The sequence below is a fragment of the Bidens hawaiensis genome, unplaced genomic scaffold (assembly GCF_021521415.1).
Source record: "Bidens hawaiensis isolate Kalapana, Puna unplaced genomic scaffold, B.hawaiensis_p1.1 tig00050703_1, whole genome shotgun sequence".
Classification (NCBI taxonomy): domain Eukaryota; kingdom Viridiplantae; phylum Streptophyta; class Magnoliopsida; order Asterales; family Asteraceae; genus Bidens; species Bidens hawaiensis.
Window position 1 is genome coordinate 35,047 of NW_027499091.1, and position 72,089 is coordinate 107,135.

General features: G+C 35.6%; 4 protein-coding genes across 4 annotated transcripts in view; 2 read left to right on the plus strand and 2 right to left on the minus strand.

Annotated features, from left to right (window-relative positions):
• Positions 1 to 29,705: 29,705 nt before the first annotated feature.
• Positions 29,706 to 30,257, minus strand: LOC143598681 (uncharacterized). The gene has a single exon (XM_077076835.1). It carries the CDS (start codon positions 30,255 to 30,257, stop codon positions 29,706 to 29,708), a length of 552 nt encoding a protein of 183 aa, XP_076932950.1.
• A 2,238-nt stretch (positions 30,258 to 32,495) lies between these two features.
• Positions 32,496 to 37,225, plus strand: LOC143598679 (receptor-like cytosolic serine/threonine-protein kinase RBK2). The gene is made up of 9 exons (XM_077076833.1): positions 32,496 to 32,518; positions 33,656 to 33,762; positions 33,857 to 34,219; positions 35,000 to 35,251; positions 35,330 to 35,490; positions 36,435 to 36,514; positions 36,632 to 36,767; positions 36,823 to 36,981; positions 37,070 to 37,225. The coding sequence occupies exons 2-9, from the start codon at positions 33,669 to 33,671 to the stop codon at positions 37,154 to 37,156; spliced, it is 1,332 nt and encodes a 443-aa protein (XP_076932948.1). The 5' UTR covers positions 32,496 to 32,518; positions 33,656 to 33,668; the 3' UTR covers positions 37,157 to 37,225.
• Positions 37,226 to 37,640: 415 nt separating this feature from the next.
• Positions 37,641 to 42,092, minus strand: LOC143598680 (translation initiation factor IF3-1, mitochondrial-like). The gene is made up of 8 exons (XM_077076834.1): positions 41,889 to 42,092; positions 41,500 to 41,590; positions 40,946 to 41,013; positions 40,757 to 40,855; positions 40,556 to 40,612; positions 38,597 to 38,665; positions 38,428 to 38,505; positions 37,641 to 38,343 (listed from the first exon to the last, which is right to left on the minus strand). The coding sequence occupies exons 1-8, from the start codon at positions 42,090 to 42,092 to the stop codon at positions 37,786 to 37,788; spliced, it is 1,224 nt and encodes a 407-aa protein (XP_076932949.1). The 3' UTR covers positions 37,641 to 37,785.
• A 27,766-nt stretch (positions 42,093 to 69,858) lies between these two features.
• The window catches only part of LOC143598682 (squamosa promoter-binding-like protein 7), a gene marked incomplete at its 5' end in the record, with an annotated part of 9,904 nt that continues 7,673 nt past the window's right edge, over positions 69,859 to 72,089 (plus strand). The window contains 2 exons of the mRNA XM_077076836.1: positions 69,859 to 70,364; positions 71,175 to 71,332. Of these exons, the coding sequence (XP_076932951.1) occupies positions 69,859 to 70,364; positions 71,175 to 71,332 (664 nt within the window). The remainder of the gene's footprint in view (positions 70,365 to 71,174; positions 71,333 to 72,089) is intronic.

The following is a 72,089-nucleotide window of genomic DNA, read 5'->3' on the forward strand; positions in this document are numbered from 1 at the left end:
GTATGAATACCAACTGTGGGGCTCCCGGGGTTCGGGGCCTTACATTTTATGTGATCGACACACCGCTTGGTGTAATACAATGGAAATACATACTTTTCCCTTGTAAATGGAATCGCACTTCCTAAATCAAAACTCCTTGCATGCACTTTCTCAGTGTTTGTATCACTCAAGATTCTTCATTTCTGCATAAACACTTCCGACGTCTTCGACATAGCCTTTCGATGTAGCCTACCTATCAATCATTCAGCTTACCCATTTTGTTGACTTTAATAAATCATAACTTCTTCCTAATGACTGTTGTTTACATCTTGTTACTTAAGCTTGTCGTCATCAATCCAACATTCCCTCATCTTCGGTTAAAAAGTGTTAACCCTCCCTAACAACACTTTTACTGCCAACCGTCAATAGATTATTTCATATAACATGATGATAGAACTCTACTTCTATCATCTTAATGCTTGTGGTGATGTCTTTCCTTAAATAAAATTTAAAATTTTATTTCATCATTCGATGCCTATCAAGCCCTTAAATAAAAAGCTCATTCAATTTACTCCTGCAACCATTCTACATTCTTCGGTATGACTCCTTCATCGAATCTAGCCTCAGTCTTAAACACTTTAATCCTTATGCAATTGCCAAGTCAAAATTTTCTTAACTATCGATTATCTTTACATAAGTCTTAAAACTAAAAATCTTTAAAATAATGTCACATATATAAATATATTCAGTTTCATACTAAATACTTACATTCTTGCACTCACATTCACATTTACATAAACTTCTAAGTTCGAAATCTTCTTAAAGATCCACATACTACCCACTTCCCACAAATTAAGAATCTAAAACTGGTTTGCCTAAAATTGTCACCTTTACATAAACATGTTGTCTTTTAAAAACACAAATTTCAAATTGTTACACCGGTTAGTCAAGAAACTTTTTATAGCATTTATAAGATTTTCTATTATTTAATAACTATGGTTTCTAAATTATGTCAATGCTTACTAATGTTTCTTATAAATTACGTCGGTGGTATTCGAATATTTCAAGAGATATATGAATTTTCATAATAATTAAAAGCAGTACTCCACGTTGTTTCTATTGAATCTACACTTCTTGATCCAACCACTACGACCACTTGAGTCGCGCTCCTTATTTTCCATGCGTTCTTAAAATATTATAATTTGATAAATACATGTTTCCAAAAAAATATGCACAGATTAACTAATATATATATATATATATATATATATATATATATATATATATGTCAAAACATATCTATTCTTTTGACTGTGGTATATACCTTTAGTTGAATTGTCTCAAGTTTGGAGATTCATATATTAGCAGCAATTATTGATTTTAATATACTCTCCTTCACATTCAATGGATGGCCCATATATTTAATTCCATTCGTCTGTTCAATGTTAGATCGAGACCATTCATTATCCGTTATCTTATTATTTATCATTCCTAATAAAACAAATAACTCTAAGTTGTGTCATAATTCCTCTCAAAGCCAGACTCAGTTGTCCACTGTTTTCGTCTAGTCTATCAAAGACTTGGTAGTTTCGACTACTAATTCTCTAATCTGGATAACAACTCAAATCCATTTTTCCTTCTATGCAGTTAGCATATTGGCATATGTGCCGTTATAAAAGTAAACAAGAAAAGTTTATGCCTCTTTCATTTGGAGTACTTTCAAAATTTATGATCGACCCATAACCTAGTAAACACATTTCCTTGAAATGTATTCTTCAACATTCAAAAAAAAAAAGAACTGTCATGTTTGTCGTTAAAGACAAACAAAGGACTATTATGATTCATTCTTCATTTTGTTTTATGACAGTCCTAAATTCACCCTAATGACTTAGTTCAGACCTAGACATTAACTGAATTTCAGAACGAAATTCTCTTAACAAGGGGAGAATGTGACAACCCATAATATCCGTGCAATTATTAAACAATAATTAAATATAATTACATTACATAAATGCCCTAGAATAGATGCATATTCATTACATCATCAAAAGTCTAAGAAATTACATTGGCGTATATAATTATATCATACATGTTAGGTGGTTTATAGGGATTATCGCGTCACGCGCACACACCCACATGACGATTGGTGATACAAAATTTTACATATTAAAATAATACTTTCATATTTTATAGAAAGAGCAATACAAAATTTTTATTATATGCTTGTACACAAATAACGATCCTGAACCGTATACGAAGCATAACGGTATTTTACAAGTTGGTAAAGAAACTCGTGTACACCTAAACCAAAAACATAATTGTCTCTTAGTAATTTTACTACACCTATATACATATAGTAAACACAAGGTTTAATGAAAATTATGCAAGGTTATAACTAATAGAGGGTATCATCTAAATGAATTATAATATAGTTACGTAATAATAATTTAAAATAACTCTAACTCACATCCATAGAAAATAATCGATTAGCATGCATGCTAGCCTAATGCATGCATGCATCACACTCAAGATAATCACAAGTTGGTAAAAGAAACATAAAGACGCTAGCCCATTTTACCCAAAAAGCTTTACCATAATACATATCATTAAAAGATATGTAGGGCAAAACAAGAGTTGTTAAGTAATTTCAACCCATCCACACTACCACCATTACCCAACCCATACATATGACATACCCCCTGCCCTTTTTGATTGATTCTAAGCATCAAACACAAAAAATTCACCAAACAAGCAAAACACACTTTTGGTAAACTAGAAAGATCATTCAAATCTTACCTGCTTTGACTTCTTTATTCTTTGGGATACTTAATCTGAAAGCTAAAACACTAAAAGCCTTCATCTCAGGTCTGTGGAAGTATAAAGAAACACAAACACCCTATCCAAAACAAAGCAACAATTTCTAGCCATTGATCTCATCAAAACCGATCATAACCATTGGATTACAAGGCCTTACATGGATTCAGCTCATGGATAAATATCCATCCGTTGACTCACTTTTTCTTTAACCACCACACTTGTTCTTCTCTCTTGTAAACCATAAACTCTGCCACAATATTCCAATCTTAGTGTTTGAAGAACTAGCAAGCAAAGGGAAGCTAGGAAGCGAATAACTCGGTTTCACTATTTCAGTTCTGTCCAAACGCATAGCCCATGGGACGATGATATCTCAGTCCCTACAACTTCAAATCACGGTTTTCCAATTGTAGATGAAGCTCCTACTTCATCCTTAAAATCTCCTAACTCATTTCACTTCATTTGGTCAAGTATTCGACCTCCAAACGCGCTTCATTTAGACTGCGCAGATTTCCGAGCTGCTGTTCTAACATCTTAATATGAGGTATCAAACGAAATCTAAATCCATTAATTATTTTTCCTATTCTCTTGGACTTCAATAAAGTAAAACATATCCAAATTTCAGAAGCATTGGAACCCATTTGCACCCCGAACTCTACCCCTTTCCTGTCTGGGTTTCATCGACGCCACATTATGCTCAAATATTTACAATGATCCAAGAGCAAGTGTTAACGAGGACTTCAAGTTGGTGTTATAGCTTAAGATCTTCTTTTCTTTGTTTTCATCCTAGGTATTAGCTACTCATAGTGAGCGTATATCAAAGTTAATCTTCTAATTTATATACTTTTATTTAAGAGTTTATGTTACAAGTGCTCACCCAATAATAGAGTGATAAAGAAAAAAACTAACTAATAAATAGTAGATCTACTAAAAGGTAACTTAAAACATATTATAAAATTATGGATCTAGCCTTATGTCTATTAAAACATGGTATGAAACATAGATCTATAGATGTGTGTTATTCTTGAACAAACCAGCTTTATTGGTCATAACAATCATTGCTAATATTAAACTTATCTTTAAATTTATAAAAGAGTTACATTGTTTCTATGGCGTAAAAAGAGTTCTTATAAAAAATAGTTTTCAAAAGCTCTATCTAAAACGTTTTGTTAATATGCTACTTTTTCTTTACTATGTATGAGTTTCATTACATAAATCATTTATGTTTCGTATTTTGGTGTACATGTAAATTACTTACATGGCTAATAAAATATATATCATTATATATAGTTATTTATTATTACATAAATCATAAATATATAGTTGAAATATATATAAAACAAGTCGCGTTAATCCTAAGCATATCACATGCGAATCGTATCATCACACAAGTCTAGGTGTTGGGTGAACACATAGCATAAACCGAAAAATTATTTTAGTATGTTAAGCCGGCCTTAAGTTAGCCCCTACTTGTCTTAGGACGCACATAGGACGAATACGAACAAGAATTCTTATGCATCACTCGCTGACGCCAAGGTGAGTTTCACGCCCCTTTTCTCTTTTACTATTTTACAAATTCGGTGGAGAAACATACTTATTTGAGAACTTTGCATAAACTTAGTTAGTGACGTTGCGTAAACTTATTTAGTTACTTTTCGTAAACTTATTTAGTAACTTTGCATAAATTTAATTTCACAGCATTGCATAAACTTATTTGATAACTTTACATAAACTTGTTTAATAACATTGCATAAACTTATTTGATACTTTTACATAAACTTATTTATTACGATAATTAGTAAGCAAGACATAGAATCTTTATGTGAGCATGAGTTACATGAGGCCCTTAAGATCTTCGGATCAATACATTCTATAATCATTAACTATGGGTTTAGCCGAGGAATATGTATGTAGTACTATCGGGATTGATCCCCCGCTCATGGTTAGTCGCTCTAACCGACATGTTAAGGGAACATATATTCTATAATTCACACCGTGATGGCACGGTTATTGGGCATACATATGGATTTGGGTTTGATTATAGGCTCATTGTCATATATTAATTTGTATTCTTAGCTAGTCTACAAGGGAATATCGATCTTGTTTAGGTTATCGTATATATCATATTGCATGGCATACACTCACTTACACATAAAAGGGCTTTTAAGTTAGTAAACGTAAAATTTTTGGACAACGTTTTAATCGGGAAAACGCACTCATAACAAACAAAGTTTTCAACTTCATAAATAAGTTTTAATGTACGTTTTAATCACAAAGACGTAAATAACTTTTAAAATGCGTTTTAGTTACGTGAACATAAACAAGTTTTTAAGCACCATTTTTGTCATGAAAACATAAGCTTCTGATAAATGTTTTAATCATGAAAACATATATCTGGGAAATTATTTCTTGTTTTATACATTTTAAACGTTTGAAACTCAATATTTACCAAACAATGGGTTTAAATCATGCATTTAAAACCAGTGAACTCACCAACATTATGTTGACTTTTAAGTATGTTTTTCAAGTTATTAAGTCAGGTAGAAATTTGTGGGCATATACAAGCATCGCATCACATATAGGATAACCATGTTAATCAATAGCTGTGATTATCCATGAACGTCGCGCTCTCGCGTTTCCGCCTTGGCAGGGTGTGATAGTATGAAAGAAAGTGTGTAAGTACGTACGTACGTACGTGCGTATGTATGTATGTATGTATGTATGTATGTATGTATGTATGTATGCATGCATGCATGTATGTAGAGTGTGCATGAATGAGAAATAGTAAGTAACGTACGAAATACGTATCTTCGGACGCGCATAATTATGAACGTAAATGTAATGTATGTTAATTGATTAACTAGAACTCACTCAGCGTAGCTGACTTTTAGTATGCACGTAGGTGAATAGAATAAGGCAGGTTGCTTGATGGAGACACGTGGCAATAAGATGAAGACTGGCATCGTCATGAGGAAGAACCACGTGTTATTTATGTTAAACGTTTAAAACTTATGTTAGTTCGTTTAAAAAATAGTACTTATGTTATGTAAGAGTGATTGACTATTTATTCCGCAATTTGTTTTAATTGATTTCCGACTTATGTGAATGAGTAATTCCAACCCTAGCAAAAGTAGGGCACTCGGGATCGGGGGCCTTACAACTTAGCATCTCACCAACTATACCTTTCGATGCAGTAGGATCATCGTCAATATCAGCAAGTCTAACACTTCTCAACATGTCTTCTCTGCAACTACTCTCCCCTTGAGATGCTAAGTACTTCTTCAGAGCATCAATAATTTTATCGTGTTCAAATAGAAGAGCAAACTGGAGCTAATTCTCTGCAATAAGACGATGAATAGCCTAACTCTGAAGCAGATTGACCTGTGATTGCTCAGTGACCACATGCTATAACTCAGTAATTCTCTCAAGATCAAAGAGATTTGCAATGAGAGCAACATGAACCTTGAAGTAGGCTGAACACACAGCGAAGGAAAATCAACACATGTAGACGGAATTGACAACAAAGTAGAAACTTGAGGCAAAGACACATTCACCCATATGTAGATATAATCATCGAAGCAACAAACAAAGACACCACCTCAGTAGGTGTCAACAAAACCTATGGTAAAGAAACAATAGCCAGTGCATCCAAAGCCACCGTAGAAACATCACTCATAACCAATCCATCGAGCACATCAGCAACAAAAACACTAGCTACTGACTGAGGCAAAGAAGCAACTGAAACAGAACTAGAACCCTCACAACACGGGCTCTCTTGGTACACTTTATCAACTGATATTGTTCTGCCTCTGACTCTTCATCACTTTCAATATCAAAATCCGAATCATCATCACTAAAGCTTGCTTCTTCCTCTTACCGGATTGAATTATCTATTGCAGAGCCAAATAGCGACGATTCTTATCCAATTCTTCAAAGGAACTATCAGATTCAGTAGCCTCAGAAGAACGAGGATTAGAAGGATCAGCAATAGCCTCTGAAGCAACAACAGTTTCTGAAACAACAGGCATATCCAACCCAAAAGTAACATCCAGATCAACTGCAGCAACCTTCTGAGGATCAACATCACCATGTTGCATATTTGGCTCTAGTGAAGGATGAACAAACAGCTCTTGAGGTTGTGGTGTTGTGGAGCAACCTCAGGTTGTAGATCAATAGCTTGAGTAGGTGCATCTAGGAAACCATCATTCGGTGGAGGCATATAGAATGGATTCACAATAGCCACAAACAAATTTGTAGGTTGTGGTCTCAACTCAGGTCTACTTCTTGAACTGGATGAACAACGTTGAGCATAAATTCTCTTCGAAATGCTATCAACATAATTAATTGGTTGTCTTTGAGTATTTGGAGCAACATGATTCAAAATCATCAGTAGAAATCTCAGATACAATAAAAACCACTCTCTTCCTATAGTTCTCCTCTAATTATCCATTTCATAAATATCATCGGGCTGAAGCTATACAACTTGTTATACACCAACAAAGCAATAGCTAATTGCATAGCCACCCCCATACCGTCTGATCCTGCTTTCCTACCTGACATGCACACAATCAACGAATGCATCATAAACCTCCATTGTCCCAAAAAAAACCATTTCGTTTTTGTAAATCACCAATCGGACCCGAATACCACATACGCTAAAAAGCCCCATTTCTGAACAACTAGGAGTACTCAATAAGACCAATATCCTCAATCATAGTGCCAAACTGTAATGTAGCACGTATATCATCAGCAGAAAAGGCTATTTTTCGATTATTAACTGTAGCACGAAACGTTGATGGTTCAACATGACAATCATATCCCAACATGTTACAAAAATCTTCAATATTCAGTTTCGAGATCAGTAGGGTAGTAGAGATAGCATAAAAGATTCTTGAGCGAAGCAAGAAGTTAATCATCTCATGAAAATCATCTAAATCCCGTAGATCCGGTACCAAAGTCACGAACATGTTGTGCGCCGTAACGAACTTTCTGTGATCATCATCACCACCTCCATCTCATCTCGTAGCTCCAACACCAGCAACAACATCCATATCTATACAAAACTAAGCAAGTTAGTAAATTTAAAAGCATCAGCTGTTAACTTCATTAGATACCAGATGTAGCGAAGATATGAAGTAGTTAACTTGGCATGATGAACAACTTCGCCAATTACTGCGGTTGTTCACCGGAAAACTTGAACCCTGATTTAAGCATAACTAAAGAAAATTGATGATCATCTCACACTCTATAAAGGCTGATTAACACATATATTGCCACACCCAAACCTAAGGCGAACATGCCGGGGTGTGAGCCGATTGTTCACAACTAGAAGATACTATCATAAATAAAAGTGTGACAATATCTATTAAATTAATTATTTCATAAAAAGGTGCACAAATTATCCAAACATTCAAAATAATCCAAAGTAACCATATAATCTAAACAATTTAAATAAAAATAGTCTTCTTTGTTTCCCTAAGGTCTTTTCTAGATTTCTTTCACGTCAAACTTCAATTCAACTGAAAACCTGCAAATGCGTAGAAAATAGATAGAGTTTGTAACTAGGTTGAGCGAGACCATCACCACTTTTGTATGATAATATAAATAAATACGCATAACAAAATAAGTGCATAAACAATCAAACCATAAACATGATAGTGTTCCATTTAACCGTTGCCTTGCGAAATGGGCATTGGCTACAATGACTGACTGAGATTGCCGGTTTACCATCGCCATGCGAACGGGCTTTGGTTACTACGACGGCGTATGTTTATACTGACTTGCTAGACTTCTGATGGACCTCTCCGAATTTGATAAATAAATACGTAAGCACATAAACAAGTAACAAATAACATTTGATTGAAATACACATAATCATTCGTTTGCTAGTTTTCTGTAGATATGTAGTATGAAAATATGAGCTAGATATTAATACTAGTACGCATATATCCCAAAACATATGAAAATCAGTAAAATAAAGGGGAATGATAAAACTCACCTTATTGCGTAAGCAAGTAACTAAGAATAAGAATAAACGGTTAATAAATAAACGAATCGTCCTCTAACGCGTCGAACGAAGTGAGTCAAATAAACCTGAAACTTTGAGATAACTAAATATGAGAAAAACCAAAATCATTGCCACTAGAATCACTCCAAACACGTGTCTAGAACTCCGGTTATGAGAAATTAAACGTTTAAGCGAGCTGGTACTAACCAGAATCCAAACAGCGAGTTGGAAGTCTTGTAATGGTTAGTAGCCTTAAAATCTCGTTATGAAAATAAAAATCTTCTGAACCGAATGTCGGTTCTGAGCAGAAGTATAAGAAATCGATTAGTCAAAGTTGTTGACCGCTTTGCCTTAAACGGGTTTGAATCAAACTGACCAGTCAATACCCCTCAATCTAAGAAATTGATTGAGGTTTATTGACAAGTGAGTAATAATGAGCCACTTTATAGAAGACAACTTACCCTGATAGTGCTTAAATTGATTAGAAACAGAAGTCAAAGGTTGAGAATGCATGAAACTCAACACGACCACTAACAATCTTGAGTAAAATAACAAAAACGAAGGTGGAATCATATGTTTTATGAGAATGACGGCTAAGAGTGTTTTTATTAGGGTTTACAGAAGTATTTGGCATATGATTTATGTCTTTTTTATATAGGATAGGTTAGCACAAGTTAATTTTAGTTAAAAAGCTCGTTTAGGAAACCGAATAATCAATTAATGACAAAATCGAACCAATTAACAATAAAAATTATTTTTAATATTTAAGGTAAATAAATGAACATTTTATAATATTATATTACTTATCTTGGGGCATAAGTTTCGAGATTTGGGTCAAAAATAGCCCATGTACTTTTATAAATGCGATTTTTATCCGTTTTAAGATATTTTAAGAGTTTATAAGGGCTATTTGGCATAACTAAAAGTTATACAATTATAAAATAAGTTAAACCAAGTTAAATAAAATTTTTAAATAGTTCAAAAGATCCGAAATTACATTCCCGGATCAGTCTAAAGCTAAGCGAATACAAATACGAAAAATCCGAGATGTTACAATCCCCCCTACTTTTGGGAATTTAGTCCCGAAATTAAGGAAAACTAAAACATAATCATTTTATAAATAATTTAAACTTTAAGGAAAATATTTTTAAATAAAATTTAAAATTTACCATAACATAGAACTTCTAATAAACGAAGCAACACTCCAAATGAGAATCCGATAAAGGCACTTATATATAAGATGTACCAGTGGCATATCCACCATGCCCTTATCATCTTAACATTTGTATCGTTACTCAAACTACTTTAGGTTCTAGATTATGACACACAATTGTACGTATTATGATTTCCATGCGAGGACTTGGATAATTATGTTCGCGACCATAATTACTCTTCTCGTCGGATGGTCCGTATAATCCGTCCCATCATGTGGTTTATAAAACATTGAAAACTAAAAAATTTTGAGAGGAACTAAAGTTCTGATAAATTTAAATAAAAATCCAAAAGATAATTAATGTATGAAACACTTCTAAAAATGAATGTTAGAGTTGATTGATAAAGCATTGTACTTTCTAAAACATCTATTATTGCAAAAATATAAATTTTGAAGATCGAAATGGATTTCTTGAAGAAGAAATTTGAAATGAATCATGATGAACAAGAATAAGTTAAGAGTAAGATATTATAAGAAGTTAACCTTGATAGATAAAAGAAACTTGATTCATGAGATGAAATGCGCAAAAGTTTAATTAACAACAATTCTTAAAATGAGTAATGACGTGTGAAATCTTTAAAATATCGTAATCATTAGGAATGAAATTTTTAAGGTCGACAGTATACCTTTAAAAAAGTTAACGAAGATTTTGATGAATCGAGTGTGGTTAGTTGAGAAACTTATGAGATTTAAAGAAGAATTGATATAAAGTTATAGCTTTTTAAGTTGTGAATTTGAGATGAGATTAATTCAATTTACAAAATTAAAATATTGTAATAAATGGTAAATAGTAATCGAAATATTAATGAAAATGCGAAAACGTACGTATTCGAATAAATCATTAATAAATTAAATTGGAAAGCGAATATTCCCGAATCACCGAGATAGTCATATTCCAAATAAATCTTCAAAATCAGATATAATATAAGGTGGGTAATTGAAGAATCCACAAATTACGAGAAATTTTACGATTTCCACAAAATCGTTATAAATATTATGAAATAATTAAATTGAATTATCCATAATTTATCATGGAAATCTGAGTAAATAGCGAATATTAAATTAATAGTGAAATTGAAAATGAGATGTGAAATAATACAATAAAATAAGATAAACGCGAGTCTAGAAATGCATGAATCACCATAACTATTCTAACAATTAACGAAGTTATCATTAAAACGTTCAAAATTCTCAAGATGTATCAAAAATCAAAGTAGGGAGTTGAAATATTTACAAGCCTGTAAGGCCCCGAACCCCGGGATCCCCACAGTTGGTATTCATTCAAAACACTTGTAAAATAATTAAACTTAAAGACAATTATTTTCATTAAAATAAGCATCACAGAGTATAATTCGGCGGAAAACGTAAATAATTAAATGAGTTCCCAAAACCCGGGAATTTAGCCCAAAATCAACATAATTATCTTTAAATAAAAACTTTTAAAAATAAATGTTTAATAATAAAATCTTCAATTCCCGTATGCCCTTCACCGTCCAAGTAGCTTCATGCACGTCCAAGCGATAAGGCATCCTCTTCCTAACCTGAAACTCACACTAACATGCACACAAAGTCAGCTTGAGCTGAGTGAGTTCAAGTTTTAAGTAAATAATATCAGTAGTAATAATTATGATAGTCATACCAAAAGTTTAAGAAGTAAAAGGGTGCATCCATCAAATCATCATTACCGAAAACTAAACATCCTCATACATACATATACAAAATGTATATGTAAACATCATTTCAATTACATCCCTATATATATAACAGTATATATATATAACATCCACGTATAACATCAGAGTCGAGCAAACGTACAACCCAAACACGTAACATTAGTGCATGCAAACACAAAGTAGGCATACACAACATCAGTAATCGAAACGACTACAACATCGCCAAATATAGGCCAAGCAATAATGTGTGTGTATATATATATATATAACATCCCAAGGCCTACCATATACTAGCAAGCCTATATAAAATCGTTTAAAACATTTCATCATGTAAGAAAACACTTAGGTGTGCATGCTAGCCCAAATTTAAAAAGAGTTAAAAAGGGGGCATCATGAACTCACCTGAAATCGATCGAACACCTGCAACGAGCTAGGAAATCCCTAAGGGCACAATCACAAGCAAGGGCCTGTAAATTATACATAACGCGTTACTAAACTAGACCGTAAGAACACTCTTGCCTAATGGGCCGTTCAAGCCCAAAACATTGGCCCAAGGCCCAACAACTTGGCCCAAGGCCCCACACTTGGCCCAAGGCCCAACAACTTGGCCCAAGGCCCAACAACTTATCAAATCGAGTCGAATACGCTCGTAATAAACCTTAAAACCATTTGTTTAACGAATCAGCCCCAAATGGACCAAATTCCTATTTTAAACCTTTCATTCATCATGATTATGTCACCCGAGTTGATAGGGTTGACGGTTCCTTTTTACAACTCCCACTTTAACATTTAAACGAAAATTCGCGCACCGCCGACTCGATTAACGAAGCACTAACCAAAACAGCCCCGAGCATCAAAAAAATAATTTGTCCACAACCCTTAAACCTGCCTAGGGCTGTACAAACTGATTCGGTCGGTCACCCGATCAATTAACGCACCAAACTCAACAATTTGCAATTCTACACCCGACAAACCCTAGTTTTCGAACTAAAATCGATTGACCGACCTAAACACCTCCAATGACCAAGAAATTTTAATATGATGTAAATGTCATACCTGGGGATCTTTCTACGCCAGAAACTCTAATCTTTATCCACGGGAAGTGGGTCAATTACACCTTGGCCGAAAATCTGTCCAACGAAAAGTTCCGGCAAAATTGAGCATCAAAACGATTAGAGGTGAACAAAAAGAGTGTTGGGGCTTGTAGTACATACCTTGAACTACTTCTAGGAGCTTGGAATTGATCAAAAAGTTTAAGAAAAGAAGGGAGGGGGCTGTGCTCTGGTCCGATCGCTGCTGCTGCTGCATCTAGGGTTTAGGTTTTTTGTTTAGTGTAATATTATAAAACTTTTTCATTCTAGCCCCCGGAAAATAATAATAATGCAACTTGGAAGAAATGTTAAGCGATGAGACGTATCGGGATGACGTAAAGGTGAGGAACGTCGGATAAATCCCGAGAATTATACATACTCTACAATCCTTAATTCTTGAAACCGGAATTAACGGGCATTACAGAGCCACCGTTTAATTTCAATTAAATAATGAAACTTAATAAAAATGAAATTTCAAAAATAATCATGAAAATGTCAATAAATAAAATGAGTGATTGAGTTATCCATGGATTTCCATGGAGATTCAAAAAGTCAATTAAATAATAAAAATTAAACTAATTAATGGGAGACTTAATTTAATAATGGCAATTAAATTTGAATGATGAAAAATTCAATTTAATAATAAAATTCCAATAATTGAATTTTAATAATAAGGACTTATAAGATGGAAGATAAGTTGTCAAAAGTAACATGAGATTGAGGAAAAACAAGAAGTAGTAAAATGTTTATAGTTAAAGTTGAGGGTGAAGATTGAAATGCGCTCGATAGTTTATAGTTTGAGAATATGATCAAATGAAATAACTGAGAGAAGATAATTTAAATAAAATTACAAAATGATAATTACAAGTGGAGCATAACGGGTATAAATCAGTATAAGATTCCTTGTTCGGGGCATTTTGGTTTTGTTGAGGTTTCGATTTTTATCAGGGGTAGATTTAGAGTTCTTTTGAGAAAGAGTTCCATCCCCAACATGGTCATCTGAGAGAGCAGCAACAAACTCCTTGGCGATTCTAGTAGTCAGACAGCGATCGTGAGAAGCAAATGAACGACGTTGATCACGATGATGGATTCTTAGGGAAAACATTCTATGAGGATCAAAGATGAAATTTCATGAGATGATGGGTAAGTTGTGTGAATGAGTCAATGCGAAATAATAGGGGAATGTAATAAAATTGTGTTAGTGATTCGTCATGACTTGAGGATGAGTCGTGATTTAAAATAATTTGAATGATTTTGAGATATTTAAATAAATATCATTGTTTAGTAAAATCCAAAAATAAAATGCTATTGGATTTAGGCTTTCCATGTGCTTTACATGGTAGCTTGAGAACCCAAATTAAATAACGAAACATATCCAATGAGTTGACCTCCGATGAGCTTTTCCATGACAATTTGAATGGCCCAACTAAATAACACAATATAAATTTTGTAAATTGGGCCGCCCATGAGTGTTCCATAGCAGTTTAATGGCCCAATTAAAATAATGAGTAACAAACAATTAAGTTTGTTGGCCCATGAGCGTTACATGGCATTTTAACTGACCCAGCTAATTAACGAATTATCAAATCAATGGAGTTGGTCGGCCCATAAGCGTTACATGGCATTTTAACTGGCCCAACTAAATATCGAATTACCGAATCCAAATATGAGTAGTTAGAGTATCTCGTGAACCACCACGGGTGATACGTTCCAACCAAAAATCAAATTGAAAATGAGTTGAGAAATGGATAGTTGTAGTGTCCATGGGTTTACATGGATTTTTCACCCAACTAAGCATTTTAAAATAAATAATAATAAAACATAATATTGGAAGTTTTCCCGAATTTAGCCACGAACCACTGTGAATTCGGTTTTATAAAAGGAATGTAACTGTTTAACCGGTCACGTTTACCACTTAAAGTTACAGTTGTATGACATTTGTCCTGCTTTGGCCTAGAGGCTCGAGTATTGTGGTCAGGTTATCCTCCAGGTAAGGAATAGCGTTTTACCTTGGATTCTCGAAACTGTTTTGCCAATGCCCGACTCACAGTTTTGTCACCCTCTATGGTTAGTACCGAACATGTCATACTCCCATGCTTTAAGGTGAGGGAGCAAAAACAAAACTTAGGAATTATTAAGGAATTTCCCAAAATAAAAGGCAATATACTAAAAATAAATGGATTTAAAAATATTTTGAAGGTGAGGCATAACCTCGGAATGTGTGTGTGTGCACAATAAATAAAATAAAATAATTAACCTATATAAGATGTAAACAATTTAAGCACATAAGGCAGTCAGATAAGCACGTATGGGGTCCTAAGCATATGTCTAAGATAATTTCTAACGACCTATCTTAAAACCTTCGGCTCTAATACCAATCTGTAACACCCCAACCTAAGGCGAAAATGCAGGGGCGTGAGCCGATTGTTCAAAACTCGAAGATACTATCATAAATAAAAGTGTGACAATATCTATTAAATTAATTATTTCATATAAAGGTGCACAAATTATCCAAACATACAAAATAATCCAAAGTAACCATATAATCTGAACAACTTAAATAAACATAGTCTTCTTTGTTTCCCTAAGGTCTTTTCTAGATATCTTTCACGTCAAACTTCAATTCAACTGAAAACTTGCATATGCGTAGAAAAGAGATAGAGTTTGTCAACACTAGGTTGAGTGAGACTATCACCAGTCTTTTGATTGATAATATAAATAAATAAGCATAACGAAATAAGTGCAGTAATAAACCATAAACATGATAATGTGCCTTTTAACCGTTGCCTTGCGAAATGGGCATTGGTTACAATGACTGACTGAGATTGCCGGTTTACCATCGCCATGCAAACAGGCTTTGGTTACAATGACTGACTGAGATTGACGGCGTATGATCATAATGACTTGCTAGACTTCTGATGGACTCTCCGAATGTGGTAAATAAACACGTAAGCACATAAACAAGTAATGAATAACATTTGATCGAAATACACACAATCATTCGTTTGCTAGTTTTGTGTAGGTATGTAGTATGAAAATATGAGCTAGATATTATTACTTGTACGCATATGTACCCAAACGTATGAAAATCAGTAAAATAAAGGGGAATGATAAAACTCACCTTATTGTGTAAGCGAGTAACTAAGAATAAGATTAAACAATTAATAAATAAATGAATCGTACTCTAACGCGTCAAACAAAGTGAGTCAAATAAACCTGAAACTTTGAAATAAATAAACATGAGAAAAACCGAATTTATTGCCGCTGAAAATCACTCCAAACGGATGTCTAGAACTTCGGTTATGAGAAATTAAACGTTTAAGCGAGCTAGTACTGACCATAATCCGAACAGTGGGTCGGAAGTCGGGTTTTGGTCAGTAGCCTTAAATCTCGTTAAAAAAATAAAAGTCTTCTGAACCGAATGTCGGTTCCAAGCAGAAGTATGAGAAATCGATTAGTCAAAGTTGTTGACCACTTTGCCCTTAAACGGGTTTGAATCAAACTGACCCGTCAATACCCCTCAATCTTAGAAATTGATTGAAAGTTATTGACAAGTGAGTAATAATGAGCCACTTTACATGAGAAGACTTACCCGGATAATGCTTAAATTGATAAGAAACGGATGTCAAATGTTGAGAATACTTGAAAGTCAACACGAACACTAACAACTTGAGTAAAATAACAAAAACGAAGGTGGAACCATATGTTTTAGGAGGATGACGGCTAAGAGGATTTTTATCAGGGTTTACGGAAGTATCTGGCATATGATTTATGTCTTTTTTTATATAGGATAGGTTAGCACGAGTTAATTTTAGTTAAAAAGCCCGTTTAGGAAACCGAATAATCAATTAATGACAAAATCGAACCAATTAACAATAAAAATTCGTTTTTAATATTTAAGGTAAGAAAATGAACATTTTATAATATAATATAACTTATCTTGGGGCATAAGTTTCTAGATTTGGGTCAAAAATAGTCCATCTACTTTTATGAATGCGATTTTTAGCCGTTTTAAGAGATTTTAAGAGTTTATAAGGGCTATTTGGCATAACTGAAAGTTATGAAATTATAAAATAAGTTAAATAAAAGTTTTAAATAGTTTGAAAGATCCGAAATTATATTCCCGAATCAGTCTAAACTTAAACGAATACAAATATGAAAAATCCAAGATTTTACATGTAACACCCCAACCCGGAACAGGCTGACGTGTCACTATTACAGATATCAAATCAAAGCCACAATCCAAATTACAATAAATTAAAGCAACCTAAGTCACATTATTAAACCAAAAAGAATTAACTTTTTAAAATCTTGAACTTTCTTTAGTCTCTCTCATCACTAACTCCCCCGAGTCCCGGATTACCTATAAACAAATAGGAAAAACACAGACAAAGAAAACACGGTTGAGCCAAAAATTGCCCGGTAACGGAAAGAACAATAGTAATGACGATAAGACGAATAAACAGAAGCAAAATACTAACAAAATATACGTTAACCAAAATAAGTATGATACTGCAATTTGATACCATGAGAACATATGACCATATACCCGGACAAAAACCGATACTAAACGTATTACTAAACATATGACGGTGACTGACTTACACGACAAGTGATGTTATGAAAATAAGTCATGTAATTAAAGGAGTACCCAGAGCCAAAACATATAACATATAACTTGTAGCATATAACGTGTGACATACAACGTGTCACATATAACTGAACTAGGATCAATCCATACGCCCCTAAACGGCCAAAGTACTACCAAAGTACTAGTTAGAGACGCCGTGAACTTTTAAAACACACTGTCACGAAAAGTGTTGTGCTCGGGTAACAGAGTACTTAACCAGAAAGGTAGTATAACTACTTATAACATATAACATATTAATAGAATTCCATATTATTATCCATAAGAACATGCAACAATGAGTACGAGTTTATAAAATTTAATGCATGTTACAAATCTTTCTAACCAAAATTAGTAACCAAAACGGATAGCTGAACAAAACGAGATAAAAAGTTGACGACGTATAAAATGTCCAATGTAACGCCCGTTAATTCCGGTTTCAAGAATTAAAGCTTGTAGAGTATGTGTAATTCTCGGGATTTATCCAACGTTTCTCGGAAGCCTTTGCGTCATCTCGGTACGTTAAACCATTTAACTTTCCTTCCATTTTGCCTTACACTTCAATTTGGAGAGACTTGGATGTAACTTTCGTTTTTATATCATAAAACAAAACAAACCCTAACCCTAACTCCTACCAGCAGCCGATCGCAGCAGCAACAGCCCTCCCACCTCGTTTTCCGTGCAGCTCCAGCCGAGTTCCAGCCCTCCGGAGTCTAATTCAAGGTCGTTATTAAGTGTCTACAACTCTTTTACACCTTAATTGATCATATTAACGCGTTTATTGGTCGTTAAGATTGAGTTTCGATGATAACAGCTTGCTGACAGATTCGTATACGTTTATTGTAGGGTCTGTAACGCGATGTTAATCCACTGTTTTTGATCGATTCTTAATTCCATGATGTTCTACTTTGAGTCTAGTTTCCAGAAATGTATAATACGTAATTTTTGGACGATATTTGAATGGTTTTATGATTTTATAAAATCGAGTGTCAAAGCTGATGCGGGATGTCGGATTCTGGTCTGTCTTCCCGACATCATAACTCTTTTTCAGCAAGTCCAAATTATTTGGTTCCACTTCTGGAACTTAATATTTTGAGTTAAAAATCAAACCCAATTGGAATCGTTTAATTTGGTTCGGTAATGAATTTTATAAAAATAAAACCATTTTGTTGCGCGCTGAAATAGCTGCACATACCTTTATGTGTTGGAAGAATTTTTATGATTTTGTGTCCACTAGAAAAATATAATAAAAATATTTTTATAAACTTAAGATATTTATGCAACACTGGTAAAATTTTATTAATTTAATTCCACGGTTTTCCTATGTAATAAAATACATCTTTGCATGCTAAAATCTGCATGTTATATTCGTTATTGATCGATAAGTTCGTTTTAGGCTTAATCGGTGGCTGCCCTTTCTCGCATCTTTCGGGGCTGTTATAATTAAAGTTCGTGCTCCGTCATCTTCTTAGGTATGTCACTTACATCATATTATAATTGCATGGCCAATGGAGGTGTTTAGGCCGGTCAATCGATTTTAGTTCGAAAACTAGGGTTTATCGGGTGTAGGATTGGCAATTGTTGAGTTCGATGCGTTAATCGATCAGATGACCAACCGAATCGGTTTGTACAGCCGGGGGGGGGGGGTTTAAGGGCTGTGGAAAAATTATTTTTTTGATGCTCGGGGCTGTTGTGGTTAGTGCTTCGTCAATCGAGTCGGCGGTGCGCGAATTTTCGTTTAAACGTTAAAGTAAGAGTTGTAAAAAGGAACCGTCAACCCTATCAACTCGGGTGACATAATCTTGATGAATGAAAAGATTTAAAATGGAATTTGGTCCATTCGGGGCTAAGTCGTTTAACAAATGGTTTTAAGGTTTATTACGCGCGCATTCGACCCGATTTGATTATCCTTGGGCCTTGGGCTAAGTTGTTGGGCCATGGGCCAAGTATTGAGCCTTGGGCCAAGTTTTTGGGCCTTGGGCCAAAGTATTGGGCCTTGGGCCAAGTTGTTGGGCCTTGGGCCAAAGTATTGGGCCTTGGGCCAAAGTGTTGGGCCTCGGGCCAAGTGTTAGGCCTCTGGCCAAGTTGTTGGGCCTTGGGCTAAGTTGTTGGGCCATGGGCCAAGTGTTGAGCCTTGGGCCAAGTTGTTGGGCCTTGGGCCAAAGTGTTAGGCTTGAACGGCCAATTAGGCAAGAGTGTTCTTACGGTCTAGTTTAGTAACGTGTTGTGTTTAATTTACAGGCCCTTGCTTGTGATTGTGCACTTAGGGATTTCCTAGCTCGTTGCAGGTGTTCGATTGATTCTAGGTGAGTTCATGATGCCTTTTTACTCTTTTTACTTTTGGGCTAGCATGCACACCTAAGTGTTTTCTTACATGATGAAATGTTTTAAATGAATTTATATAGGCTTGCTAGCATATGGTAGGCTTTGGGATGTTAAATATATATATATATATATATATATGTATATACATTATTTCTTGGCCTATATCTGGCGATGTGGTAGTCGTTTCGACTACTGATGTTGTGTATGCCTACTTTGTGTTTGCATGCACTGATGTTACGTGTTTGGGTTGTACGTTTGCTCGACCCTGATGTTATATGTGGATGTTATATATATATATATATGGTCTTATATTCCTTAAGGTTATACATATTACTTGTGGTCTAGGCTCGAGGTTGCTATTAGGCCTAGTATTAATTCCTACGATATTTCCTGAAGAAACGTTTAAACTATTTTATATAGGCTTGCTAGTATATAGTTGGCCTTGGAATGTTATAGTATGTATATATATATATATCTAAATTATTGTTTAGCCTATATTTGGCAATGTCGTAGTCGTTTCGACTACTGATGTTGTGTATGCCTACTTTGTGTTTGCATACGGATGGATGGTGATCTTGGCTGGGCCAAACTATACGACTCAGGTTCTTAAATCATGTGGCGGGCCCTGAAAAGCCCGTGAGGGGGGAGGCTCGTGTGGCATGATCATCATCGGATGTTACGTGTTTGGGTTGTACGTGTGCTCGACCCTGATGGTATTACTTGGATGAGAAGTTACGTGTTTAGGTTGTACGTGTGCTCGACCCTGATGTTATTATTTAATTGGATGGTATTTATAGGGATATAAATATATGGATGTATATAGATGTCTAAGTATGAATACTTAGTGTTGATGATGGCCTAACTGTTCGTATCCCGTATTATATTTAAACTCTTGGAATGTTTTATAGTCCCGTTTTGATATTTAAACTCTGGGAATGTTTTATAATCCCGTTTTTATATTTAAACTCTTGGAATGTTTTATAGTCCTGTTTTTATATTTAAACTCTGGGAATGTTTTATAATCCCATTTTTATATTTAAACTCTTAGAATGTTTTATAATCCCGTTTTTATATTTAAACTCTGGGAATGTTTTATAATCCCGTTTTTATATTTAAACTCTTGGAATGTTTTATAGTCCCATTTTTATATTTAAACTCTGGGAATGTTTTATAATCCCATTTTTATATTTAAACTCTTAGAATGTTTTGTAATCCCGTTTTTATATTTAAACTCTTGGAATGTTTTATAGTCCCGTTTTTATAATTAACCCCTTGGAATGATTTGTTTAAATGTCTATTATTAAAACTTGAACTCACTCAGGTCAAGCTGACTTTGTGTGTATGTTAGTGTGAGTTTCAGGTTTAGAAGTGGATGCTACCGCTTGGACATGCTGGATGCTACTCGGGAGGTTGAAGGCATATCTAGTCGAAGAATTAATAATGCAAACTGTTTCTTTTAATTTATTACTATAAGCATTTAAATTTTGGTTTTGGGTACTTTTCCTGGTTTTTGGGAATTTTGATGTTATTTATTTCGCTGTTGATTACTCTGAACTGATTTTAATAAGATGAACATGTTTGGTTTTAAATTTTTGAGAATTTTTGAATATGATTACCAACTGTAGGATTCCCGGGATTCGGGGTGTTACATCCAAACACCAAAATGGGTCGTATCGATAGAGACAACTTGGTGATACTAAAATATAAAATACCGAAAGTCCGTACTACAAAGTAACGGATTAGAATTTGCACTATGAGTATACGAAAACGGAAACCGTACTACGAAGTAACGGAATACAATTAATACTATGAGTGAAAGAAACCAGAAACCATACCACAAGGTAATGGAATATAAATAATACTAAGAGGAAACAAAACAGAAACCGTACCACAAAGTAGAAACAAAAACAGAAACCGTACTACTATGAGTAAAAGAAAACAGAATCCGTACCTTAATTAAAAGAGAAAGCAAAAATAACGTCAGTCGTCAGCAAATTGTACGAGAACCTATGGTTCAATTACATTAGGATTAATTGTATAAAAAAAATGAATGATGTTGGGTGATTCGTTAACTTTAGTGACTTTTCCGACGACTACATGCTTAAAATTCGTAAATAATTATTTAGTAAATTTTATGTAGTTATATTATTTGAAGATTATCTAAGAGTAAGCTTTAGTGTTACTACCTAGTTACTACATGCATATATATATGTATGTATGTATTTCCAAGAAAAAGTATGCCCTGAAAGTTAGTGTGTTTTACACATAAAATCAAAATAGATTTAGCCTCCTAAGAAATGACCATTGAGTTTGTTTTTAGTAAAATCATAATATTTCCTTTTATATAAACAATACGAATGTGTACCAGATTCATCATTGTAGTGACCCTATGAAGAATTTGAATTAAGTAAAACATTGAATACCAACCATTAATAATAAAAAGTCATTTATTTATAAATTAATAATAAAAAGTCATTTATTTAGAAAATTGAAAAAGTTTCTTCGGTTATCCATTATAAATCTTATGTGCTGTGCATCCATGCACACTGTGACGAAAAGACAACGGAACTAACATATTAAATTGGTTTATAAAGGCTTCAGTTTTTTCTCCAAAATAACTGTTCTAATTCATCGCCGGAAAAATCAACTGTTGCGTATTCAAAACAAGTTATCAAGAACAACCGGTAGCCCGGAATCCGTCGAATACCTCATTAGTGGAGCAAAAACGGATGTCTGAAAGAGCGAGACCGAGAGCGGTAGGAGTATACGGATGCGTGATGAATGCTGTCCTGTAACGATTCGGAACGGGTCGAAACGTCAGCTTCAAATGATTCGTATAACAAAACAATATGTGGTGTTGAGATGGTGCAGCGACTAATTAGTTACGTACGTGTGATGGCGGTTCACTGGTGAAATCGGAATGGGACGTCGAATGGAAACCAAAGGGATTATATAGATACTCTATGTGGGCTTCGTGACATCTTATAGGTGGTTGCAGGCATCATACTCGATCGAGATTGTCGTAGCCGATAAGGGATTGAAATCCCATTTTTTTCTGGAAATTTGTTAGTAGCATGTGAAAGTTTTGAAATTTTATTTATTTATTTAAACTATAGAGATCACTAATGTTATCATCAAAATAAATAATTAATTTATATTATCAAGTGTTATATTGTTATATAAACATGTAGACATAGTATATCATAATTTATGTAGTATATCATAATTTGCAAAAACTTTTATTTGCGGGTATTACATTCCATATATTAACTTATATTACGCAAAAACATGTTGTAGTAAGTGTTTTGAAGTCGGTAAGGGTTTAAAACATTTTTCGATCATAACCAGCAAACGAGCCAATGTTAGAATATAAGTGTTATATATTTGTGATCGTTAAACGATTTTACACCCGATTATATGAATGAAAAATTCCTTCTAACACTTTGAAAGATTTCGAATATCATCCAATAACTTCGTCGTTTGAGTATAGGAGTATGCTGACCCAATTTGACCTAAAAACCCTTTTATATGTTTTGTAACAGCTCAGGCGAAGTTGTGATGATAACTTCTCCTGCTAAGCGAAGTTAAGAGAAGTTTGCCAGAGGAAGTTGAAAAGTCTCTATTATTTTCCTTGGGATCAACAGCGATCCTCGAACAATGTGTAAAATGCCAAGTGTTCTCAAAACTCATAGATCCGACAAAACAAACCTAATATAAGTTCACCCAGTGAACCAAAAGTCTCAAGATTCAAAGAGAAATGTGTTACATGGATACGGGAGTAATACAAAACACGCCTCAACCCAACTGAAACAATCTCAAACGCACTTACCAGAGTGTAAGCAACACACGACACAAACCCGATCATAACATACTAGCCCGAACTTACCTGAAAAATGTAAAAAGTGATACAGGCTCATGTTAGGGTTTGGTTGGAATGAAGCCTAGTCCGGTGCCGTCAAGTGCATGCAAACATGCATACGAACCAACGTGAGCCAGATGACAATCCTATCAAGCCGCACATGAAAATTTTGGAAGATAAAATGGAAAAATATGCCTTGAACTCATAATTATAACCAAACAGATGCGTAGGCCAAGTTAAGAACAACTTCGTCCACTTGTTTATGGCGAAGTTACCTTCAGCCAAAAAACAAAGTTTGAAAATTTTCAACCTTTTATAGAAAAACGTGTTATGAAATGTTAAATCCCGATAGAAATAAATAAAATAAAATCGGAAATACCTAAAGTATATATTCAATATCTCTTATTGAGATTAAACATTCTAGGTTCGATCAAGGAACACTTTTCGGATCACACATACTTTGTAAGGTCTGGTCTATTGTCGATATTGTTGTCCACTTAAGCCATGCCCATAATATTTACCTAGAGGGATAAGACCGGACACAATTTAAGTTTGTATGATCTAGTGGAACCCACATTAAAAATCCAAGAAACCACTTCGCCAAGTTTCATCAACGGTTTTACCGAACCAAGTCACCCTAACTTGACTTAAACCTTTTGCCACATGATCAAAATTTAGTTATGACTCAATACACAGCTTACAAACTCTAATTTGATTCTTGAGTCCCAGTAATGATTCCTCTCTTTCAAGTTCACGGCGTTGCTTGGATATCAAGATTGACCGACAGTAGTCTTGGAACTTTTGCTAGTGCTTTTTGCTTTTTGGTCGTTTGGCTTGTATATCATTGAGCATTTTGCATTAAACTTTTTAGGCTGGTACCTTTTTTTGTTTTGATACTTTGACACTTTAAAATCCACCATGTTGGATAAAATACATACTACTACTAGGCTCAGGTCTGCGCCACGGGGCAACATCGGGCCGAGCAAAACTGTATTCCGCTAGTATCAACATTCAGGTCTGCACCATCGCGCAACAAAGTACAGAGCTTCGCAGGAATAAATACGTATACATAAGATATATATAATAAGTACGTATACAAAAAATAGGTTTTTAAGTTGTGATCATATGACACGAGGCTTGAGTGTGACCCGGGCTTTCATCCTGGTCCTTACGCAAGACCTAGTTAAATCTACAAGACCCTAAGATGTGTCCCACATAGAACAAGTTCATTAATTTCACAAAAAGTCAACAGCCAGACCGTCCATTCATTCTCAAGGGATGAGCCTGTAGACACATAGATTACAGAGTCCATATGTTTCAGCTACAGTACCTTACGCGTGTTGATCTTACTGTTCACACGAAGAATTATATCATTTCTCACCATGAGATTTAAGACTTAAAATTTAAGAAAAAAAAAATTTTAAACAATTACAAAGGATTTATCATACCATTAATCTACATTTATTTTAGAAAACGAGTTCTGTCAAAGGATTTAGTATAAAGATCTGCCAAATTATCCAACGTGTCAACTTTCTCCAACACAATTAATTTCTTTTCAGCATGGTCCCGTATAAAATGATGTCTGATTTCAATATGCTTAATTTTACTGTGCCGAACGGGATTATTAGTGACTGATATTGCAGCAGTATTATCAATTAATATAGGAGTATGAGTAAAATTCATACCATAGTACCGCATTTGTTGTATTCACAAAACTTGTTAGCAACAACTAGAGGCTGCTATGTACTCTACCTCGCATGTGAAAATTGCCACAGAGGTCTACTTCTTGCACTGCCATGACATCAATCTTCCTCCTAGAAATTGACATCATTCTGTTGTTGACTTCCTGTTCTAATTACTACCTCCATAGACAGAATCAGTTTATGGCACCAGATCCAAATCACCTCCCTTAGGATACCAGAGACCGAGCTTAGGTTTCCCTTTTACATACCGAAAAATCCTCTTCACTGCTTTCAAGTGTCACTCCTTTGGATTAGCCTGAAAACGAGCACATAAACAAACTTCACACATAATGTCAGGTCTAGAAGTAGTTAAATACATTAAAGAATCTATCATTGAGCGGTACAAGGTTGGATCGACGTCTTCAGTACTGTCTACATCAAGTCCTAGCTTGTGATTTACACAAACATGAGTGTCGTATCGTGCACTGTCTTCCATGTTAACTTCTCAAGCATGTCATGGACATAGTTAGTTTGATGAATAAACATTCCATTCTCCTTTTGATCAACTTGTAACCCCAAGAAAAATGTCAGCTCCCCCATTGCTCTCATCTCAAATTTCTTCTTCATGACCTTCTCAAAATCTTTACACATCTCCACCTTATATGCCCCGAAGATAATGTCATCCATATACACCTGAACTAACAGAAAATCTATTTTGTACCATTTGACGAACAGAGTGCTATCAATCTTCCCTCTCACAAAACCCATTCTCTTGAAGATATTCTGACAGAATTTCATACCATGCCCGAGGTAGCTGAAGTAAACCATATAAAGCTTTACTTATATGATAAATATGATCTGGATAATTCAGATCAATGAACCCCCAATAGTTGCTCAGCATATACCAACTCATCAACCTCTTCATTCAGAAAAAGCACTCTTGACATCCGGCTAAAACACCTTGAAACCCTTACAAGCTTCAAAGGCTAGGAACAACGTTATTGCTTCCAATCTTGCCACTAGTGCAAATACCTTATTGTAGTCTATACCTTCTTACTGATTGAAACCTTTGACTACTAGTCGTGCCTTATTTCTAATAACTACTCCTTTGTCATCTTTCTTGCACTTGAAAACCCACTTGGTTCCTATGGCATGTACATCACTAGGTTTTTCTACAAACATTCACGCATCCATCTTCTTGAACTGTGCCAGCTCCTCTTGCATTACTTCAACTAAGGAACTATCCTTTAGTGCCATCTGATAATTTTTGGGTTCAATTTAATTGATGAAGCATGAGTAGAGACACTCATCGATGATACCAATCTCCTTCATTTCTACATATACACACATGTATCCTGCAATACTTCTCCTTGTATGTACCCCAGCATTAGAGTTACCAATGATGTTCTCATGTGGATGATCTTTGTGTGTTTTCAAATTTGAGAATATGTCCATTACGAGATTGTTGCGCAAGTTAGTATCAATCTCCCCCGAACTCTCTTAAGTGTGAAATGGATTATAGAAGTCGTCATTATTCCTCGTTTCCTCATTCGATGTACTAGGCTTACCAACATTGATATTTGTGGTACTTGATGATATTAGGATTGCAGCCTCGTCTTCATCATACATCATCAGAGTTGTATCTTTTCTTATGAATAATTAAAACTCTATTACGGATATAACAAGCTATGGCAACAGCCTCTGCCGGTAGTTTAAAATCTACCAACATAGTTCTTGCAGCTTCAATTAGAGTCCTATTCTTTCTTTCTGCAACTCCATTTTACTATGGTGTATACAGTGAACTGAATTTATGCTCCATTCCTTTCTGCAAAGAGAAGATTTCCATTTTAAAGTTCTTGAATTCAGTCCCTTTGTCACTTCTAATGTACTTGACTTTGCCACCGACAATATATCAACTTTAGTGATCAAGTCGATCACCATTTTTACTGTCTCATCTTTGGTTACAAGAAAATACACCCATGAGTAGCGTGAATAATCGTCAGTGATCACCAGATAGTAATATCTTCTCCTAAGACTTTTGACATCTATAGGACCAAACAAATCCATGTGGAGTAGATCCAATGGAGTGACTTCTGAGTTAACCAACTTTTTCAGATGAGATTTCTTGTGATTCTTCCATTTCTTGCAAGGAATACATTTATCTTCAAACCCAAAACTATTCATTGGTACTCCCAAAACCAGCTCATTCTTACAATATAGTTCATCTTTATTATATGAATATGTCCCATGCGTCTATGCCATAATTCAAATTCCGGCTCTGATGCTATTGAGAAAAAGCAAGATTCTTCGGTTGCTGTCGAAGCTGCTCTCATATCCATCACATAGGTATTCTTTACTCTTGGAACCCTCCTCGGTATCCACTTCTCAAGTATTTTAAATCTAGGATGCAAGACTAAGGCTTCTTCATTTGTGAAGTGCATGGAATAGACTTTGTCACAAACTTGAGAAACACTCATGAGATTATGCTTTAACTCCTCAACATAGTTTACTTTCTCCAACTTGATTTTCCCATTTGTCACAAAACCAATCCCGGTGATTTTTCCACCATTCTCACCAGCCAAATTAACATGTCCCCATTGTATAGTTTCCATTCTTGAAACAAATCTCTGTTACCCGTCATGTGCCTAGAACAATCACTATCTACAAGCCACTTGTTGTTCACAGCTCTTGCTGACTGTTCCTACACAATAAAGAAAACTTAATTAATACAGGGGAACCAAGCCATAGAGGTCTTGGGTTGTCCAGATCTTTCAAACCATGTCAACTTTTGATTATAAATGTTAGACATTCCCTATGGCTTGATATGTTTATGGAAAGGACTACTGATAATAAGAAAGCGTCGTTGAGGACGATTATTGTTGAATTCATTTCTAAACCAACTAACCCTTGAGTTTTGAAAATTTGTGATAAATCTTGGTTGGTTTGTGTGGAATTGGGGACCAAATCCTAATTTTTGGTTAATATAGCTGGTGTAGTTTTTGTTAGAATTCACATTTTTCTTTGAAGTGTGTGGCCTCGTTAAAACTTCCACCTTCCCTTCCATCAGTTTTCCTTTCTTTAAGGGACAGACGCTCGCAACATGACCCTTAAGATGACACCTAAAATTAACTTCGCCTTATCAGAGACGGCGAACTTGGGTAAGTTCGTTGTTCCTGATTCATTTCTTGATGTTTGAACAGTTGCTGGATCAAGATAGAGACAAAGCTGATCAATGTTAAGCGCCTCCAAAGGTTTGTTAATGTAATTATTATTGTAAGGAGGAGGAAATTCCGAGTAACTAAGTCCCTCATCTGATGAAGACCTCAAGGAGCTCAAAGCATGATCCAAGACAATAGAGGAATTTCTAAATTGCTCAAGTTTTCTATTTAACTCCACTATTTTTACTTGGAAATGAGCTATTTCCTTATCTTTCGAAGAAATAGTATTAGTCTTTTCTTCAACCACTTCATAAAAGAGATCTGTGACTTGGACATTTTCACCTAGTGTAGTTTTTAGCCCTCTTATATCTTTCTCATAGCTTTTAATTTTTCTAACATATTTATTCTCTTTCTCTTTTATGTGGTGATTATTTTCTTTTAGTTGATTAATCTGTTTTCTTAACTCGGTGTTCTGTGAAGTTAGTTGAGTTACTTGTTTAGTTAGATTTTAACACTTTAAGCAAGACTCATCACTACTTACCTCAGATAAAAGATCACTCAGTTCTGGCATCACTTCTATTAAATGAGCATCCATCTTCCTTGTCAAAGTCTAACTTCACCACATGAGCTTGCTCATTCACTTCTTGAACTTTCAAATTCCAATTATACTCTCCATTTTGCTAAGATACCTTAGTGTTTACTTTAGTTCTCCCACCATACTGATTACTTGATTGATTTGAAATTCTCTCCACTCTTTCATTTGTGCATTCATGAGAAAAGTTCCCATTTCTCTAATAGTTGTAGCAGCGCACCTTAGATTATTCAAAACCTGGGCTTTGACCCACAAACTTTCTCCCAGTCTTGTTCATAAACCTCTTCACTCTTCTTACTATCATAGCCACTATAGATCCATTTCTTTCGAATCATCTGCATCAATCTAGCCATAGTCTTCATCTAATGTTGTTGGATCAACTATATTTCCCTTAATGTAGTTCTCATATGACGTAATGAACAAAACATATAGAGCAATTGTTGTTCAGCCGACTTAACACTCATGGGCATCGACGAGCAGTTTGCACATTGAGGACTACCAATTGATCCACTTGAACTTGCTTCACTCTTTGTCGGTGTAACCCCTCCAGCTACAAAGCAAATATCACCATCGTAATTCATAACAACTTGAGGACTTCATTTTCACTAACATCACTTCCTGTGTAGTATGCTGTAGACCCAGAGTTTGAACTTAAAGAAACTTTGGCCCCATACATAGAAGAATCCTAAACCTTATCAAACACTGTTCCCATTCTTTTCATGTTCATTTCATACCCTCTAATTCTATTGACTACATCTTCCAATTCATACTTATCGAAATCCTTATCATCTCCGATCATTATTGTGTACATCTCCCACTTTGGTGAAAGTGCATCTAGAAGCTTTTCAACTATCTCAGTCTCGTCCACCTTGACATCAAAATTGTTGAATTCATTCATAAGATGGTAGTAGCGAGTGATGATGGCATCCAACGTCTCATTTTTCATGTACTTGAATACTGAAAACTGAATATTTAGTAATTTGGTCTTTGAGTTTCTCATGCAAACATTTCCCTCATACCTACTCTCCAAGGCATCCCACATATCTCTTTCAGTCTTGTATTTCTTAAAGGTATGGGGAATTTCTTGAGGCAATGCCATAGTAACAACTAAGGCTTTACTTTTAGCTTCATACATCTTCTTTTCGTCTTCTTCCATCAAACTATATTTCCTTAGTTGTTCCCTTCCTTCGAAAGTGGTCGTGGGTGGTATGTAACCATCTTCAATGGAAACCCACATTTTGGCATCGTGCCACTTAATATATTGTTTAAATCTTTCCTTCCAACGAACAAAGTCGGTACCTCTCAATAACTTAGGTGCTTTAGTTGTGGAACCTGACTCAACTTCAATTTTAACCAGATCAGATATATTTATAGATATATTTATAGAAGTCATATTAAGTTTTTCTTAATGATTTTGGTAAATTTTAAGTCCAAACAGTACTGAAGTTCGCCTTCGTCTCAGTGTAAGCTAAGTTATGTAACTTCACATGTTCAACCAAACTGGTCAACTTCGCCTAATTAAAGGTTTTGGTTAACTTCGCCTGGTCAAAAGTTAAGGTCAAATTCGCCTAATCAACTTCGTTTAGTCAACTTCTCCAAGTCAACTTCGTTGAGATTACAAGTTCGGCTAACGTTTAACTTCGCCTGATCTGTGAGAAACCCTAGCGACAGCATCGATGTGATGGCTGGAAAAATTAGTTTTTGTTTTTGGCTGATTTTTTGAGTGTAGGTGCCTGTTGGTATGATTATTGAATGAATATAAGCTTTGGGAATGAATATTTGGGTATTTTTGAACGTAAAACTTGTGAAAAGTCCTTTGTTCAAGTCATAATACTTGTATGATACTGCCGGACCACGCAATTAAGAGCTTGTTGCTCTGATATCAATTGTAGGTCCCTGGAATGGAACGCTACAGGAGATATCACAAACTAAAAGGGTGCGGAGTCCCCTAGTGTTTGATTACGAGTATTAATAAAGACAAGAACAATAGACAAATGATTATACCAAAGATTGCTTTGTATTGAATAATAACATTGTATCTTTTAATACACCACAAGAACTTTCACAAGTTCAACAGTAGATGGAATGAACAACCCCCTTTTTTAAAACCCTAGGTCAAATATATGTTTATATACTACATATCTTCGCCTGTTACATAATAGGCAAAGTTATCACAACTTAGCTAAACCATAAGTTCGCCTAAAGCCAACCCATCAAACCAAAACATATTTTTTATTACATACAAGACTAACAATAAACCTATGAACTACTAACACACCAAAATGCACCAACAGAGATGGTGGCGATCAAGTGGTTGTGATGATTGTAGTAGTGGCGGTGCCAGTAATGGTGACGGAGGTGACGACAGTGGCAATAAGATGGTAGTGATCAGGTGATGGCGATGGCAGTGGTGGTGGTGGCGGTTAGGTGGTGGTGGCGGTATGGTGGTGGTGGCTATTGTGGTGGTCAGGTAGTGGTCATGGTCAAGTGGTGGTGGTGGTAGTGGTTATCAAGTGGTGTTGTTGAAAGAGTATGGTGAAAAAGGAATGGATTGAAAAAATAGGGGGTGGGAAGGAATAGTTTTGATGGAATGGAATTCCATGTCTAATGGTTGATTTCATTCCATTCACCAACCGGACACTGATTTTCTCATTTCCTCACAATGACTCATTCCATTCCCCATGTCATTCATGCATACCAAATGCTACCTAAGGGTAGTTGAGGGTAATGGAATGGAGGTGGTATGGAAGAAATAATGGATAATGGAATCAGATGGTCATTACAATTCCTTTGTCTTGTTTGGTTAACCTAAGGTAATGGAATGAATTATTACTTATGATGTTTGGTAGTCACCAAAAAACGCAGGAATGAAATAGAAATGATAAAGATACCCATACTCAGAATAATAAATAAATGGCAATGGCGATTGTGGTGATGGTGGTGGTGATGGTCAGACAGTGGTGTGGTTTGTCAGGTAGTGTTGTCGAGAGAGTAAGGTGAAAGAGGAATGTAACTAAAAAAATAAAGGAGTTGAAATGAATGGTTTGATTGAATGGGATTCCTTGTATCATCGTTGATTTTATTCAATTGATCAACCAAACACCTTTTTTTAATTCCCTCACAATGACTCGTTCCGTTCCCCCTATGATTCTTGCATACCAAATGTTACCTAAGAGTTTGTTTGCTATGGGTAATGAACTGGACGAATGAATGGAATAAACAAAGTAATAAAAATTAAAATGGACCATTTCCATTTCATTGCCTAGTTGAAATAGAATGAATGACGTTGATAGCCAAGAAAAGACGAAGAAATGGTATACAAATATGACTATGACACATAGTATAAGGGTCGCATTGCAATTAGCTTTAAATAAATAATGGTGGCGGGAGAGGCATGTCTCCTCCATCTCTCTTTCTCACAATTTTCCTTTCCGTTATTCATCCGGAGAGAAAGGGTTTCTGAATCTTCATGGTGCACCAACATATATCTTCTTCAAGGTATATATATATATATATATATATATATATATATATATCTTCATTTATTATAAACCCCATACTTTATTCATGCAAAATTCTTTTTTTATCGCCCAACATTATCCATTTCGTCGTTCCGAAAATTTTATATATTATGAATTAGGTTAGGTTTTGTAGGTTTATAGCGTAAAAATAATATGTTTATTCATAGAAATGGGAAATGTGTTGGGTCATATTCATCTTCAACGAGAACAATAATATTAGGGGCGTACACGAGCCGATCCCGAGCTCATTAAGGCTCTAGCTCGGCACGTTTTAACTCAAGACAACTCGAGCTCGAATTTGGCTTGTGAATAGTTTTCAAGCTCGAGCTTTAGAGATATTTATATCTTTTTATAATTATTTACATATAAATTTATAATTATTATTTTTATTTATAATATGATATGTATTAGTTAATTTTTGTCATCATAGGTTCCGTAGTTATCAAAGGCGCTAGGCGCACTCAAGGCGCAAATTAAAGGAGGGCCTTTAGAAAAATTAGCACACTTAAAATTAAAATTTATAATGTATTAGAAAAATAATATTATTCTTTATATAAAATAAACAAAAAATTTTATATAGCATTAATATCATCTAGTTAGTACCAAAAGTTCTAAAAGAGTCAAAATTTAAATGTAATTCCAAAACTTGAATAACAAAATGTTCAAAGTAAAGTAACAAAATGTTCAAAACATGAAAACCAAAAGTCCAAAAAGTAATAAATGGTAAAGGTTCGAATGATCGTTGTTCTTGATTTGTCATCAGTACCAATAGAGGTGTCGTCAACTTTAAGAAGCGAGGGCATTTAATATCTATGAAAATTTTTTATATATAATAATAATAATAATAGTAGTAGTAGTTATTATACAAATAAATTAAATAAAATGCACGTTTAGGCTCGCGAGCCAACTTGAGCTCGATATGTAATGCTTGGGCTTGAGCTTGTTTATTAATTGAGCCTCGAGAAAAGCCAATCTTGATTAGCTCATGAACTGCTCCGCTTGTTTACACCCCTAGTAAACATGAAGCTCCGTGTGTGTGCGCGCGCGCGCGATTTTGTGAATTTACCTCAAACTCTGTGTAATTCTTGATGATTTTTTGATATTATTTAGTCAGTATTGAGTAAGAGATGGCTGATGATGAAAAGAAGGAAGGTGTTATATTTGCAGTAGAAAATAACAGAATTCTTTTCTCTGATTCCTCAGTTTCGGTTTCTGCTCAAGGTAATATACAAAAAAAAAACAAAAAAAAAATCATGAATTGAAAGTTTAGGTTTATGCTTCCAATTGAAATTTTGGCTGAAATTTAGCTTTGTAGGCAAGGATGAGGAAGATTTGGATGATCAAAGCAAATCCGAACCAGCATTGCCTATGAACAATGATGCTGCTGCAGATTCACCATCTATCGGTTTTCGGATATCTGATTTGGTAGCTCAGATTGATCCAATAGTTCATTCAAGGCAGTTGTGTGAGTACTTATGGAAGTTAACAAAAGCACCATCTGCAAGCTTGCAGACATTTAGTCCGCTACCCTCGATCAAGAGACTGACCAAGAAAAAGAGCCAGAACCTCATGCCGGAACTGGATTCAAAGTTAAATGATAGTCTGTATTGTTTTGAGGCTTTGTGGATTAATTATTCACTCTCGCAACTTAAAGATGCTACCGACAACTTTAGTCGTGGTTTGACTATGACTACACTTTGACTTGTTTTATGCTTTCAAAGTTTTTATCTTTCTTCACCAACGCTGCAAACAAGAGTCGAGCCCAGGCCCAGTGTGGGCTCGGCTTGTTAATCGTGTGTAATGAGCTTGGCTCATTTATTCTAATGAGTTGTAATGCCGAGCTCAATCCGGCTTGTGACACCTCGAGTCAGCTCTTTTTTTTTCTTTTATTCCGTTTTTTTTTTTTTTTTGAAAAATTTAATATATTTTTATACATATTGGTATATATTAAAGAAAAATATATTATTTAGAAATACTAGTGCATAATTATTAAACTATAAAGTTAGCAATTTATAAATATTAAAATTCAGGTTATAGTTTTGGGTTATAATTTGTATTAGCAAAATTTGGGCTTTAATATATAAACGACATGGCGAGCAAGCCAACGAGGCAGCTAAATGAGCCACGGGATGTTTTGAACAGCCAAAATCTTTCTTTTATTGACATGCTTTATATGCACAGTCAGCTTCCATGTCATCATTTTGACCAAACTTATGCTGAAAACAAAATATTTCACATTTTGAGGATTTTTAATCAAGATGTTTAAAAGTTGGTTTTCTTTTTATAGAAGATGTATTGCTTTACTTACAACATTTGACATAATTAATCATATGTATAATTATAATCAAGTATGCCATTGCCAAATGACCCATGACTTTAACCATAAAAAGTTTAAAAGCAAACCTGTTTTTAAGTTTTAACTAACTTTCTTTCTGTATTTTCTGTTATTATTCCAAAGAAAACTTAATTGGAGAGGGAGGTTATTCTGAAGTTTACAAGGGTCATTTACAAAACAATGAAATCATAGCAATTAAACGGTTAATCCGAGGCACACCCGAAGAGATGACAGCAGATTTCTTATCTGAACTTGGAATCCTTGTCCACGTCAGCCACCCGAACATTTCTAATATTATTGGCTACGGAGTTGAAGGTGGCATGCACCTTGTTTTGCCTCTATCCTATCATGGAAGCTTAGCTTCTGTTCTGTCTGGTTAGTTATTACTAACTGCAATATTCATGAAGGTTAACAAACAAGACCATTTTTCTTAATATGTATATAAACATTCAGATGAGAAACAAAAACAGAAACTTGATTGGGGAACAAGATACAACATTGCATTGGGCACTGCATCGGGCCTGTCGTATCTTCACGAGGGTTGTCAAAGGAGAACCATTCATAGGGACATTAAGGCTGCTAATATTTTGCTTTCGGAGGATTTTCAACCTCGGGTAATCCCATGACTTGAAATTACCTTTTTGCCCCTCACATATCAGTTTTAATAACTGATAACAAGATATTAAGATAATTAAACAAGGGTTAATATCAGAAGAAGACAAAAAAAAAACTATCTTGTTGAAGTCCAACTAGTAAAACATATACGAAGAAGTAACTTAACTGATTTTTGAATATCAAAGTCCCTAAACATGTTTAAAATGCATGTGCTTGTGATTGTTTAATATATAATGACCTGTGATCGCTTAATTCATCAAATTTAACAAAGTGGCATTCAACATTTTTGCAAAAGGATTTATACATCTTGTTTTAACCAAGGGAAAATATCATAAAAAAACAATACTTTATATTTTTTTTCTCAAAAAAGTTCCTTAACATTTTTGTGCACATTAAAGTCCATCTAAATGTTAAGTTTGGACCAAGTTGTGAGAAAAAAATTGAAACAACTTGGAACCGATCATCCGGTTGTTTTGCTTACGTATTTATCTTATTTTCTTACATGGGTTATATATATATCCTAGTTTCCTTTCTATACAATTTGGCTATATTGGTTTCAAGTTGTTTTAAAAAATGCCATAATTATGTTCAGGTTTAATATGTAGAGAGGCTTTAATATGCAAAAAAAGTTGTTGAGTGATTTTTGTGAGAAAAGCAGAAAGTATGTTGGTTTCGTATTGTGTTTGACTATTTCCAGTTAATCAATTTAAGAGTTAACAAGTTATTATTTTAATTTTTCTTTTTCAAGTACATGCATTTTAGACAAATTTAGAGACTTTAATACACAACAATTTGACTTTTGTGTATTTTTTACAAGTTGAGGGACTATTTTTTGTATAAAACAAGAAAGTGTAGTGTGTTACTAACCCTTTAAAGAAATACACAACATAATGATATTTTCTAATTTTTGTTTATGTGTGAACTTCATTTGATGTAAATATAGATTTCTGATTTTGGGCTGGCTAAGTGGCTTCCAGATCAATGGGTGAACCTCACTGTATCACAGTTTGAAGGGACTTTTGGGTATGTAATTCACATTTATATATTTTTATGTAATTTACATTCATATATTTTATTCATCATATTCTTTCCATTAAACTTGAATCTTTTTTTTATTATTTATTATTTATTAAAATACAGTTACCTCGCGCCTGAAGTTTTCATGGACGGGTTGGTTGATGAGAAAACCGATGTGTATGCATATGGAGTACTTTTGTTGGAAATCATCACTGGTTGTCCCGCTTTAGATGAATCACAAAACAGTCTTGTTATGTGGGTAGGTATTTTCTTAACTACCAACCAATCGACCGATTTGTTTGTTTAATAACTAGTTTATTGCGGCTAGACCTTTGATCGATACAAAAAATATTGAAAAACTTGTTGATCCTCATCTTGGTGGCACATTTGATCTGGATCAGCTGAATGATATGGTATGGATTGCTTCTCAATGCATAAATCATAATCCAACTGATCGTCCGAAAGCGAGCAAGGTAAATTTGAAGTTGAAGAAAGAAAAAGCAAAACAGTATTATGTTTGCTTTATTTGTTTCTTTATGTTAGCATGATGTTTTCATGCAGATTTATAGGATGCTAAGTGGTGATGAAGGTGTTCCTGATAGTGGGAAAAAGTTTATAAAGAGGGCTTCATTTAAGATTAGGAAATGAGGTGAGGATGACCGACGATGAAGATGGTTCTTTAATCGTCAAGCGATCAAATTGATACCGATTTTTGTATTGAACCCGATAAGCATTGTAAATATTTGCTCATGTCAATTGGTGTTGAAATGATAAGCAGGGCATTGACAAATCAAGTTGTGTTTTGAGAATTTATGTTATGTTTACACCCTTCAAATTCCCAAATAATATAGTTTGTATTTATATTGTTTTTTTAAATTTTATATGAATTTGTATTTCTTTAATAAGTTCTAATATATGTCTTATAAAATTTCGAATACATGGTGTATCTATTATAATGAATACATATTGTTGATGAAACAAAAGATACGGCGAAGCCATGAGGGATTGAGAGCAGTTTGACACTACATATCACATAATCACTTTCAAACGTATTTCCATATCGTAATAACAATTTATTCCAACAAAAAAAAACATATTGCAAAAGCCACTGACATCCAGTTACAATCTCATGCTTTATAATCAGTTCAATGGACTACCAAACATAGCACAGTGCCAGCCATGCAAATTACAAAATAAATTAAATAGCAGCCTTAAAAATCTGCATTTCACATAATAATTTCAAGCCCATGTCACTACTACAAAATTGCATTCATCTTCTATAACCACCTTGTCTTTCCCTGACCCACACCAGGGTTCATATTATTATTTTCTCTGCCAAAAGAAGCTGGTCCTTTCATGTACCTGTTTACTTCCACGGGCCCACTTTCTGTTCGATGACCACTGTTTGGTCTAGGTGCATCAAACCTCCCATAACCTGATGCTGCCTCACCTGGACCCCGCTTGTTCACGTTTTGACTTTGACTTTGACCTGGACCATTTGTTGGCCTCGTGGTTGCATACCTATTTTCTGACCCATTAGGTTGTCGTGTGGGTGCATACCTATTAAATGTTTCGGGTGCAGGTTTGACCACATGGTCAGAATCATCGGTTGAATCTAATTCCATTTCCTTTTCATGATACGTATCGGTTTCAGAATCGGATTCATTTAAGCTTTGTTCTTCTGAACTTTGTGTTGAAATATCATTTACCATTTCTGAAACTTTCTTTTTTGCTGGGCCTTTCTTTAACGGCCCGAACTTAATATGTCTTACAACAACGTACGCTTGCTTCTCCTCTACCCTGGGCCCACTTTCCACAAGAGCAAAATCATCAATCTGCCAATGAAAAGTTGTTAGACCCGTTTCCTTTTTAATTACTTCTTTTAACATAGTCAATCAGCACGTTGAAGTTAAGCATACCATTGCGGATAGACGGGATAACAGTCCTCCCAAATCCTGCTCCTCTGACTTTCCATTAGTCACTTTCACTGCCATACACTGCTTGACCATAAAGACATCAACGAGTGACCAGCATTTGATGTCATAAAACCCGATTATAGTGTTATGAAGATTACTTATACAAGCATACCTTGATTCGGTGTCCACGCTCAGCTAATCGTTTGATGGCATCTGCCTTTGTTTTCATATCATGTTTATCCTAGAAAAAAGAAACCCATACTTGTCATATATACATATAAACAATATATATTAAATGAACTTTTAGCATTTTGATTATACATAAACAAAATGAAATTTATTTAAATATTACAACTGATGCTACTTTTAATTAATTAATATAATGCTAAACGCACCACAAAACTCCTTAATCATCTAATTCCAGCATGTTAAAAGTTGGAGCTATTCTCTTGATGGTTCATCAGTCGTTCAAAAAAGAAAAAATAGTAGTATAGTACTCCCTTTTGTTGTGTTATAATTATAATAAAAGAAATTACTTTTTATGTATAAGCAAAAATGCTAAAAAGAGTGGAGAACCAGAGAGAACCGGGTCAAACAAACTCTAACTGAACTCACTTTAGAATTGTTGGAAACAGCTTGTCAAATCCTAACCAAAAACCCTAACCCTATAGCAAAACCTAAAAGCTAAACCCCTCCCTTTCTTTCCATCCCTTTCCTTTCCTTCCCTTTCCTTTCCTTTCCTTTCCTTCCTTAAGTTGAACTCAGGAACACAGCGTAAACCTTGACGTTAAATGCTAGGCTAAACAGTAAGCCAAGCCCCAAGATTACTCCAAGTCTTGAAGCGAAATCCATGGTTGATCAATGATGTTCCATTAGACCTTCAATTGTGGCAGCCAGACATGGTTTCAGCAAAATCGTACCCGTGTTCGGTCCCCGTTTGGGGTATCAATTAAATGCTTGCCATGTGCTTGAAATGGAGGTAATGTTGGGCAAATAATTAGTTGTATTGGAAGGCCTCTAATGTTGGATAAGGAGACAGATGAACATTGTGAATCGAAGAAGGGTCCTCTTAGTTATGTATGGGTTCGTGTAGAGGCAAAGGCGTCATGTAGGTTACCAAATAGGGTAAAAGTGGAATTTTCATCCTGAATGGTTTTCCCCGTAAATTAGCTCAATTACAATTTGGTTATCGATAGAAGCCACCATTATGTAAGAAATGTAATGTTTTGGGTCATTTGGATGCATTTCATGAGCCCAAAGTTGATCCAAACATTGAAATTGAAGTGAAAGTCGATGGTCCAAATATTTAGGCCTAAACAATTTCTATGGGCATAGATGCTGATGGTAGGCAATCAAAAACAGCCCAACAGGCCCAAGCTTCGGCTGCTAGACTACACTCGGTTCATGGCAAATCATTAGTCCCTGTTCCAAGTGTGATGGCTTGCCCAAGTAAACTCACGGCCCAAAGTTAAAAAAATCAAATATTGGAGGACAGTCGATTCCCTCTGGTCCAAATCAGCCCACGTCCCAACTTAAAACATCTAATGTATGTCATGTAGCTGGCCCAAGTTCGGTTAATGGTGCCGTTGGGCCTAAATCCGGCCCAAATTTGGCTGGTCTTGGTCAGAGGATTCAACCAAAATACAAAAATATGCTACCTTCAATCTTTTACTTTTTCATTTTAATGGGCTAATGCTGGAGTCCGATTTGGATGGCTTTGCATGATGGACTATGTTTTGACTACTTCACAGGCTTGGAGTTTTAAGACTAGTTTGATATGATTTTTATCTTGTTATGTTTCCCTATGTATTGGTCCAGGACACTTAGATTGTAACCATATTTTTTCTTTGCAATCAAATGTTTTCCAGGGATTTGCCCTTCTCCTCCCCCCCCCCAAAAAAAAAAATTAAAATAAATAAAAGGTTAACCCTAAACCCTAAAATTAAACCCTAAAGTTAAACCCAAAAGACTAAACTCTAAACCCTAAAAGCTGAGCATATAAGAATATATTACGGTTCGACGAGCCGGTTCCATCATTGCTTAAACGACTTAAATCGGAGTTCGTTTGAACCAGAGTTCCCTTCAGTTCCCCAATGAATCTTCACACACACACAGATGGGTTATGACTTACAATTTTAAAAGTAATGCGGATCTCTTTCAATCCTCCTTTACGTAAAACCAAGTCAGACTGCAGAAATTTTAGAACATATATAAGACCAAAGAGTAGCAAAATTTTAACTTTCATATATGATATATGTATATATAATCTAGAAAGAGTTATAATCTATACATTAAAATGAACCCATGTTTCCACTTGTATAGAAATAATTACCTTCTTTTTCGTTTGCTCTTTCTCCTTCACTTGTTTTAAATACATCTCCTTTTTATAGTCCATGAGTTTGCAAACGGGTGGGTTACCATCTGGTTGAACCTATCACAAAATTAACATAAAAATAATAATGTTCAAAATGACAAAATACTGAAAGGATCGATTTTATATTAGTTTGCAAGCATAATGTACCTCAACTAAATCAAGATTGAGTTTCTTTGCACGCTCTAATGCCTCATTCCTTGGCACTACACTATGCCCTGAAAGATTTTGCATCATTCTAAAATGTTAATAGAAACATAAAAAATCGTCTAAAACAAATAAGATGTACCAACAAGTTCACACGGTATCTTACAACGATCATCATCATCATCATCATCATCATCATCATCATCATCATCATCGTACTTAGTATATCCCACCAATAGCAAAACTATGGTAGGGTCTAAGGAGGGTAAGATGTAGACAGCCTTACCTCTACCCTGTAGGAATAGAGAGGCTGCTTCCGGTGAGACCCCCGGCTCGATAGTAGTTTTGCATCAAGCCTCAGACATAAGGCACATAACCCTCAACCATCGGCACACCGGTCGATTGGTGCATGTACCCTTGTCTTTCGGCTATCAACGCCACCACATGATGCCTGATTGACCTTTCGCCAATTTTAACGTTATTTTCACGAGATTAGTAAAATAACGGTATCTTACAACGATATAGATACAAATATGTAAATAAAATGATAAACTAACCTTCATCGGTGACAAGCCTAACATATTGCGCATGAATTTGTGAGTTCATTCGTGGACCCCCTTTATCCTTCTCTTCATACTTCGGCTTGGCCTAACCAACAACAAGAAAAAGTATTTATTGACTACAAAAAGCCTTTTTATGTAACCATGAGAACCCGTAAGGGAAAACTCAGGGCCCACCAATACCCTGCTAACCCGTAGGACCAGGTAAACCACAACTTATGCTGGACAGGTAGCCTTCAAGGGGTTGGTTTTCAGTTTTCACAAAGTTATCAAATGATTGGAAGCGTCTACTTGACTTAAAAGTTAAGTATAATAACTATAATACATGTTACACGTTTATTACAACATAAGATCTAAACAATTATGTTTACATACAAGTGGATAACCTGAACAGGGGCAGCAAAGAATCGCACAGAGTTGCCAAGCTCGGGTCCAGGCCTGTGAAAACTCAAACCTTGACCATTCACAACACCAATTTTGGTTTCCCTAATAACCGAAGAGGACTCGTGAATCTGAAAATAGCATCGTTTGAACTGATTTGATAACACCCTGAGCTGTGCTTGCTTTGTCCGACACCAAAATAACACCATTTTGTTCCTAAATCACATCAATGAATCCAAAAATCAAGCTAGTTTATATCTTGCATTTCGTATCAAATACAATACCAATGTATAAAAAAGAACCATAATAATCTAAACAAGTAATAGGAGCTAAGATTAATGACACCATCAGTCATTATGCAAACAAAATCGTTAGGGTGTTTGCATCATCACAATAAAGAACTAACTAACTAAACCTAACTAAAGGGAACATACAAACAAAAACCTAATTAAGGCTGAAATGGAAGTATCAAAAGTTGATGGAATTAACCAGAAAGAAGACGATAGTGATTTACAGATCAATCTTTCTCAATGACAAGAACAATGAAGGTGACAGTAATCAAGCGTTTATGTCATTTTGCTTTAAAAAGGTCTGGCAAACGGGTTGGGTCAGGTCAGAACGGTTTAAAGCGGGAACGGACTAGGGTCTAAACAGTTGCTTTGGTTCGGGTCGGAAAAGGTCTGGGACAGAACATATCCGGGTCGAAACGGGTTGCTTTTCTTATCAGGATTTGCTCTGCTCCATACCCAAGGAGAACATGCATTATAGAGATCGACAGAAATTGCCTCCAACTTTAATCGATTTTCAGTTCGATGTCTAAAACTATAAAGATATTTCAAATAATACCTTCAAATAAGCTCAGTCATGATATTCACATTAAAATCGTAACCCTCTTCAAGCAAAATACAAATCCAATTTCAAGTTGCATATTAAAATAACCTGTCAACTAGTTCTCACAGACCGAATCAGCTTGCCGTAAAGCTAAAAACTGACAATTTGTATAGCTAATTAGTAATTACTAAATCAGCTTACAAGAATGCTGCTTATAAACCAGAAATCTCACTTAGGCATTTAATCGAACACTTGGTGTGCAATATTGTATATTACAATTACAACCCAATTTTTTCAATCCTTTCCACCAACAATTCATTGTACATAGCGATTCTATAAAACTATGCATAAACAATTAATCAAACAACCCTGTAACATCTGAACCGTAACTATGACTAGCAAGCCTCTCATTTAAAAACTAAGAAATGCGTATGAAAGAACATGTTAGGGCTTTAATTGGAGAGATTACCCACCTGTTCAATTCTTCAATTGGATATTGTTTTCAGAGACGATCTTTTAAAAAAACCCCTTGAAACCTTTTTTTAGCTTAAAAAACTCAGTTATAAGTGTTCGATCTATTTGTAAATTATACCTAGAGTCAAACTGGCAGAGCTGGACTTTTAACATCCCATAAACTAAACCGTCAAATATTAAAGGTGAGTCAGCCTTTTATTTTGGTGGGTTAATTTAAAGATAGAAATTAAATGAAATCGACGGAAAGAAAGATATTATTTTGTTTCAAAGCTTTTTAATAAAGGAAAATTAATAAAATTAGAGAAAATTATGTTTTGGAGTTTCATTAGACGAAGAAAAAGAAAACAAATGAAAGGAAAATGAAGATAATTAAAGAGCAAGTTGTCCATGGCTTTGTAGCCTAGTGGCATCTTGGTGGTGGGATAAGGCTTAGGGACCATAAGGTCCTGGGTTCGAATCCCATAAAAGGGGGTTTTCCCAACTTTTGTTGGCTTTCCTCCTGAATTGGTGGTTAGGCATTATTGCCTAGTGGAGATGGATATGATCGCGTGGTTCTGCTGGTACTATACTCCAGTGGTCCGTGAGTGATCCTAAATTTGCCGTTCAAAAAAAAAATTAAAGAGCAAGTTTGAAGGAAAAGTTTTCTTTCCAATTTGGAAATAAATAGAAAGAAAAGAAAGAAAGATAAAATAGGAAATAAATGAAAACGAATTTTTTTCTTTGTTTTCTTTTTTCTTATCAAGTGAACTCAGGAACATAGCGTTAACGTCCCTTTCCTCATAACATAAAAAGATTAAAAAAAATGACTAAACTGTGAATATTATCTTCGAGAAAAGAATTTGGTTCAAGTTAAATAGAACAGGAGAGGTATTTGTTGTAATACATGAACTTGATTCAAATGATAAAAGACATATTGCTAGGTTTGCATTGCGGATTGGTTTCATAACTAATACAATTGACATGAAATGATTCAGACTAAGGAATAAGGATTGAACATTGAGCTCGTTATTTTGGTTCTAACTTATGTCCTTGTGGTCATAGACTCAAGACAATATTATGTAAGTGGTTGAAAAATATTGAGTATCGTTGAATAATGCAACCGAGTATTTTCCAGCCACTCACTTAATACTGTCCGAATATTTTCCGGCCACCACCTAACAACCACTGTCACTATCTTACAACCACCACTTGACTACCACCATCACAACTGCCACTACCGCCAGCGTCAGTGCCACCATCAATGTTGTTGCCATTAGGCAGAGATACTTTTATAATTTGTGTTTTTATTTATATGCCTTTTCATGTCTGCCAAACAACATAACATAGTGATTCATTTCATTTTCATATATTAACCAAACAAAACAATAAAATAGTAATGATTCATTTCATTCTCTTATCCATTTCACTCCTCCGTTCACTCCATTTCCTTGTCATGTCATTATTTCATACTAAGCATAACCTAAATAACAGGGAACAATGTTAACATAGGAGTATAAAAAAATTATAAATAACACCTAGGAATTGCATATGCCACAAGAACGACCACTAGTTTTGTCAAGCGATAATGCTATATGACTTTAGTTGAAAAGTTTGTAAATTTTAGTCTCGTTCAAGGCTTGCCTGAAATAAATATGAGTGAATGAATTTAGACCATCCGCAATAAAAGATTTTTAGACATTTTTATATCCTATGTAGAGATTCTTCCTCAAGAATCTTATAAGAACTTGTTTGTGCATAAAAGGGAATATCACATATTCTTTCTTTTGAATCTATAATATATATAAACGAAAACCCAAAAATCTCACGTGTCGCAATGTGATCGCTCCCCCTTTTTATGGAAGTCGCCAGATTGCTTGATTTTTAAACGGAGGCCTCTCATTGATTTAACTCAAATTCATGGGTATGGGTCTTACCAAAACCAGATAGCTCTTAAACGGATTATAACATCTCATTAAATTAAAAATTAATCTTACCAGTTATTTGATATGAAAATCCTACAAAATAGGAATATACTAAAATTTAATATCCAATTTAAAAAGAAAAATATATTATTTATAATTAATATACAATTTTATAGTAAAAAAAATAAGCGGGTCATGGGTCACTAAATCCAGATAGCTTTTAAACGGGTTATAACATATCATTTATTTATGAAACCCTTTCATCATCAAACCCTAAGTATATTATTAACTTTCTTATAATAAAGAAAATTAAAATCCAAAAAATAAATATTAAAAAACGTAAAAAGTAAAACAATCATTCTCTCAAACCATTAGATTACTTTATTTGTAAATGAAAGTTTCTCACGCATTTGACCTGAATTCACAGGTAAAGGTTTCACCAAACCCAGGTAGCTCTTAAATGGGTTATAACAACTCATTATATTAAAAAATAATCCCATCAAATATTTGATATGAAAATCCTATAAAATAGGAATATACTAAAAATTAATATCCTATTTTATTTTAAAAAATATATTACTTATAATTAAGAAACAATTTTATAATAAAGAAAATAAACGAGTAATGGGTATCACCAAACCCAGATAGCTTTTAAACCGGATTATAACATATCATTTATTTGTGAAACCATTTCATCATCAAACCTCAAGTATATTAATTATTAACTTTCTTAAAATAAATAAAATTGAAATCCAAATATACATAAATAAATATTAAAAACGAATAATGTAAAACAACCCCCGTAATAAAATCTCACGTGTCGTGATGTGGTCGCTCCCCCCTTTTATGGAAGTCACCAGATTGCTTAATTTTTAAATGTAGGTCTCTCATTTATTTAACCCAAATTCATGGGTATGGGTTTACCAAAACCAGATAACTCTTGAACGGGTTATAACATCTCATTAAATTAAAAATTGATCTTACCAATTATTTGATATGAAAATCCTATAAATTAGGGATATACTAAAATTTAATAACCAATATAAAATGGAGGTTTCTCATGCATTTAACCCGTATTTACGGGTATGAGTCTTACCAAACCCATAGAGCTATTAAATGGGTTATAACATCTCATTAAATTAAAAAATCTTACCAAATATTTGATATGAAACTCCTATAAAATAGAGATATACTAAATATTAATATCGGATTTAAAAAAAGATATTATTTATAATTAAGAAAATAATTTTATAGTAAAGAAAAAATAAACGGGTCATAGGTCTCACCAAACCAAGAAAACTTTAAAACGGATTATAATATCTCATTTATTTGTGAAATCTTTTATCATCAAACCCTATGTATATTATTAATTTTGTTATATGAAATAAAATTAAAATTCAAAAAAATAGATAAATATTAGAAACAAAAAATATAAAACAGCCCCCGTAATACGGGGATAAAAGCTAGTATATTATAAATTATAATATAACAAATATAAAAGGTGGTGATAACGTAGAAATGCTTTTGGGTGTTCTTATTTTGAAGGTTTTTGAAGATTTTAAAGAATAAGTATTTTTCTGATGTGGCAGCTGATTAGACATTTTTTATATGTTTTCTAAGTTCATTAGGCAGTGTGTTGTGGTGCCTTCACCGGAGCCGCGAGTGGCCGGCGCTAGCCACGTCGGTGGCGAACACCACAACGGCCTGGCGCGAGTGGTGCCGCAAGCTAGCAGCCGCGACTGGACTTGCGGGTGGTGAAATGAACGTTGGGCGTTGGTTTGCGTGATGTTACCGTTGGCTTGGGTGAAAACAAAAAAAATTATTTATATCTTACCTATATAAACCACACCATTAACTTTAAAAATTACCAAAACTCTCAATTCTTTCTACACTACCTCATAAAAAATATATTCCGTATTACTCATCTACCTTTTTTAAAAAATATGGATCAATGGGGTGGTTGTTACCGACCGGAAATGCCTTTTGGTCAAGACGATGACAACGTGTTTGGTGCCACCGAGATGGAACAAAACTTGAGTCAAATGCCACCATTGTCTCCCGACTTTTTTGTTCCAGAGACACAAGAAGTTCGTAAAGAGGCTGTCAAGGGCAAACTAAAATTTAATAACCAATTTAAAATGGAAGTTTCTCATGCATTTAACCCGAATTTACGGGTATGAGTCTTACCAAACCCATATAGCTATTAAATGGGTTATAACATCTCATTAAATTAAAAAATCTTACCAAATATTTGATATGAAACTCCTATAAAATAGAGATATACTAAATATTAATATCGGATTTAAAAAAAGATATTATTTATAATTAAGAAAATAATTTTATAGTAAAGAAAAAATAAACGGGTCATAGGTCTCACCAAACCTAGAAAACTTTAAAACGGATTATAATATCTCATTTATTTGCGAAATCTTTTATCATCAAACCCTATGTATATTATTAACTTTGTTATATGAAATAAAATTAAAATTCAAAAAAATAGATAAATATTAGAAACAAAAAATATAAAACAGCCCCCGTAATACGGGGATAAAAGCTAGTATATTATAAATTATAATATAACAAATATAAAAGGTGGTGATAACGTAGAAATGTTTTTGGGTGTTCTTATTTTGAAGGTTTTTGAAGATTTTAAAGAATAAGTATTTTTCTGATGTGGCAGCTGATTAGACATTTTTTATATGTTTTCTAAGTTCATTAGGCAGTGTGTTGTGGTGCCTTCACCGGAGCCGCGAGTGGCCGGCGCTAGCCACGTCGGTGGCGAACACCACAACGGCCTGGCGCGAGTGGTGCCGCAAGCTAGCAGCCGCGACTGGACTTGCGGGTGGTGAAATGAACGTTGGGCGTTGGTTTGCGTGATGTTACCGTTGGCTTGGGTGAAAACAAAAAAAATTATTTATATCTTACCTATATAAACCACACCATTAACTTTAAAAATTACCAAAACTCTCAATTCTTTCTACACTACCTCATAAAAAATATATTCCGTATTACTCATCTACCTTTTTTAAAAAATATGGATCAATGGGGTGGTTGTTACCGACCGGAAATGCCTTTTGGTCAAGACGATGACAACGTGTTTGGTGCCACCGAGATGGAACAAAACTTGAGTCAAATGCCACCATTGTCTCCCGACTTTTTTGTTCCAGAGACACAAGAAGTTCGTAAAGAGGCTGTCAAGGGCAAACGAGCCCAAAAAAAAAGATAACCAAAGAGTGGCGGGAGGCTCAAGCCGAGCGGTCGAGGAAGTCGTTCCAAAAAGAAAAACAACTCCTTAGACAAAAGAGGCGAAATAGGCCTTGTGTCATGCTTGAGTTGAAATATCCGAAGATCAGCAAGCCGGTATTTTTTTTATTTTTTTTTTGTTGCGTATATAATTTTAAAAATGCGTTTGAAACTTATCTTTATTTAATTTTAGCGGACTATTAAAAGCACCGTATATTTTGGGGGAAAGTGCGAGAATTGTTCTATAAGATGGTGGGAAGTACGGATCGTACCGACAATACGATGTCAGGAAGATGGTTCGTAACTCGCAAATTTGTTAGACTTTTTACAAATTTACATAACAGAAACAGTCGTCGAATGCGACCGGGGGGGAGCGATGATCTTCAAGTTTACAAATTCACATGCGACGAATGGAAAGCCGAAGTATTCAGCAAGTACAGAACAGTAAAAACGTGGGACGAGGACGACTTGTGGCAAATACTCAAGTCGTGCTCGAAATAGGTTGAGTTAATTAAACCAGACACTAATGGTGGTTCAATGCCAAAGCGTATGAAAATTACTCCCTTCAGTGTGTCACACCCCAACCTACGGCGGAATATGCCGGGGTGTGACGTAATTGTATCATAACTCAAAGACACTAATAATAATAAGTGTCAATATCTAAATTTATTTATTCATATCAATCATATACAAATAATTCAAGTTTAAAAGAATTTGATACAACATTTAAACATTATAAGTTTTAGCTTAAAGTCCAAGTCTATGTCTTCACTTCATATAACTTCTTATAACAACTTGCATTATGTGTAAAATAATTTGTCAACAACACATGTTAAGCGAGTAATTCACAGTTTGGTGTAAATATAATAATATTAATATGAGAAATAAACAATACCTTGCGTATGTGAATAGCATCAACTAATATAAACAAGTATAAGTGTCTTTTCAATCATGCCACTAAAATATGGACATGTCTACTCGGACGAATTCGCAACCAATAACGGCATAAAATAAAAGTAACAAAAGTGTATTTTCAAACATGCCACTAGATTCGGACATGTCTACTCTGATGGCGTATGATCACATTATGAGGATGAGGATGAGATACCTGTCACACCCCGACTTAGGGCCTAGGTGCGACACCCGTTAGTTGGTATCTGTTTTGAAAATATATATTAGAGTTGCGGGTTATTAGCTAAAGTTTTTAAAATATAATATTCATTTATAAAATGTCGGGCCAGAATACCCGTTTAATATTTCAAATACCTGTCTTGTGAAAATATAATTTATTAATAATATTCTGAATAAAATATCTGAGCCATCGGATCACCTCTAATGACTATGTCTCCAATCTACTATCAGTCTTGCCTGTCAGTTCTATTCTTTATAGTTTCCCTGAAATGTGGGGGGGAAATACGTCAGTACACAGCCGGTGAATGACGCTGACTCGTTATCAATACCATTGTGAAAACAACAATAATACCTTTGTGACAATACTCATTAGGCACCCAACTCAATTGGGTTAAAAAATTACCCTAAGTACATGTACAATTAATCATATACACAATATCATTTCTCTGAACAGTCTGTAGACTTCCAGAGGCTTGTTTAATGATATGCCTGGCCTTGGGGAACTCCGAGTCGCCATGTATGAATGGATCCAGACACATGCATACTCTTAATCTGAGTATGCCCATTTCTTATTATTGCAACACAAAGTTTTAAGGATTCGTAAATCATATGTAAACAGTTCAGACTCTAAAAGAGTTGCAAAAGTTTGGGGCGTATTCACCTTTTATGATTCTAATCAGTTTCTAACACTGATTTATGTATATTGATCAGTTTCTACTACTGACCCCTGTTTATAAATCAGTTTCGGTTATTGATTCATGTTTTTGTTTTTCAGCTTTCTGATTGATTGATTGCCTGTTATCTCGGACCTATAGTACGAGATTAACATTTGTATAAATATCTTGATCAACGATCTAGCTTCAGACCCCGTAGTCTATTTTGTATAGCTGTAACCTTGACAATTTATTTGTATAGTATAAAACATTTGGACCTTTAGTTCTTTTATTTGTTAATTATATATCAGGTTTCTTCTTCAAGAAGAAAAATTACTTTAACTATAACCTGTGTAAATGGATAGTATATTTCTTAATCATTAAAAAATACTATTTTAACTATATCCTTGGCATGATTACGTTTCTTAATCATGAAGAAACAATAATTAACTATAACCCTTGCTTATGAAAAGTTATATTATATTTAACAACAATCAAGGTTCGGGCTATACCCCCGACTATGGTCTAAGCTATTATGATAACAATAAAATAATAACTTAATTAGAACCCCTACCTCGTACGTGTACTTAGAGTTAAATACTTATGACTGATTGAGCAGCACTTCTACTCTACTTCGCGTACTATTGCTTAAACCGTCAGAGCTTCGGAGCTTGGCACGTTCCACGAGGTCGGCACGCTTCTCGAGACTAGTGTGTGTAAGAAAGTGTGTGAAAATGGGTGTTGGAGGTGTGAGATGGGAATGCCGATCACCCCCCCCCCCCCTTTATAGCTGAATTTGGGCATCTTCGCGCCCTTCGAAGATGCAAGGTATGGTGGTTCGCGCCGCACGAAGTTGCTATAGGGTTGCCACGTGCCTCCAGGTGCTGCCACGTGTCCCCAAGTGTCACGCATGCAGAAATGCAACTTCGCGTCGCGCGAAGAATCTGATCCTGCTACTTCGCGTCGCGCGAAGATGCTTCAAAGTCGGTTCAAGTCTTTTGTCTTTCGCGTAGCGTGAAGATGTTGAATCCTAATCCTTCGCGTCGCGCGAAGATGTAAATTTCAGATTTTCATTTTCAGTCCTTGTACTATCCAAAAATACTAAAGCGGGCCCTTATGCGGCGATGCGAGTGTGCGAAGTGCAAAGTGCGCCATCAAAATGCCACATTACGCCCATCGCCCGAGTCCGTTTCCGTGTTCGAGTCCGAGTCCGAGTTCGTGCGCATGCGCGTCGGGTGCTTTGCACCCTCCACTAGGACTATGGAGAGTGGTTAGCCACATTAAAACATTTCTATTGAAACTTGCTTCTTTATAAAGAGCTTCCATTTCTCTTCATCCTTCCATGTGGGATGAAAGTTCATTCCTTATTTATACCTCTATGGAATGCTTCCATTTTCTTCCATCTTTCCATATGGGATGTATTTTCTTATTTCCTTAACATGAGATGCCTTATTTTTCTTCTCTTATTTTTCCCATTACTTGTTTTTGAGATTATTTTAAAATCCTTCAACTTTCAAAGTTTGACAATTTTAATCCAAAATAAATATGGGTTTTTCCTAGATGTTACATCCTCCCCACCTTGAAATGAATCTTGTCCTCGAGATCGCTTGTCTTAGGTTTGGTTTCTTTTACTTTGTTAATTTGTGATTAGATTCTATCTAATCTGATTCTTGTGTTTATCTCTCAATGCAAAATGGTTAAAAATTCTCAAATCTATGCTAACTTTACATCTTATATGATGTATTAGTCAATAGTTCAGAATGTCATAAGTAATTGTAAATCGCTAAACACAATGGCCAGTTGTGTTTAATTATTTACCTTACCTTTTGTATTCTAAACATTTACTAATGTTAGCTCTATTGCTTCTTGGATTCAATCTGTCGAGTTAATTTCATCTCTTGATCCCAATTATTCGTTTTCTTTGTATCATAACAGTACCTTTGTACTTTTGAGTAATCATATCTGATTTGCTATAAAATCATATCTCTTTGAACATTCTCGAGCTCTTTCTCGATGACTTTTTGATCAATCCTTGTTGATATTTCATTATCAGTATTTCTTGAACACTTTGCAATCGAGCAGAAATTTCTTTCAATGATATGCTATCTTTGCATATTTTGGTATCTCATGACATTTAATTTATCTTTTATCAAAGATATTCAGAATCCTTCCCTTCAGTACGCTATTAACCTATATTTGTAATAGGCTTGCTTAAATATCTAAATGGTATTTGTTAATTAATCAACAAACTGCAATAAAGATTTTTATTTTAGTTTAGCAGACTCCTGGTCTGATCAGCAGATTTTTATTTTAGTTTAGCAGACTCCTGGTCTGATCAGCAGACTTTAAGTCTGATTCAGTTCAGCAGACTCTTAGGTTTAAATTGACCTTAATGGAGTTTTATGATATACTTTGTATTTACATATGACGTTTAATATGGCACGCCCTGGCCTAATAGAGATAGTCTATCCAACTAGATGAATCTGTCAGATGATAAACCAAATTGGCATGTTATCAGTTTTGAATATCAGCTTTGAATTCAGACACTCGATTGTCGCTTCTTTTAGAGATACTGAATATAAACACTCGTGTGTATTGACAAGATCTGTATGCTAATATTTCATTTAGAACAGAGGGAATTAAAAACCCTTTTCTTGGTTTACAAAATTTCTCGTTTCTGAACAAGTTACAACTTAATGCACAGAAATTAACTAATCTTCCTGACATTTTTAGTATTATCCATTCTTGTCTTGATTGTTGTTAGATATTTCTGATTTTCTTCTGACATTAGTGTCAGTCCTGATTAGCTTTTCTTTTCGGGCAATTTGTTTTGAAATGGCCCGTTTCTCCACATATAAAACATACTCCTGATTTCTTCCGGTATTCTTGTATGGCGTGTCCTTCTTTATTGCAGTATGCACACTTATCTGTGCCTTCTCGTCGACATTTTCCAGAATGTTTTCTTCCACAAGTTTTACAAGTGGATTTTGAAGTATTTTCTTCTTTTTCTATCTTCTTGAAATCTTTCGGTTTCTTGATTTATTTTTCTTCTTTCTTTTCTTCTTGATTTCTTATCATGCTGTTGATCAAATATCCGGCTACTTCCATGGCCGACTCAATTGTTTGCGGCATATTAGCTCTTACCAAGTCTCTTATCTCTCTTGGCAATCCATATATATACCGAGTTATCTTATTATATTCTGGAGTAACCAGATGCGGAACCAGTCGGTAGTATTCAAGGAATTTAGTATTGCATTCCCTGAGATTTGTTCCAACAACCTTGTGATTCCATAACTGAGTTTGAATTCGATCCATCTCGTGGAGTGGACAATATTTCTTTATAACGAGATCTTTGAATTCTCAGGTTGTACATTGTTTCTCGTCCTTTATTCCAAATTAGGGTATTCCACCATTCAAGAGCTTCTCCCTTGAACATTTGTGAAGAATACTGGATAGCTTCTTCATTCGTACATTTGCTAATGTAGACAATTGCTTCTTGCTCTTCTAGCCATCTTAAAGCGGCTATAGCATCCTTGTCTCCATAAAATTCTTTAGGACTATAAGCTTTGAAATTTTTAAAGTTACATCCTTTTTGATGCTTCAACTTCTTTCAAGGTTTGTCCCTTGAATTATTGTCAGATGCGGAGCTATCATAAGCTTCTTTTTTTCTTGAATGAACGGATTTACTTGGACTTTTCTTGTTTGATTTTATCTGGCTTTGGTTGATTGAATTATCCCTGATAGCTTGTTGGATCATCTTCTGGATTTCATCTTTATATTGGGCGGGGAGTCCCTTGTTTCCATTATTAATGTTTTCCTGACTTCCAACTTTATTGGAAGGATTGTTCTGAGAGATTTCACTTTCTTCTCTTGACATACTTGTTTTGGTCAAAAATCAGTCTAAGGATCATGTAACCAAATTCGTATGTGAAGATTGGTGCTTGTATGAACAAAATAATCAAAGTAGTAATTGTAAAGGTTGGACAACGAGATTATACGAGGAAAAGCCCTTGGTAACTAGTATCCCGCCGGCATAAAAACCTCGGGTAGTGAAAACCATCACTACCAATTATATTGAGCTCGAAAAAATTATAAATGGTGGAATGATAACTGATCGTGAATACAAGTGTTTTCTAAGAACTCTCAGTGCTAAAGGTGTTGTGTGTTAATCAGCTATCACTCATGTATATATACAAGTAAGTATAACGGCTACTAACTAATTTAGCTATTATCTCAGCGACGTTTTGTTTACTAATTCTTCATGGCCATTTCAGAGCGTGGACAGCAAGGAAGACCTGGTAAAATATGCTCTCCGAAAAAGTAGGCTTTCTGGTAAGTACGTGTTTTATTTGCAAAAAATAGATTAGAATATAACTCAAATTGACCGTTGAGGATCCTTAGTCCTGCTAACAGTTGCCAACGATACTTGATTTTCGAGGATCAAAGATTCTGGTCCCAACAATTGCCCCCAAACATGATAGGTGTGAATGGGGTACAGCTGTCATGTTTATCCCGAGAAATCCGTGCCGTAATCGTCGATTAGGATTAGTCGTGATCTTCGGCCACCCTTGTATCATTATCCCCGATAAATAGGTCTTCAACCCTTATAACTTCTCCTTTATTATCTTCGAAGTTATACTCTGATGACTATAATCCTCAGGTATTCCGCTTTCTTCTCTCACATTTTTCTTTCATTGTATTTCGTTTTTCCAATATCCCGAGAAAAACTTGAAAGCCTTCTATTGCTCGAACACTAGGGAAGTGGTTTCTGAACTTAGGTCCTAAGATCTTCTCAAAGACCTCTCATCTGAAATCTGTAAATTCACTAATGAGGAGATTGAGAGAATATCCGCTCGCGTTCCTGAAGGAACCGTTTTTAGGAGTTATGACCCTCATGTTAGAAGTGACCATATCTCCAGTGACTGGGTTTGTTTTCCAGCACTTCCATTCCTTCTTGGCTTCTCGTATCTGTTCACTGATCTTATGACTACCTTCTTTTCCTTCACCGGTATTAGCTATATTCAGGCTATGCCAATGATGTGAACTACCTAAGAGGTTCCTCACGAGGTTGGACAACTCTATATAAATCACTAGTTAATTTTTTGAAAGATCTATTGCATGAAAATTGACTATTAAATAAATTGATTAAATGAGAAAATGTAAGGCCCCGTTACCGGTAGCCCTACTTTCGTGTTGGATTTACTCATAAACGCAGTTCTAAATATCAGAGTTAATTAAAACATTCGCGGAATATAAAAGCTTTCATAAAACATTTCATAACAAAACACATCTTGTCTTAAAACATCATTTTGTCTTTCAAAATAAACAAACATTAGACTTAAACGTCTTGAGTCTTCGGATGCCAGCCTCTTATTCAGTGCCACGTGTCTCCTCAAGCGAGCTGCCTCATCCTACTCACCTGCGTGCATACTAAAAGTCAGCTACGCTGAGTGAGTTCTAATTAATCATACACTATACAATACACATAAACTTATATTCTTTCATTCATACTTTCATACTTTCTTTTGTATTAACTTACTTTCATATCTTACGTTATAAAAAGCATTACGCCCTACATTCCTCGAGTATTATTAGGGCTCGATACCCTCCTTCCTCGAGTATTATTAGGGCTCGGTACCCTCCTTCCTCGAGTATTATTAGGGCTCGGTACCCTCTTTCCTCGAGTATTATTAGGGCTCGGTACCCTCTTTCCTCGAATATTAGTAGGGTTCGGTTCCCTAGTTCTCGAATATTAGTAGGGTTCGATTCCCTCTTCGTTACCATACAACCATACATCATACCTCGAGTATTATTAGGGCCCGGTACCCTCTTCGTAACCATACAACCATCATTTCCTTCTTTTATTAACTTTATCACATTCATACACATAAGCATACATATCATACTTACCTTATACTTAGCGTTACAACCTGACAGTACGTGCAATATCCGAAGATCGTTCACGTACCATCAAGCAATCATTCATACATTTCACATTATCCACATAAGGCATACACTTATCTCTTAGGATAAGCGTATTAACAAACATATTGAGTATGCACACAGCCCCGAAAACATAACACATAAATGGGGCTAGAAACTCACCTGAATCCTGTTACGCTCTCCGTTAATAGTTATTCCCTTCTTGAGCTGTGCACGGCTAACTGTATAATATTTACACGTATCAATTAACTACTACTACTCATGTTGTATTTCTATCTTTATATGACCCACAACGAACGGGGGTCCGGGGGCAGCGCCCTGGCAGCGGGGTCTAGGGGCGGCAGCCCCTAGCAGGGTCAAGGGGCAGAGCCCCTGGCTGGGGGAAAAATTTTATTTCCATTAACTGTCTTAACACATTTTTCATTAGGTTTTTAATTTATTTTCTAAGCGAACTTAACTTTAGGCGAAGTTAAATCTTAAGCGAACTTAGCTTTAGGCGAAGTTATCAGTTAGGCGAACTTGGCCGTAGGCGAAGTTATCAATTAGGCGAACTTGGCCTTAGGCGAAGTTATCAATTAGGCGAACTTGGCCGTAGGCGAAGTTATCAATTAGGCGAACTTGGCCTTAGGCGAAGTTATCAATTAGGCGAACTTGGCCTTAGGCGAAGTTACCAGTTTGGAGAACTTGGCCGTAGGCGAAGTTAAGCTTTGAAGGCGAAGTTAAGCTTTGAGAGCGAAGTTGCCCAGTTCGCAGGCGAAGTTGCCCAGTTCAGCTACGGGTTTGGTTTTTATCAAGCATTTGGCGATTTTAATACCCTTGTTATGGTTCGACATCACCCATTAACGTTCCCTATCCATTTTCGGTCGTATATATATCCCGTATATACTATAAAGCATGGATCTTTAAGCTTAAGGACATTCAAAAGGCTAAACGTTCAATAAAACGTAAACTTTAAAGGTCAAGAACATACCTTTTATACGTTCGGTGTGGTCGCGGTTTGCTTGGTTATCTCGTATATAGAAGATCTAATAATGTTGGCTCGATTTTGGTCTTGGACGTCTCTCTCTCTCTCTCGGCCGAAATATGGTGTGTGTGTGTGTGTGTGTTTGGAGTGTGTTAGAGAATAAGATGGAAATGAAATGAGGGTTTAGGGTTTTAGCTTGGTTTAGGGGATATTTATATCCCTTAAAGCCCATGGACCTAAGGCCCATTCTCATTTAACCCATCTCAATTAATCTAAGTCCATGATCCGTTCTTTACTCGATATTAATTAATTAATAACGCGAAATCACTAAACGTAACTTTCTTTATTCAACATTATAAATTTTAGGATGTTACAGAAAAGGAAGTAATAGAATAAGGATGAAGACTTAGCAGCCATTTAAGGGCGGATCCAGTGTGGGTTAAGCCAAAGCCTTTACACAAGCAAGCTTATTTTAATCTCTCTAGAATCGGGTTGATTTCCATTCTTTCGCGATATAAGGCTACATGTTCCTCTGGATCCGTGGACCCATCATATAACTTCATACTAGGGGCAGTAAAGCGTATTGGTATCTCGGCGTCGCAAATTGGTGAAGCAAACCTGGATATGTTGTGGCTTCCTGCTGGTACTTTGGGAATAGGTTTGACGACTCCAGGCACACTCGATATCATATCCTTGAGCTTTTGTAGCTCACGGGCTATGGTTTGGTTGATCCCAGTATCCTGCATACCACCATGATTAGCGCCAAAAGATAGATTATCATAAATGTTACCTCTCGTGTGATCAAAAGATCTAGCTCCACAGCTGCGTCCGCGATACACTGTTTAAGCATCAACAGTTGGTCTAGCAAGAGCAGCGGTTTGCATGGGTAAGAAGTCGCCTTCATGGACCTCCAATGGCCTGGACCAGGGTTCCTTCAGAGGTTATTTTCCATAAGGATAGCAGGATTCTGGATGCTGATGGATGATGGATTCTGTTTGGAAGCCCAAGGATCCTGGTTGAAAGACTAAGGATCCTTGAAGTTGTTGGTTGGAGGATCCTTGACGGAATCCTAAGGGTTCGGGTTGAAATGTTGAGGATCCTTGCAAATGGTGGTTGAAGGATCTTAAAGGTTGACCTAATGATCCTTGTTGAAGGATAGAGGATCCTTGCGAATATTGATCAGAGAATTTTTTCTGGGAGAGGTCCGAGGATCCTTGCTGAGGATAAGTGGATGCTGGGCACCTTTGGTCCGGGAAATCCGGAGTGCTAAAATCAAGCATCATCGGCATAATGGGGCTTGTGTTTTCAACGGCCTTCTTGGTCCTCCTGATTTCCTCTATCTCGTAGAGGATCCTCTGATTAGTCTTGTTCTGCTGCTCCATATAGCTCTTCATCTGGGAACACAAACAGAGACATCATTGTTAGCAGTTACCGTTTGGGAGACAGTATTGGATTTCGATCCGGAGCAAACAGCAGTCTCCTTCTTCTGAGCAACATTTATTGGCTTTTGTGGCTTTGTAGTGCCAGGTAGCGGTGGCAAAGTCACTTGATCCGGGACACTTGAAGCAGCGGTTGTAGGAATAGCTTTTCTTTGAGAGGCCATTGAGTGAGTGATTATAAAGGATTGAATAAAGGCAAGGATTTTTTGTGATTAAAGCACCAAAGGCCCCACGGTAGGCGACAAACTGTTTTTGGTCAAAAATCAGTCTAAGGATCACGTAACCAAATTCGTATGTGAGAATTGGTGCTTGTATGAACAAAATAATCAAAGTAGTAATTGTAAAGGTTGGACAATGAGATTTATACTAGGAAAAGCCCTTGGTAACTAGTATCCCGCCGGCATAAAAACCTCGGGTAGTGAAAACTATCACTACCAATTATATTGAGCTCGAAAAAATTACAAATGGTGGAATGATAACTGATCGTAAATACAAGTGTTTTCTATGAACTCTCGGTGCTAAATGTGTTGTGTGTTAATCAGCTATCACTCAATGTATATATACAAGTAAGTATAACGGCTACTAACTAATTTAGCTATTATCTCGGCGACGTTTTGTTTACTAATTCTTCATGGCCATTTCAGAGCGTGGACAGCAAGGAAGACCTGGTAAAATATGCTCTTCGTAAAAGTAGGCTTTCTGGTAAGCACGTGTTTTATCTGCAAAAAATAGATTATAATATAACTCAAAATAACCGTTGAGGATCCTTGAACCACTGAGGATCCTTAGTCATGCTAACAGTTGCCAACAATACTTGATTTTCGAGGATCAAAGATCCTGGTCCCAACAATACTACAATAAAATTTTAAAGATAAGTTCAACATTTGGGGAATTCAAAACATATCTTTTATTTATATTATTGTAGTTTACAAAAGTGCATAACATTATTTATAGCTACACTTGTTACAACTACTTCAGTTCTTATTTATCTATTTCTTCCAGCGGACAATCAATTTCTTGATCTTGCTGTCCTTTTTGGTATTCCCGGTTGTTTCCTTTTCTTTTCCCTTTTCTTTTTCCTTCACCTTCTCTTCCTCCATCTCTATATCGTTGAGCATTGATTCAGCTATTTTTGTAACATCGACTTCATAACATGTTGGATCATCTCTGATGTACATTCCTTCATATTCTGTACTCCAACGTTCAATTTGAGGATGGGCAAAGTAAGGATCATGATTTGTTGGGTAATTGAAATATTCCCTCCCCTAAGGATTTTCTTCCTGATCAGTCATTATCCCTTTTCCCTTTGACTTTACTAATTTCTGGGATCCACTTGATCCTGTTCCTTGCACATCTTGTCTTCTAATGATATGGGCTAGTGGGATGTTGGAATCGAAAGAATCTAATTTTTCCTCCATTGAGGTCTGATATGAGTCTTCACTTATGTTTGTTTACGTTCTTTTATGTTCGTTTATGTCTTTTTATTTATGTTCTTTTATGTATTAATAGAAAATAATTAAATATTATCTGGCTATGTCATCTGCTTAAAGACTTTATATTTGTTAATTTATGTTCATTAAAGTTCGTTTATGTTTTTTTGTGTTCATTTACATTTGTTCATATATGTTCATTTATCTTTGTTTAGTTATGTTTGTTTAAATTAAAAAAAAAACAAGTTATGTTTGTTTAAATTAAAAAAAACAAGCATCAACGAACACAAATGTCCATTTTTAAATAAACGAACACGAACATAAATATTTGCTCGATTTAGTGTCTGTGTTCTTTTAACGTTAAATGAGCGAACATGCCCTTAATCATGTTCATTCGATTCATTTACAGGGTTTCACTATTCACATTGATGAATACACCGATCTCAATCTCAAGGCCCTGCCGATTTTATTTATGTTCGTTTGTGTTCGTGAACACATGAATTTCCTTAATGAACGAACACAAACATAAAAATCTCGTTCGGTAAGTGTTCATGAACCGTTCGTGAACACATTATTTTCTTAACGAACGAACATAAACAAGGCCCTGTTCGTGTTCGTTCGGTTTGTTTACAGCCCTATCAGCTTCTGCAGCCATCTTGATCCTGGCTGTGAGCACCGCCTTACTAGCCCACACCTTGGCCTGCTTCGTAACCTCCACCACCTGCTCCTGAGCTCGGATGTCCGCAAGGGCCAGCTTGTCCTCCAAAGCTTCCTTCTCCGCCTGAAGTGCTGCATTGAGATTGTCTTTTAAAGTTATGCTAGCACGATATTTGGCCAATTCCTTCTCCGTATTGGCCACATTCTCATCATACAAGGCTTTGAAGCTGGCCACAGCTTACAAAAGACAATGAGTTAGTAATCAAACCATATGTACTTGTGGACAAAGGATCCTTACCTCCGAAAGCTGGTCGAACACGTGTTGGGCACTGTGGACTTCCACATCAGGGTCCCTTTTTCTCTTCACGGTGGCCTTGGAACGAGTAATCATAGTTTTCGGCGGTGCGAGGCTGGAACTCTTCATGGGCTTCTTCTCAGAGAAACAAGAGGAAATGAGGCTGTCAACATCCTCTAACTGGAATTGACCCAGTAGATTCTTGGACAGCTTGGATGATGATTTATGTGTACCTGCCCGAAAAAAGATAAGTTGCTTATAAACTATTGTTTTTCTTTATTCTTACTAAATTTATGATTCAAGAACAAACTATAACTTACTGGACATGGTTTCTGAAGAACTTGTAGTCTTCTCGGCTGAATCACTTAATTCTTCACCAATAATCTTGAAGGTCCGGTCAAAAGGATCCAGAGACAGGAATACCTTCGCTTTCTTGACACCGTTTGAGTCAGCGGCAAGATCTGCAAAGTTGGATACTGCACAAAAAACAGCAAATTTATGATTAGTCAGTCAGTAAACAAAGGCTCACATATCCTCTGGATCCGCTATCCTACCCTTGAGGATCCATCGGGTCAGTAACGAATTCCCGTTTGGAATAGAGTCTCGTAAAACAAAAAAGAAACTTTGATCATTGTGAGTGGTTTTGTTGATCGGTAGAGGCTGAAAGGGTTTACTCTTGAAGATGAATCTGTTGGAACCATGGGTTACAAGGCTATACAGGTAAGAAAGGGCTGGAAGAGTGAAGTCAAGGTCTTGTTCTGCAATCAATCTTTCAAAGGTGTGCAAGGTCCTCCACATCATCGGCATAACTTGAATATAGCTAATACCGGTGAAGGAGAGAAAGTAGTTGTAAGGTCGGGAAACAGATACGAAAAGTCCAGAAGGAACGGGAGTGCCGGAAAGCAAACCCAATCGGTTGAGATGTAGTCACTTTTTATTTGGGGGTCGTAGGGTCTAAAAATTGTACCCTCAGGAAAACAGTCGGAGATGCTATGGATTTCCTCGTTGGTAAATTTGCAAATTTCAGAAGCCAGATCTTTTAGAAGATTTTGGCTCTGAGTTTCAGGGATAATGTCCCTCAGGCTCGAGCTGAAGGAAGCTCTTTGGTTTCTTTTAGGCATTGTGACAGAAGGATAAGGAAAGTGAAAGAAATAATATAAAGAGAAAGAAGGATACCTGATTATAACGCCGGAACAAATCTTATAATCCGATGAAGGGGGAGATATAAGGGTTTCAGCTCTATTAAGTAGGCGTAATTATGTGATAGCAAGCGATGGTCACGTCTAATCTTAATCGACGGTTGCGATGCAACTTTCTCGGGATAAACATGACAGCTGTTCTCCATTCACACCTATCATGTTTGGGGGCAATTGTTGGGACCAGGGTTCTTGATCCTTGTAAATCAGTTATCTATGGTAGCTGTTACAGGACTAAGGATCCTTTATGGTTTAAGGATCCTCAACAGTTGATTTCAAACATGTTACGATCTACTTTTGCAGGTAAAACACGTGCTTACTGGAATTCCTATTTTTACGGATGGGATATTTTACCAGGTCTTGCCCTCTCGTCCACGCTCCTAAACAGTCAAGATGAAAGAGTAAACGAACGTGGCCGAGATTATAGCTAAGTTAGTTAGTAGCCATTGTAATCCTTTGTATTTATATACTGAATCAGAGTTGATCATAGCACACAACACATAGAACACTCAAAATCACAGTAGCAAACATATTGTACTCACGATCAGCTCTAATTCCACCTCTTGTAATCTTTTTAAGTTCAATATAATCGGTAGTGATAGTTTTCACCACCCGAGGTTTTTATGCCGGCGGGATACTAGTTACCAAGGGCTTTTCCTCGTATACATCTTGTTGTTCAACCTTTACACTTATTACTTTGATCATATTTGTTCATACAAGCACCAATCCTCACATACGAATTTGGATACTTGATCCTTAGATCAATTTTTGACCAAAACAACATGTATCTTTTCTTCTAATATAATTATGAATTGCCATAGATGCTAGCACAATCTTCATTTGTGTCTCTTAGGTGTAATTGACTCCAAAAGTTCCAATGACATTTCTCAATGATGAATGATGGTAGTTAAATATCTCTTTAGGTCCTCTAGAAGCACGACTAGCAAGCGTTTTTCCAAAATGAAAATCTGGTGTATGATAACGAATGTTGGTTCCTTTATATGGATTAAGATAATCTTTAGTATTTGGATATCTAGCATCAACAACGTAATATTTATCTATAATGAATAAAAGTAAATAGTATTACTTTATATAAAAAGTTAAGCAAAACATAAGGTTTTAGCAAATGAGTAGCTTACATATGTTGTTAGATTATCCACCATTTCCCTCTTATTAATTATGCGTCTTAATAAGTTGTTAAATTCACCATTATTTAATTTGTTAAAGTAATAAGTTGCTTCAATAAGTATTAATCCACCACCATTTGAAAGCAAATGAGTAACTTACACCGTTACACAAATAAGCTTATTCAAATAAGCCAAAAAACCATCTTCAAATAGGCTTCTTCAAATTAACTTATATAAGCTCATAAGCATAAGCTTAAAAAGCTAAATCAAACACCAAGTTAAGCTTATTTTGTATAATAAAAAATAAAAAATAAAACTATAAGCTTTGCTAAAAAAAAATTAGGCCAGACCCCCTTATATGCTTCCAGATCTGTATTTTTATGATTTCAGATAGATATCAGGTCCTTTTTTCTATTTTTTTAATTTAATTTTATATTATATTCTATTATATAATATTATATATATATATATTAATTTGAAAGTGGCAGTTAAGACACAATTTGATACTGCTCTACTGCTAGCTTTTTTGAAGCGCGAGGTACAAGTATTTTAAGCATATTTTCTTTGCCAGCTGTTTGATACGTGTGTTCCACTGATGGTTTGTTGGCCCATTAACCTTTTACTTTCTCTCTCACATCTATCATCAATCTTTCATTTCTCTTTCTCTCACTTCTCTTTCTCATCTCCAATCTCTCTCTAAACATCAAAACTTGGTTGGTGTGATACATTTGAACAGAGAGAAACGATAAGTTGGGCGGCGGTTCTAAAAAGAGAATCAATGACTTGGACGCAGTCGCCTGCCGTTGACGGCGGTTCCCACCGTCTATGGCGACGGTGGGTGATGTTCTTAGTTTCTGGTTATGAACCTTTTGGTTTGAGTTGATGATTGTATACAAACGATAAGGTGGACGGTGATGGTAGAGAGAGAGAGAGAGACGAAAGTTGTTGGTTTTTGCGCCGCAGTTGCCGCCGGCTCCGGCCGTCCATGGCAGAACTGCATGTTTGACGCCTTCTGTCTCTCTATCTTAAAACAACATTGCAATATTGTGGTTGTAATTTTCACTATAATATTTATTTCTTTTCATTTGTATTGCAATTTTTTTAATTTCAATGTCATTTAGTTCGTCATGTTTTTTTTTATGATTTTTTTCCGGACAGGCTGATTCAATCTTAATATGGATAATATAGTGATTATGTCAGGAGATCATGATGTTAGTAATTATTGTAGAAATGATATTACAAATGGTGCTATAATTGAAAAATACACTATGAATTTATAATATTTAGTTACGGGTGTAACATAATGAGTATGTAACATGTACCAACAGTCAATTTCACGCTTGCGCCGCGAAGCGCGGGTAATCCCACTAGTTACATATTAAATGAAATGTATAAATAATTAACATATATTATAAAAGATAGTTTGTTTTATATAATTTAATTGGAGAATTAGCAAATGATGTGACGGTTTATAGAGGTTTGTTGTTGTAGAATAAATAAGGATTTTTGAGAAAAGTTTGGAATCTTACGTGGAGCTGACGTGGCAGTTTGTGTAGGTTTTTTTTTTTTTTTTTTTTGTTATAGATGCTCTCAGTTAGCAGCCAGTCGGCAATGCATGACATAATATTATTGGATGAATTATTAGCCGGACTTCAGCGACTGCGAACCACATATGTAGAAGAAGAAGAGGTGGACCAAACCTCTGTAGTCAGCAAGAAAAAGACTATTTGTTTTTTAACGTCTGTATATTACTAAAATAAGCTAGTGGTGGTGTACGAACTGTGGTCGTGGGTGGTGGTGCTGCTGAATGGTGATGGTGGTAGTTGTAACATTCATTACTTTTCAAACCCGAAAACCCGACCCATTTTAAATTTTTGGTTTTGTTATATATACATACACACACGCACGCACATATATATACATATACATATATCTCAATGTTTCGTTTAGTATATTTTATGTTCGTTGATTTCTAATGAATTCGTTAAATTGACCCGATTTATCGTTTACACGTATTCTCATTTATTATTCATTGATAATATTATGTTCAAGATGAGCTACGATTATTATTCACTCATTTCCTTTTCTTTTTGATCAATCTACAAAACTCCGGAATTTAAAGTGTTTATTAAAGTTGAACAACTTACAAAATTCGAAGTATAGTTTAATGTCCAAGGGTTTTATTACGTTTATAACGCATTCCAAAGTGCGATAACCAAGTTATATAATATATATACTCCAGGTTTTAATCATATTTCAAAGTGCAAGGTTTCATCGGTAATTTATATTTAAATTTTCTGTTTCATTATAACTTGATTTGTGAGGGACCAATTATGTAAATAATTTAAGCTATCAAACATGTCAGTCCACATTGGTCTCGTTTTCAAGGCAAAAAGGAATCCAGCAATTCCGGCGAGATCATTTTTGTCGATGCATCCCTTGCGCTCATATAAATTCAATTATAACTATTTAGCCTATAATATAATAATTAAAACCCCAGCCGTTGTCCCCCCTCCCGTTCTCGTTTTTCCGGCATGGGCCGCCGCCGCCGGCGAAACTTTTCCGGCAACCTCAAATAGCCAATATTTTTTTGCGTTTTGAGCAATTAATATGTTCTAACGACCTTAGACTTAACCGTTGACCATTAATCACCAACATTAATGAGTATTACTGACCCATAACATCCGTAACCCACCTTAACCTCCGCCGGATTTTACGTAAACCCAATTAACGAGCATTTAACACCCTACGCTCCAATTAGTACTATAAAATGAACCCAAATCAATCACCTAAACCCGTCCCCAACATCAAAATCAATTAATATACTCTCTGTAATACTTAAACAATTACCTAAGTTCGTTTTCCGGCAAGGAGAGGTTCACCTTCAATACGTAATCCCATCAGATAATTGATACATGAGTTATGATAGTTTTTGGCCATAGATTAAAACCCCTAACTCAATTTCATCGAACATTGAACGGATTTTCAAATCCAATCCTAGGGTTTCTTCTTGAAGAAGATAATGAACCTAGGTGTGAATATATATATTTATATATTAGATTCTGTTATTATTTCACAATAGCAATCTGGTCTAGTGGTTAGTTCTTTAGTTTGTTAAGCCTCAGATCCTGGTTCGAACCCGGGTCAATGCAATTATTTTTGGTATGTATTTACACCATTTAATGTATTATTTTAAAGTCAAATAAACCATTTAAAATCATAACAAATCAATTAAAATTATTTTTAAACCAAATAAAATTTTTATAAAATATAAATTATCATTTTCAATTAAAACCCAACTATCACGTTCGTTAAACCATTTAAACTAATTTATTTTTTGTTACTTTGTTAACTTTAAAATTCGCTAAATCATTAAAAATAAGTTTATAAATTCCGTTGCATTTAATTCATTATCTTTAAAATTCAATAAACTTTTCATTCATTAGCTTTTCATTCGTTAAACCGTAATTCGTAGCTTATATTTCGTTAAACCTTAGTTCGTTAATCTTAATCCGTTAACTTCTAATTCGATAACTTTTATCTGTTAACTTTATCTCAATAGCATAGTTATAACTATTCAAGGTAAAATCCCTATTTAAAACTCGTGTCTAGAAATAGAAATTATCAAAACTTTCATATGAATGTTTAAGTTATAATATAAACATTAAAAAATCCGTTAAAGCTTAAAAATAATATTATATTACCAATTGCCATAAAATATATTAAAATGTACTTAACACCAAAACCAAATTATTTAACTTCTTCAATCCTGTTAGTTAGATTTCGTTTTTGTATTTGTAGTTCTTGAAGTTTGGTTGCTTTCATTTCGTTAACATGTTTTCGATTTTATTCCAAGTTATCTTCAATTTCAAGGTAAGTTTCTCACAACCCCTTTTTAAACGTTTTCATATTTTGGGGTAGCATATGTATCTATTACAAATTCAAGTCTTAAGATTTCGATTATAAACTACAATTCACTATATGGACTTGTGTGTTACTTGATTACTTGCTTGAATTTTACTTGCACGTGGTAGGCTCAGTAAGTATGATCATACGCTCCCCTTTGCACTAGAAAAGACCTTACTTGTGCGATTACCCGAGTACGTTGGTTGATACCAACTGGAAAGGACTTTACTTGATCATTTATCACTTGTCCATGAATTGTATGATTTTTATGTATTTATATAAAACTGTGGGAACTCACCAACTACGTAGATAGTTGACAATATTTTATACATATGTTACAGGTACTATTAGCAGAAGATGATACATGAAGAAGACACTAGACTTAGGTTATTCAAACATATAGACGCACTGCTTGTTGTATTTATTTTCCTTGTATTACTTGTTTAAACTTGTGTATGTGATGTATTAATGAATTAATGATAATATTGTCATTTAATAGTGTCACATGTGTTTTGAACAATCTATACGCCATACTCGGGCGTTTCCGCTCTAGCCGGGGTGTTACAGTAGTGGTGGGTGGTGGTGGCGGACAATGGGTGGTGGGTGCTAGTGGATGGTGGCGGTACTGGTGGTGGTAGAAGGCGGTGGTGGTGGTGGTAGAAGGCGATGGTAGGTGATGGACAGTGGTGGTTGTGGTGGTGGACGATGGTGGTAGACGGTGGTGATGCACACGATGGGTGGTAGACGGTGGCGGTGGATGGTGAACGGTGGTGGCGGCGGGCGGTAGGTGGTGGCAAACGGTGGTAGTGGGTGGTGGACGATGGTATTGGGTGGGTGGTGGTGGCGAATGGTGAGTGGTTGTGGTGGTGGTGATGGCGGACGGTGGTGGTAGGTGGTGGACGGTGGTGGCGAATGATGGGTGGTGGTGGTGTGGGTATGGCAATGGGTCATGTTTGGGTCAGGTTTAGGTATTCTCAAATCCATATCGGTTATAAAAGTCCATCCCAAACCCGTTGGGTTTTAATCTGGTATTTTCCCATCGGGTTTCGGGTTTTTTATACGGTTTTAATAAAATGCCCGTCGGTATACCCGGCTCAAAACCCGTCAGGTTTCTACCGGGTTTTTAACAAAATATAACTAATCGATTACAAAGATGGTTACTTCAAAGGTAAAATATCTCAAATAATTGACATAAACAAGTTTCGACAAATAATATATTTGGAATATAGTAGCATATATATACACACTATAATAAGCTATATCGGGTACATCGGATATATAATCGGGTAAATGGGTTTATGTTTATCGGGTAATCGACTCGTGTAATCGGGTATATTAGAAATCACAAACCCGTCCCAAACCCGCGAAAAATTTCAAAACTAATCCCAAACCCTAACAGGTCGGGTATTACTCGTCCCATTTATGTCGGGTTTCGGGTTTTCCCATAGGGTTCGGGTTTTATTGCCATCCCTATGTTGGTGGACAGTGGGTGTTGGTAAGATGTGGTGTTTTTAACCGTCAGACCTTAGAAGATCTTAGAAATGGATAGGCAGTCTGCATCAAGATGAGCTTGCGCAGACGTTTTTTTTAGGTGCTGTTTGTTTTTAAAGACAAAAACTGTCTGCAATCTGATTTCATCTGATTTCATATCTGCAACTGAAGATGTGGTCTGAATGTCTACAATCTGAAAATATAATACTGTTTGTTTTATAAACTGGGTATCGTCTGCATAAGCTGAAAATTAGTTACCTATCATACATATCCAGTAGATAAAAGTCATTTAACGTCTGTAGACTAGTAAAATAGTTGGTGGAGGGCGGTGGACGGTGGTGGTGAAGGACGGTGGGTGGTGGTGGTGATGGACGGTGATGGTAGTGGGTGGTGGACGGTGTTGGTGGCGGATGGTAGGTGGTGGTGGTAGCGGTGGTGGTGATGGACGGTGATGGTGGTGGGTGGTCGACGGTGTTGGTGGCGGACGGTGGTTGGTGGTAGTGGACGACAGTTGTGGCCGACGGGTGGATGGTGGCGGTGATGGATGGTGGTGGTGGTGATGGACGGTGGTGGTGGATGGTGTTGGTGGCAGATGGTAGGTGGTGGTGGTGGGTGGTGGTGGCGGACGGTGGGTGGTGGTAGTGGACGATGGTTGTGGCCGACGGGCGGGTGGTGGTGGTGGTGGTGCTGGACGGTGGTGGTGGGTGGTGGATGGTGGTGGTGGTGGGTGGTGGTACTGGACGGTGGGTGGTGGCGGTGATGGACGGTGGTGGTGGCGGACGTTGGGTGGTGGTGGTGGACAGTGGCGGCGCATGATGAGTGGTGGTGTTGGACATTGGGTGTTGATAGGATGTTAAGAAATGTGAAGAAGTTAAAAATAACTTCTTTTTTAAGACCATAAAAGCAGTTTGCAGATCTTATTTAAAAAAAAAAAACAGTCTTCAGAATCTTATGTCTGCGCGCCCGCAGACATAAGCCTCCTGCAGATGTTTTAAGCAAAAACAAACACAACCTAACCTGAGGTTGTGTTTCTGCGCTTTCGCAAAGCAAACAGTATACATATAACAATTTCTGTGCTTTCGCAAAATAAACCACACCTAATATTCCGTCCTGTTACAAGGCCCCTCGTTACGCAAATGACAAAGACGTATCGCCCACAATGGCCCACTCGAAGTCGTCGGCTCTTAGGTTTTTCAGGAGCCATAAATGTTGTTAATCTGTAGTTTTCTTAATCAACCACCACCACCACACCAACCCTAACTAACTCTTCACCAATTTTAACCACCACCAATTGCACAACCCACCACCACCACCACCACCACCACCACCAAGCATGGACGAACCCTCATCTTCCACTTGGGACTGGACCCAACTCCTCGACTTCAACCTCCACAACTTACCCGAACCCTTACCTCTAATTCCAACATCTCCGGAACAACACTATGCATCTGATGATCCCTTACCAATCATTTCCAATTCTAACCCTAGGGTTCGCAAACGGGACCCACGGATGGCCTGCTCCAATTTCCTCGCGGGTCGGATCCCCTGCGCCTGTCCCGAGCTTGACGCCCAGCTTGCGGCCGAGGAAGAACAACAACAACAACAAGGTCTTTCGGGGAAGAAGAAGAAGAAGACCAGAACGGCGGCTACGAGTAACAGATGCCAGGTTCCGGGTTGCGAGTCCGATATTAGTGAGCTGAAAGGATATCATAAAAGACATAGGGTTTGTCTTCACTGTGCTAATGCTACCAGTGTGGTGCTTGATGGTCAGGATAAGAGATACTGCCAACAGTGTGGCAAGTAAGTTGTTTTCCACGGTTCCTATGGTTACAGGATTTTGAAGAATTGATATTGTTGTAGACTTGTAGCTGTAGACGTGATGTATAACTTGCTAGGCGCGTGGTGCAGGTGCAGGGACTAGTGATTTATCAGGATTAATCGGATTGGAATTTATATGTAGTTTTTTCAAATATACATATATATACCAAATTTTATATATTAAATTCTCAATTTTTTACTGATTTTGACCAAATAGGGACTAATCGGCCCTATGCAGGATTTTTACAACCATGGTTGTAGGTTTAAAAGTAGGGGTGTTCAGAATTCGAATCGGACTCGGAAAACTTGAACCTCGAATTCGAATCCCATATTTGAATTCAATTTCAATTTAGTAATTAAATTTCAATTTGGAATATGAATTTGTGATTTTTTTGATTCGAAATTTGAGTTCAAATTATGCATTTTTATTTTTAGTTTATATACGCACATAGTTATATAAATACACACAATTACATAAGAAGTAATTACCCTATATCAATAAATTTGTTATGTTTTAAATCTATAATCTAGCGATCGGCTTTATATTTCTGTATTTGATATTTTGATTTCTAGTTCATTTAGTTTGTTACGCTTATTTGATTTCAATTTCTGTAGCAGTTTGTCAACTAGGGGTGTTCAGTGTTCAAATCAGACTCGGAAAACTCAAAATTTGGTTGGATTTAAATTTTAAATTTCGAATAATTTGAGTATTCGAGTATTTGAAATTCGATTTGTTGAACATCCCTATTTTAAAAAGGTAAAGTATATACTGACAAATTCATCATGTTGCAGGTTTCATGTGCTGATAGATTTTGATGAAGGTAAACGTAGTTGCAGAAGGAAATTAGAACGGCATAATAACCGACGAAGAAGAAAACCGACAGAATCTAAGGGATCTGGACTTCAATCAGCAGCAGATTATGATGATGGTTGTGATGAAGCTGGAAAAGGTGACAACTTTTCTTCTTGACTATTATAATTTAGGGGTCTATAATAAGTTTCAGATAAATGGTTTCATATCAGCTACAAATGTAACATATTATCCTAGTGTAATTAAATTTACATATTTATCCCTAGATACATACCACCTACAACAAAACTAATTATGTGATTATCGAAGTGTAAAATACAGTTGCATGCAATTTCTTTTTTAGTCTAGTTTGAGACATTGATACTCCCATTTCACAAAATCTCGCTCCCTTTATCAGAAAAATGCCTATTTTGGTCATTTTATTTGTTGATTGTTATAATAATTATTAAATTGCCAGACATTTAAACATGTGATTTTATAAGCAGGTCCAAACACTATTTCTACAGCTTGCAGGTGATTATGATTTGATTATGAAAGACCCTCCTATTTTGATGGAAAAAATCATGAAGCTTGCATAACAATTAACATTTCTGAAATATAAGTTAGTTGAAGTTTTGGAACAACTGACAATCTCATATATGCTAGGGTATTTTAGTTGGAGGTAATGGAATGAAGGGGGAATGGAATGGGCAAGGGAATGAAATGGATTATTATCATTCCTTTGTTTTGTTTGGTTAACCTATGAGAATGAAATGAATTATTACTTTATGTTGTTTGGTATCCAAAATAAATTGTAGGAATTAAATAGAAATAATAAAAACCCTCCTATCTCAAATTACTTAAAAAAAATGCAATGGCGACGGTGGTGGTAGCTCCGGCGAGGAAAATGGTGGTGG

What these genes read in the sequence shown, in the direction of transcription:
- LOC143598681 (XM_077076835.1), bottom strand. Translation starts at nt 30,257, where the DNA reads ATGTGGGTTTCCATTGAAGATGGTTACATACCACCCACGACCACTTTC.
- LOC143598679 (XM_077076833.1), top strand. Translation starts at nt 33,669, where the DNA reads ATGGCTGATGATGAAAAGAAGGAAGGTGTTATATTTGCAGTAGAAAAT. An exon ending in CGGAGGATTTTCAACCTCGG is followed by an intron (nt 35,491 to 36,434) that starts GTAATCCCATGA and finishes ATGTAAATATAG; the next exon opens with ATTTCTGATTTTGGGCTGGC. An exon ending in AAAACAGTCTTGTTATGTGG is followed by an intron (nt 36,768 to 36,822) that starts GTAGGTATTTTC and finishes TTTAATAACTAG; the next exon opens with TTTATTGCGGCTAGACCTTT.
- LOC143598680 (XM_077076834.1), bottom strand. Translation starts at nt 42,092, where the DNA reads ATGGTGTTATTTTGGTGTCGGACAAAGCAAGCACAGCTCAGGGTGTTA. An exon ending in TCTTTGCTGCCCCTGTTCAG is followed by an intron (nt 41,591 to 41,888) that starts GTTATCCACTTG and finishes GTTGTTGGTTAG; the next exon opens with GCCAAGCCGAAGTATGAAGA. An exon ending in TCAATCTTGATTTAGTTGAG is followed by an intron (nt 40,856 to 40,945) that starts GTACATTATGCT and finishes ATTTTGTGATAG; the next exon opens with GTTCAACCAGATGGTAACCC.